Source organism: Castor canadensis, chromosome 9 (assembly GCF_047511655.1).
Source record: "Castor canadensis chromosome 9, mCasCan1.hap1v2, whole genome shotgun sequence".
In the NCBI taxonomy this organism is placed as follows: Eukaryota; Metazoa; Chordata; class Mammalia; order Rodentia; family Castoridae; genus Castor; species Castor canadensis.
In genome coordinates, this window is record NC_133394.1 from 48,060,700 (window position 1) to 48,132,788 (window position 72,089).

At 34.6% G+C, this 72,089-nt stretch overlaps 1 long non-coding RNA gene across 1 annotated transcript; it reads left to right on the forward strand.

Moving 5' to 3' along the window:
- The first annotated feature begins 15,372 nt into the window (after positions 1–15,372).
- Positions 15,373–34,198, forward strand: LOC141410868 (uncharacterized). Its single transcript, XR_012435656.1, has 3 exons — positions 15,373–16,142; positions 32,717–32,794; positions 33,900–34,198. It is a non-coding gene; the product is annotated as an uncharacterized lncRNA (long non-coding RNA).
- The last annotated feature ends 37,891 nt before the right edge of the window (positions 34,199–72,089 follow it).

A 72,089-nucleotide genomic window follows, 5' to 3' on the forward strand; every position in this document is an offset into this window, starting at 1 on the left:
GAATTCAGCAGCAAATCTGTCAGGTCCTGAATTTTTCTTTTTTGGGAGACTGTTTATTTCTGATTCAATTTCAATATATGTTATAGATATGTTTAGGTGATTAATATCTTCTTGGTTAAATTTTGGATGATCATATGTGTTAGGTCCCTGGCATTCTTGGGGTAGGCAGAAGGTCCCGAGGCTAGCACTAAAACCAGACCCCCTGATTTATGACTGCTTGTTTCTCCCTGCCTGATTGTTTCTTGGCTTGCAAAACAACTCAGGAACTTCCAGTTACTCAGCTAGCCAAGAATGTTGACTTGTTCCATCTGGTGGTCACAGATAATTGGAGACTAGACTCTCTCTCCCTCCCCCATGGCTTGGCCCCTCCTTTAAAGCCCATTACCCAATTCAGCTAAGCCACTTCACTCTAAATCCAAGAGTGACAGCCCTGTGGTCTGGATTCCTAATAAATATTTCCTTTCCACATGTGCTGTGGTCTTCATTTGGTAGTACCTTAAAATATGTATCTAGAAATTCATCCATTCTAGATTTTCCAATTTATTTGAATGTAAGTTCCCAAAATCATCCCTGATGTTTCCATTGATGTCCTTGGCATTTGTTGTTATCCCTAATTTTTCATTACTGATTTTGTTAAATTACATCTTTCCCTTCCTCATTTTAGTAAGATTTCCAGGAGTTTTTCAATCTTTTTTATTTCTTTAGAAACCAGCTTTTTGTTTTGTTGATTTTTGTGTGGTTTCTATTTCATTGAATTTGGCTGTTATTTTGTTATTTCTCTCCTTCTGCTTGTTTTGTGTTTAACTCTTTGGTGTTTTACTAGGATTTGAGATGAAGCATTAAGTTGATTATCTGAGATCTTTCTATTTTTAATACGTGCACTCGTGGCTATAAACTTTCCTCCTAACTCTGCTTTTGTTGTGTCTCATAAGTTCTGATAAGTGTTGTTTTTATTTTCATTAATTTCCAGGAACTTTTTCATTTCTTCCCTTATTTCTTCTATGACCCACTGATCATTGAGTAACAGTCAGCCTCCATTGTTTGTTTATTTTCTGCTGCTTCTTCTTTTTTGTTGATTTCTAGTTTTATTGTGTTGTGGTCAGACAAAATTCAGGGAGTTATTTCATTTTTCTTATATTTCTTGAGACTTGCTTTGTTTCTTAAGATATGGTCTATTTTGGAGAAAGCTCCATGAGCTGCTGAGAAGAATGTATACTGTGCTGTTGCAAAATGGAATACTCTTTAGACATCTATCAGTTCTGTTAGATCTATGGTGTTATTCAGTTCCAGAATTTCTTTGTTGATGTCTTTGTCTAGATTACCTACTGGTGATAGAGAAGTATTAAAGCCTTCCATTACCACTGTGTTGGAGTCTATGGGTAATTTTAAATCTTTTAGTGTATGTTTAATGTAGTTGAGTGCACCAACATTGAATATGCACAAGTTGACAATTGTTATTTCCTCTTCATGTATTGCTCCTTTAGTTAGTATGATATGACCTTCCTTGTCTCTTTTGATTAATTTAGGTTTGAAGGCCACTTTATCTGATGTAAATATTGCTATTCCTGCCTGTATTCAGGGTCCATTAGCTTGATATATCTTCTTCCAAACTTTTACCCTATGACAGTGTTTGTTTCTGTCAATAAAGTGGGTGTCTTGTAAACAACAGGTTGTTGGATCTTCCTTTTTAATCCAGTTTGCCAAATGCTGATGGGGAAGTTGAGCCCATTATCATTCAGGGTTAATATTGTGAGGTTTATGGTGATTCCTGCCATTTAGTTGTTTTTTGTTGTTTAAGGATTTGAGTGGGTGCAGACTATTCAATGCTACTGTCTGAGTACTTGTCTGGACTTCTCATGAGTTTTGATACTTCCTGTCACTTTGTGGTTATGTTTGTTTTCTTTTTCTCTGTGCAGGACTCCTATCAGAATCTTCTGCACTGGTGGCTTGGTGGTCATGTGTTGTTTTAGTTTCTGTTTACCATGGAAGACTTTTATTCCTCCATCAATTGTGAATGATAGTTTTGCTGGGTAGAGTATCCTAGGACTGAAATTTTTTCCTTTCATTGCTTGAAATACCTCTCCCAATACCCTTCTTGCTTTTAAGGTTTCTGCTGAGATTCTTCCTTTGGTCTCTCTGCTAATTGTTTTTTTTTTTGTTGTTGTGTTTTTTCTTTTTAATTTTTATTGTTTTATTATTCATATGTGCATACAATGCTTGGGTCATTTCTCCCCCCTGCCCCCACCCCCTCCCTTTCCACCCAATCCTCCCCCTCCCTCTCCCCTCCTCTTGATACCCGACAGAAACTATTTTGCCCTTATCTCTAATTTTGTTGAAGACAGAGTATAACCAATAATAGGAAGGAATAAGGGTATTTGCTAGTTGAGATAAGGATAGCTATACAGGGAGTTGACTCACATTAATTTCCTGTGCTTGTGTATTACCTTCTAGGTTAATTCTTTTTGATCTAACCTTTTCTCTAATTCCTGGTCCCTTTCTCTTATTGGCCTCAGTTGCTTTTAAGGTATCTTCTTTAGTTTCTCTGCATTGAGGGCAACAAATGCTAGTTAATTTTTTAGGTGTCTTACCTATCCTCACACCTCCCTTGTATGTTCACGTTTTTATCAGGTGCTCAAAGTCCAATCCCCTTGTTGTGTTTGCCCTTGATCTAATGTCCACATATGAGGGAGAACATACGATTTTTGGTCTCTTGGGCCAGGCTAACCTCACTCAGAATGATGATCTCCAATTCCATCCATTTACCAGTGAATGATAACATTTCAATCTTCTTCATGGCTACATAAAATTCCATTGTGTATAGATACCACATTTTCTTGATCCATTCATCAGTAGTGGGGCATCTTGGCTGTTTCCATAACTTGGCTATTGTGAACAGCACTGCAATAAACATGGGTGTGCAGGTGCCTCTGGAGTAACCTGTGTCACAGTCTTTTGGGTATATCCCTAAGAGTGGTATTGCTGGATCAAATGGTAGATCAATGTTTAGCTTTTTAGGTAGCCTCCAAATTTTTTTCCAGAGTGGTTGTAGTAGTTCACATTCCCACCAACAGTGTAACAGAGTTCCTTTTTCCCCACATCCTCACCAACACCTGTTGGTGGTGGTGTTGCTAATGATGGCTATTCTAACAGGGGTGAGGTGGAATCTTAGCGTGGTTTTAATTTGCATTTCCTTTATTGCTAGAGATGGTGAGCATTTTTTCCTGTTGTTTTTGGCCATTTGAATTTCTTCTTTTGAGAAAGTTCTGTTTAGTTCACTTTCCCATTTCCTTACTGGTTCATTAGTTTTAGGAGAATTTAGTTTTTGAGTTCCCTGTATATTCTGGTTATAAGGCCTTTGTCTGATGTGCAGTTGGCAAATATTTTTCCCACTCTGTGAGTGTTCTCTTCAGTTTAGAGACATTTCTTTTGATGAGCAGAAGCTATTTAGTTTTATGAAGTCCCATTTATCTATGCTATCTCTCAGTTGCTATGCTGTTGGGGTTCCATTGAGGAAGTTCTTACCTGTACCTACTAACTCCAGAGTATTTCCTACTCTTTCCTGTATCAACTTTAGAGTTTGTGGTCTGATATTAAGATCCTTGATCCATTTTGAGTTAATATTGGTATAGGGTGGTATACATGGATCTACTTTCAGTTTTTTGCAGACTTCTAACCAGTTTTCCCAGCAGTTTTTGTTGAAGAGGCTGCTATTTCTCCATTGTATATTTTTAGCTCCTTTGTCAAAGACAAGTTGGTTATAGTTGTTGGCTTCATATCTGGGTCCTCTATTCTGTTCCACTGGTCTTCATGTCTGTTTTTGTGCCAGTACCATGCTGTTTTTATTGTTATTGGTTTGTAATATAGTTTGAAGTCAGGTATTGTGATGCCTCCAGCACTGTTCTTTTCACTGAGCATTGTCTTGGCTATTTGTAGCCTCTTGTGTTTCCATATAAATTTCATGGTAGATTTTTTAATCTCTTTAATGAATGTCATTGGAATTTTGATGGGAATTGCATTAAACATGTAGATTACTTTAGGGATTATAGACATTTTTACTATGTTGATTTTACCAATCCATGAGCATGAGAGATCTCGCCACTTTCTATAGTCTTTCTCAATCTCTTTCTTCAGAAGTTTATAGTTTTTCTTGTAGAGGTCATTCACATCTTTTGTTAGGTTTACACCTAGGTATTTGATTTTTTTTGAGGCTATTATAAATGGAATTGTTTTCATATATTCTTTTTCAGTTTGCTCATTATTAGAGTATAGAAATGCTAATGATTTTTCTATGTTGATTTTATATCCTGCTACCTTGCTATAGCTATTGATGGTGTCTAGGAGCTGTTGACTAGAGTTTTTTGGATCTTTAAGGTATAGAATCAGGTTGTCTGCAAATAGGGATATTTTGACAGTTTCCTTACCTATTTGTATTCCTTTTATTCCTTCTTCTTGCCTAATTGCTCTGGCTAGGAATTCCAGTGCTATGTTGAATAGGAGTGGAGATAGTGGGCATCCTTGTCTGGTTCCTGATTTTAGAGGGAATGGTTTCAGTTTTTCTCCATTAAGTATAATGTTGGCTGTAGGTTTGTCATAGATAGCTTTTATAATGTTAAGGTATTTTCCTTCTATTCCTAGTTTTCTTAGAGCTTTTATCATGAAATGGTGTTGGATCTTGTCAAAGGCTTTTTCTGCATCTATTGAGATGATCAAGTGGTTTTTGTCTTTGCTTCTGTTAATGTGGTTTATTGCATTTATTGATTTTCGTATGTTGAACCACCCCTGCATTCCTGGGATGAAGCCTACTTGGTCTTGGTGAATAATCTTTTTGATGTGTTGTTAAATTTGGTTTGCCATTATTTTGTTGAGGATTTTTGCATCAATGTTCATTCAGGAGATTGGCCTATAGTTCTCCTTTTTGGAGGTGTCTTTGCCTGGTTTTGGGATAAGTGTAATACTGGCTTCATAAAATGTGTTAGGCAGTTTTCTTTCCCTTTCTATTTCATGGAACAGTTTAAGGAGGGTTGGTATCAGTTCTTTAAATTACTGATAGAAATCAGCAGAGAATCCATCAGGTCCTGGACTTTTTTGGGGGGGGCAGTCTCTTGATTGCTGCTTCAATTTCATTTTGTGTTATAGATCTATTCAAGGGATTAATTTCCTCTTGGTTTAATTTTGGATGATTATATGTGTCTAGAAATCTGTCCATTTCTTTAAGATTTTCGAATTTATTTGAATATAGATTCTGGAAGTAGTCTCTGATGATGTTCTGGACTTCCATGGTCTTTGTTGTTATCTCCCCTTTAGCATTTCTGATTCTATTAGTTTTGGTTTTTTTTCTCCTCTTTTTAGTCAGGTTTGCCAGAAGTCTGTTGATCTTGTTTATTTTTTCAAAGAACCAACTTTTTGTTTCATTAGTTCTTTGTATGGTTTTTTTGGTTTCTACTTTGTTGATTTCAGCTCTTATTTTTATTATTTCTCTCCTTCTATTTGTTTTGGGGTTTGCTTGTTCTTTTTTTTTCTAGGAGTTTGAGATGTACCATTAGGTCATTGATTTGGGATCTTTCAGTCTTTTTAATATATGCACTCATGGCTATAAACTTTCCTCTCAGAACTGCCTTTGCTGTGTCCCATAGGTTCCGGTAGGTTGTGTCTTCATTTTCATTGACTTCCGGGAACTTTTTAATTTCCTCTTTTATTTCATCAATGACCCATTGTTCATTAACTAATGAGTTATTTAGTTTCCAGCTGTTTGCAAGTTTTTTGTCTTTACTTTTGTTGTTGAGTTCTACTTTTATTGCATTATGATCAGATAGTATGCATGGTATAATTTCTATTTTCTTATATTTACTGAGGCTTGCTTTGTGCCCTAAGATATGATCTATTTTGGAGAAGGTTCCATTGGCTGCTGAGAAAAATGTATATTGTGTAGAAGTTGGATGAAATGTTCTGTAGACATCAAGCAGGCCCATTTGATCTATTGTATATTTTAGATCTTGGATTTCTTTATTGATTTTTTGATTGGATGACCTATCTATTGATGATAGTGGGGTGTTAAAGTCTCCCACAATCACTGTGTTGGAGTTAATTTATGCTTTTAGGTCTTTCAGGGTATGTTTGATGAAATTGGGTGCGTTGACATTGGGTGCATATAGGTTGATAATTATTATTTCCTTTTGGTCTATTTCCCCTTTTTTTAGTATGGAATGTCCTTCTTTATCTTGTTTGATCAATGTAGGTTTGAAGTCTACCTTGTCAGAGATAAGCATTGCTACTCCCTCCTGTTTTCGGGGGCCATTGGCTTGGTAAATCTTCTTCCAGCCTTTCATACTAAGCCTATGCTTATTTCTGTCAGTGAGATGGGTCTCCTGTCAGCAACAAATTGTTAGATCTTCCTTTTTAATCTATTTCATCAAATGGTGCTACTAACATTCAGTGTTAGTATTGATAGGTATGTGGTGATTCCTGTCATTTAGTTGTCTTAGCTGTTTGAAGGTTTGATTATGTGTACCTAAGTTGAGGTTACTCTCTACTTTCTTGCTTTTTCTTTTCCTGTAGTTTGGTGCTGCCTGTCCTTTCATGGTTATGTTGGGTTTCACTTTCTGTGTGCAGAATCCCTTGAAGAATCTTTTGTAGTGGTGGCTTTGTGGTCACATATTGTTTTAGTTTCTGCTTGTCATGGAAGACTTTTATTGCTCCATCTATTTTGAATGATAGTTTTTCTGGGTAGAGTATCCTGGAGTTGAAGTTATTTTCATTCAGTGCCCAGAAGATCTTAACCTATGCTCTTCTTGCTTTTAATGTTTCTGTCGAGAAGTCTGCTGTGATTTTGATGGTTTACCTTTGTATGTTACTAGTTTTTTCTCTCTTACAGCCTTCAATATTTTTTCCCTAGGTGGGAAGTGGGTCTTCCCCCCTCTCCTGTGGAGTTTTCCTCCCTCCACCACTCTCAGAAGCTTTCCCGTTCCTGGTTGCTGGCACGTCTCCCCGCTCCCACCAGAGCCTCTCCGGCCAGGCCTGGCTTGTTTATTTACAGTTCCAGGAAGGATTCCCCTCCCCCCATCTTTGGATCTCAGGGCCCCCCACCCTCTTTGCCACGTGTCTTTATTGTTCTTATTGCTTATTACTCAGTTTCTCTTTTTTCCCTGGGTGGGGGTCGTTCTGTCCAGGGAGCTATGCTGATCTGGTCCCTGTTGTCTGTGGAAGTACCATGTACCACTTAGCTCACCTTGTCCACGTCTTCCCAAGCCATCTGGGTGCAGGCGAATGGCTGCCCAGGGGCCCTCCTGGTTTCTCTGTTTAACATGAAGTGGAGATTCTCTGCACAGGCTGGAGGTGTAGAGGGGTCAAAGTTTTGCCTCTTCTTGGTAGCCTTGCCTGCAAGGTGTGTCTCCAGCATTTCTCCAAGATTTCACTGTAGGAGGCATGCTTTCTGCTTCCTCCTCTAGCTGCCATCTTGGAATTCTCTGTGCTAATTGTTTTAATGATAATATGCTGTGGAGAGTTTCTGTTTTAGTCATGTCTGTTTGGTGTTCTGGAGGCTTCCTGTACATTAATAGGTACATCTTTCTAAAGATTTGGGAAATTTTATGCTATTATTTTGTTGAATATATTATATATCCCTTTGACTTGGACTTCTTCTCCTTCTTCAATACCCCTTATTCACAGATTTGGTCTTTTGAGAGACTTTCTGAGTTCTTGCATATTCCTTTCTCAGCTCTTGAGTCTTTTGTCTAAAAATTCTTCTGGTTTTTTCTTTTATATTTATTTTGTCTTTGAATCCTTTGATTCTGTCTTTCACTTGCTCTAGTCTGCTAGAATGCCTTTCAACTCTATTTATATTTGACTTAAGGAATTTTTTTCCCCAGAATTTCTGTTTGATTCTTTTTTCTGAGGATTTCCATATCTTTGTTAAACTCCTCTTTCATATCTTCTCCTGTGTTCTTAAATACATATCTCTCTTTTTTACAGCCTCCTTTGTTTTATTTTGAAGTTTGTTAATGTCTTCTATGAGTTCACTTAATTGTTTCTGTACCTTCTACAGTTTTTTATTTGTGTTGTCTATATTTTTTGAGTTGGTTTTGTATTTCCTCTTTAAACTTCTCTATGAATGTCTCAATGAAGTCATTCTTGTGTTACTCTTTGAATAACTCTTTGCAGCATCAAAGAGCTCAATGGACATATTTATTATCACTGTTGGGGTCAGGAACTGGATAATAATTTTCTTTATTTCTCCCTAAATCCTCTATTGAATTGTTGGTCTTTTGAAGGCTGAAATTCCCACTGGTTCTTACACTCTCCATTCTTCTGACTTATGCTGTGCTCCTATTTTATTGATAAGCTAGTTGGGGGTTTTAAACACTTGTTATCTTTCTCTTGACTTAACTACTGTTTTGTAACTCATTTAGTGTTTGGCTAGGTTGATGTGCTATTTCTGTTCCTGACCTTCAAGTGTAAGTTAGCAACAACAAATTCAGAGATTCATTGCCAGACTGGTTGTTTTCATAATATACAGAGAACCCCTTGGTTATATTGTTTATAAGCAGTGGGAGTTGGGAGGCATAAGAGTTGTTTGGGTAGAGATACTTAGGTAACTAAAATGATGGCATTAGAGTGGGAACAGAAAATGCCGGGACTTCTCCAGCTGGAAGGTGCAATTAAAATCTGTTTTAAGGGTCAGCCCTTGAATTTTAGGTGTGCCCTATGTGTTGTCAGTAATTTCATTGGATAAAAAGAATCAAAGTAAGTCAAATGTAACTACTATGACTCTAAGTGATTTCTGAAATTGTGGATCTCAGGGATTCTGATTCCCTCTGCTATCCATCATCTTGGATCTCCCCCTACATTGTTTTATTTTTTAAATCAATAAACAATTTAGATACTTTATCTTCTGTAAAAATATTTATCAATGTAAGGGAAAATACTAAAAATATATATCTGAAATACAGTAAAATACTATATGAAACTGCAACTTAAAATAATATTCTTTTTTTGAAAAAATATAGTCTGAAAGTTAACAATATTGTCACAGTATATATTATATTTGAGTATTAGAAACAAATAGAACCTCATAGCTATGCAGATATAATAATGCAGGTACATTTACAAAAGTTCTTAAAATATATCACAGTTGAATTTATCCATTCCATCATTCTCCTTTATCTCCCCTCCTCCATTCCTGGAATAGGCTCAACAGATCTTATTTTTCCATTTTCATACATGAGTACATAATATTTCCACTATATTCACCATCCTGTACCCTTTCCTTAAATCCTTCTCTCCCTCCACTAGTACCAACCCCCAGACAGGACCTGTTTTACCTTCCTGGTTTCAGTTTTTGAAAAAAGGCATTCCTGTTTGTTTCATATAGCTCTTCACAGAGTTTTATTTCTCATTTCCATGTAAGATAGTCCACCATTATTATTCATGAACTATTTAGATTTTGTAGGGAATAAACAGATAAATTTATGGGTATATGATGAGACCAATGCTCTGTTTCTATGGGTCTTTAACAAAAGAATTATCTTTATTTTTTTACCCATTCCCAAACATGGTACTGTTTGTTTTTTGCCATCTTATCTGAAGGGTGGAAGGTAGTTCCAGAGACTAGTGTCAAGGTTTCTGCCAACTTCTAGGTAAGACCATTACAAGTACACATTTGTGGATTGGGGAAATGACCACTAAGGGTTCTTGATTCTATTGGACTCTGTGACTTAAGACAGAAATTGATTTACCCACTGGTCCATATAGACCCTGACCAGACTCTTAGTGTGGTTATGATGATGTGTCAAGTCTTTTGTATGTGTAGATTTACCAATACTATTGTGTGTCTATATATCTTGTCTCTAGGGGTACCATATTCTGCTTTAGCATTACTTTTCTGGGTTCAGTACTTGTGGACTCTGTTCTGACATTTCTGTTCATTATGGTAACTTCAGTTGACTTTTGATGGTTAGGATAAAATGTCTTTATTCAGCTATTTAAATCTTTAAATCTAGACTGTCCTCAGAGAAGCTAGTTCTATAATAGCATCTTCGTCTGCCATCTTTAGTATGCAGGATAGCCACCACCAGGTTATTCAAAGGGCACATTCCTTATTGCATTGTTGAATGCAGTAATTGCTGGCCTTTCCCCAGACACATGATCTTCTGGTGGGCCTTCTAACCATTGCTTATACATTATAGCATTCTCACTCTCTGGTCTGTTATTAACCCTCCTCCACAAGCAACTATAGTTATTCTGGTCATTTTATGTTATTTTCTATGAACTTTTGCTTTTTCAAAATTTCTAAGAGGAAGCCTAAAATTGTATTAGCAATAATTCCCAGTCATTGCCAAGGTATTAAATCCTTTGGGATAACAAGATCAATAAAGTCTCCTTTATCCTCTTGAGCTTACATCCCCAGAATCTTGTTTAATGCATGGTCTTACTACTGGTAGTTTCTACAGATCTTTGGTGGCATAAATTCCCTTTCTCTATGAGTAGTTCTTGATTAGCAGAGTGAAGATCTGTAACTTTGCCCTAATTATTGGTTTTTTAGCAGGAATCAAGGTAGATCCTGAGTAGAATATGTACTATCTTGCAAGCCAGATGTCTCTGTATCTATCATGATGACAGACATCATCAGGACTATCATCTTCATCTTTAACAATGTGAAATATGCTATTTCTGCACATCAAGACAACTCAGGAGAAACTGAGTTGCTAAGAAGCATATTTTGTCACAATACATATCATGGCTGAGCATTCCTCAAATGTTCTTTGAGGTTTTGCTATCTTTCTAATTATGTTCTGCCACAATCATTAGCCTTCTACCTTCAGGTTTTTTTATAGGACAGAGACTCTCTGATTTTCTCTCTTACCCTCCTAAGAACTTCTAGGCAGGTGCTCATATGATAATATGAGCAATATTCCAGCCATTTTTGCTTTAGTAATTTTTCAGAGAGGGTCTTGTACTTTCTGTCTGGGGACAAGCTGGGACCTCAGTCCTCCTGCCTAAGCCTCCCATGTAGCTAAGATTGCAAGCATGTGTCGTGGAAACCAGTTTCAGATGTTCTTTTTCTTCCTCCAATCACATCAACAGTCTCTCAACAGCAGCAGCAACAAGATACCATTGTCCTTATGCTTAATAGTTTGCCCATAATCTTCAAACTCCCCTTTATATTGCACTTACCACTACATTCCTTTTCAGGATTATCTCATTCTATACCACCCTTAATTAAAGGTTAGTGAGTATGCTATTACATGCCAGGAGCTTAGGAACTCCATCTACTCACAATGAAGGGAGTCATTTCTTAATAGTGCTACTCCCTGAAACTACTGGTCCCTGTTCACTTATGCTACAAAGAAAGATTATAGCTTCAATGGCCAACATATTGTAGTGTGTCCTCTCTTCCTACCAACCTACTAAAATTTATAATAATAAATTTCCAAAAGGTTTTTCAAATGTAAGTTTTTACAACCCAACATGTTCAAAACCTGAAAGGAGCACAGTGGTTTATTATTGCTCTACCATGTATTTTTAATTTTAATTATTTGATACTTTTATTATATATGCTTTAAATGTCATTTACTCTCACATATTTTTCATTATTTTTTTTATATACCTAAATCATACACACAAATGCATGCTAAATTTTCTTTTTTTAAATTTCTTTTATTCATATGTGATTAGAATATTTGGGTCATTTCCTCCCCCTCCCCACCACTCCCTCCCACTCCCCCTACCCCTTTCTTCTCTCCACTACCCCCTTGCTACCAGGCAGAAACTATTTTGCCCTTATCTCTAATTCTGTTGAAGAGAGAGTATAAGCAATAATAAGAAGGACCAAAGGTTTTTGCTAGTTGAGATAAGGATAGCTATACAGGGAGTTTACTGGTATTGCTTTCCTGTACATGTTTTACATTCTAAATTAATTGTTTTTGAACTAACCTTTTCTCTAGTTCCTGGTCCACTTCTCCTATTGGCCTCTTTCAATTTAAAGTTTCTGCATTAGTTCCTTTGCATTGAGGACATCAAATGCTATCTTGTTTTGGGGGGGGGTTCTTGCTTATACCCATACCTCCCTTGTGTGCTCTCACCTCATCATGTGATCAAAGTCTGATCTCCTTGTTGTGTTTGCCCTTGATCTAAAGTCAGCATATAAGGGAGAACATACGATTTTTGGTCTTCTGGGCCTGACTAACCTTGCTCAGGATGATATTCTCCAGTTCTATCCATTTACCTGCAAGTTATAAGATTTCATTCTTCTTCATGGCTGAGTAGTATTCCAATGTGTATAAATACCACATTTTCTTAATCCATTCAATAGTGGGGCATCTTGGCTGTTTCAATAACTTGGCTACTGTGAATAGTGCTGCAATAAACATGGGTGTGTAAGTGCCTCTGGAGTAACCTGTGTCACATTCATTTGGGTATATTACCAAGAGTGGTATTGGTGGGTCATATGGCAGATCTATGTTTAGATTTTTAGGAAGCCTCCAAATTTTTTTTCCAGAGTGGTTACACTAGTTTGCATTCACACTAGCAGTGCATAAATGTTCCTTTTTCCCCAGATCCTTGCCAACACCTGTTGTTAGTGATGTTGTTAATGATGGCTATTCTCACAGGAAAGAGGTGGAATCTTAGTGTGGTTTTAATTTGCATTTCCTTTATTGCTAGAGATAGTGAGCATTTTCTCATGTGTTTTTTGGCCATTTGAATTTCTTCTTTTGAGAAAGTTCTGTTTAGTTCACTTGCTCATTTCTTTATTGGTTCATTAATTTTGGGAGCATTTAGTTTTTTGAGTTCCCTATATATTCTCATTATCAATCCTTTGTCTGATGTGTAGCTGGCAATTGTTTTCACCCACTCTGTGGGTGATCTCTTCAGTTTAGAAACCATTCCTTTTGTTGTGCAGAAGATTTTCAGTTTTATGAAGTCCCATTTGTCTATGCTATCTCTTAGTTGCTGATCTGTTTGGGTTCCATTGAGAAAATCCTTGCCTATACCTATTAGAGCCAAAGTATTTCCTACTCTTTCCCAAACCAACTTTAGAGTTTGGGATCTGATATGAAGGTCCTTGATCCATTTTGAGGTAATATTGGTATGAGGTGATAAGCATGGATCTAGTTTCGGTTTTTTGCAGACTTCTGACCACTTTTCTCAATAACTTTTGTTGAACAAGCTGTCTTTTCTCCATTGTATATTTTTAGTGCCTTGTTCAAAGATAAGTTGGTTGTAGATGTGTGGCTTCATATCCGGTTCTTCTATTCTGTTCCACTGATTGTCATGTCTATTTTTGTGTCAGTACCATGCTGTTTTTATTGTTATTGCTTTGTAATATAGTTTGAAGTCAGGTATTGTGATCCTTCCAGCATTGTTCTTTTGACTGACTATTGCCTTGGCTATTCGTGGCCTCTTGTGTTTCCATATAAATTTAACAGTAGATTATTCAATCTCTTTAATGAATGTCATTAGAATTTTGATGGGAATTGCATTAAACATGTAGACTACTTTTGGGAGTGAAGACATTTTTACTATATTGATTCTACCAATCCATGAGCATGGGAGATCTCTCCACTTTCTATAGTCTTCCTCAATCTCTTTCTTCAGAAGTTTATAGTTTTCCTTGTAGAGGTCATTCACATCCTTTGATAAGTTTACTCCTAGGTATTTGATTTTTTTGAGGCTATTGTAAATGGAATTCTTTTCATATATTCTTTCTCAGTTTGTTCATTATTGGTATATAGAAATGCTAATGATTTTTCTATGTTGATTTTATATCTTGCTACCATGTCATAGCTGTCGATGGAGCTTTTGAGTAGAGTTTTTTGGGTCTTTAAAGTATAGAATCATATCATCTGCAAATAGGGATATTTTGACAGTTTCCTTACCTATTTGTATTCCTTTTATTCCTTCTTCTTGCCAATTGCTGTGGCTAGGAATTCCAGTACTATGTTGAAAAGGAGTGGAGAGAGTGGGCATCCTTGTCTAGTTCCTGATTTTAGATTTCAGTTTTTCACCATTAAGTATAATGCTGGCTGTAGGTTTGTTATATATAGCTTTTATAATGTTGAGGTACTTTCCTTCTATTCCTAGTTTTCTTAGAGATTTTATCATGAAATGGTGTTAGATCTTGTTGAAGGCTTTTTCTGCCTCTATTGAGATGATCAAGTGGTTTTTGTCTTTGCTTCTGCTAATCTGGTTTATCACATTTATTGACTTTCATTTGTTGAACCACCCCTGCATTCCTGCGATGAAGCTTACTGGGTCATGGTGAATAATCTTTTTGATGTGTTGTTGAATTTGGTTTGCCATTATTGAGGATTTTTGCATCAATGTTCATAAAGGAGATTGGCCTATAGCTCTTTTTTTTTGAAGGTGTCTTTGCCTGGTTTTGGGATAAGTGTCATACTGGCTTCATAAAATGTGTTAGGCTGTTTTCCTTCCTTTCCTATTTGTGGAACAGTTTAAGAAGGGTTGGTATTAGTTCTTCTTTAAAGGTCTGTTAGAATTTAGCTGAGAATCCTTCAGACCCTGGACTTTTCTTTTTTGGGAGACTCTTGATTGCTTCTTCAATTTCATTTTGTGTTATAGATCTATTCAGGTTATTAATGTCCGCTTGGTTCAGTTTTGGATGATCATAAGTATCTAGAGATTGGTCCATTTTTTCAAGATTTTCAAATTTACTTGAATATAGGTTCACAAAGTACTCTGTCATGATTTCCTGGACTTCCATGGTGCTTGTTGTTATCTCCCCTTTTGCATTGCTGATTTTACTGATTTGGGTTTTTTCTCTCATTTTAGTCAGGTTTGCCAGGGGTCTATAGATATTCTTTATTTTTTCAAAGAACCAGCTTTTTGTTTCATTAATTCCTTGTGGGTTTTTTTTTGTTTCTATTCATTGATTTCAGCTTTTATTTTTATTATTTCTCTCCTTCTATTTGTTTTGGGATTTGCTTGCTCTTGTTTTTCTAGGATTTTGAGATGTATCATTAGGTTATTGATTTGAGATCTTTCAGTCTTTTTAATATATGCACTCATGGCTATAAACTTTCCTCTCAGGACTGCCTTTGCTATGTCCCATAGGTTCCGGTAGTTTTTGTTTATATTTTCATTGACTTCCAGGAACCTTTTAATTTCTTCTTTTATTTCATCAATGACCCATTGTTCATTAAGCAATGAGTTGTTCAGTTTGCATGTTTTTTGTCTTTATTTCTGTTGTTGAGTTCTAATTTTAAAGGATTGTGATCAGATAGAATGCATGGTATAATTTCTATTTTCTTATATTTGCTAAGGCTTGCTTTGTGCACTAGGATATGAGCTATTTTGGATAAAGTTCCATAGGCTGCTGAGAAAAATGTATATTTTGTAGAAGTTGAATGAAATGTTCTGCAGACATCAATGAGGTCCATTTGATCTATGGCATGTTTTAGATCTAAGATTTCTTTATTGATTTTATTGTTTGGATGAGCTATCTATCGATGATAGTGGGGTGTTAAAGTCTCCCACTACCACTGTGTTGGAGTTAATATATGCTTTTAGGTCCTTCAGAGTATGTTTGATGAAATGTTCATTTACATTGGGTGCATGTTGGTTGATAATTGTTATTTCCTTTTGGTCTATTTCCCCTTTTATTATTATGGAATGTCCTTCTTTATTTCATTTGATCAATGTAGGTTTAATGTCTACTCTGTCCAAGATAAGTATTGCTACCCCTGCCTGCTTTCGGGGACCATTGGCTTGGTAAAACTTCTTCCAGAATTTCATCCTAAGCCTAAGCTCATTTCTATTGATGAGATGGGTCTTATGTAAGCAACCAATTATTGGATCTTCCTTTTTAATCCAGTTTGTCAAAGGGTGCCTTTTGATGGGGGAGTTAAGTCCATTAACATTAACTACTGAGAGAGGTGGTGCCACACCTGCCTTCTCTGGCCAGCTTGTTTATTTACAGTTTTCACGAGGGAGCCCCACTCTCCAGAGTTCAGGTTGCCCTGTCCTCTTTGCTACATGTCTCTTTTTTTTTTTTCAGCTGCTTGTTTATTATTCAGTTTTTTTTTTCTTTTGTTCCTGGGTGGGGGTCAATCTGTCCAGAAGACCTTGATGATTTGTCCCAGGGAGTACCACATGCTGCTTATTTGCTCACCTGGTGGTCTCCTAAGCAGGTAAGGAGTTGGTGTCTGGCAGCGCTGGAGCCCTCCTGGTTTCTCCATTTAACATAGTGTGGGGAAGTTATGTGAGGGCTAGGGGTGTGGAGGTGTCAGAGTTTTGCCTCTTCTTTGTGGTTGTTCCTCTCAGGTGTATCTCCAGCATCTCTCCAAGAGTTTGATTTAGGAAGCACACTTTCTGCTTCCTCACTCTAGTCGCCATTTTGGAATCTCCTAAATTTTCTATACTTTTATTTCAATGTATTGCAAATTTTTGTTCATTTTTTTAAAGCCTGAAATGTGTGGGATTAAATACACAGGCAGATAAGAGTTACTCATTAAGCCATTGTTATCTATTTACTTACCAGAGTCCTGTTCTGATGAAATGTTTTTGAGAAAGTTATTTGTAAGAGTTTTGTGTTTTTTTTTTTTTTAAATCTCTTCTTTTTGTCACCTATTATTTAAGAGCAATATATGACACAGTCAAAATTGACCATTTGGTATCCTATTTCTATTTTAAACTTACAACTCTCCCTATCAACTCAATCTCTTGATCATGAATAAAGTCATATAATTATGATTTATAAATCCCTAACAAAATTAAAAAAAAAAAAGCACACAAAGAAGTGAGTTATTTCTTAACAGTGCTACTCCCTGAAGCTACTGGTCCCAGCTCACTTATGCTACAAAGAATAATTATAGCTGCAATGACCAACATATTGTAGTGTGTCCTCTCCTCCCACCAACTTACTAAAATTGTAGTATAAATTCCCTTTATTAGTTAGGGTTCTACAGAAACAGAACCCATAGAAAAATAAAATCTTATGTAGGTATACACACATCCTATTTTATATATAGGTATATAATGTATATGAATATGTACATATACTTTTCATATATATTTCTCTTGCATATATATGTATGATGATATATGTTATAAAATATTGGTTCATGAAATTATAGAGTCTGAGAAGTATCATTATCTCCCATCTGCAAGTCAGGGACCCAGGAAAGCAAGTAGTACAGTTTAAAGGCCTGCCAACTATCAACACCAAAGGCAGGAGATGATGGATAAATCAGTTCACATAGTCAGGCAGAATTAATTCAGCCTTACTGAACCATTTTATTCTTTTCAAGCCCTTAATGGGTTGGATGGTGTCTACCCACATTGGAAAAGGGTATAGAAGGGTATCTGCTTTACTCAGTCCACCATTTCAAAGACAAGGCCAATCTCTCCTTGAAATACTTTCACAGAAAACCCAGAAAAAATTCATAACACCCTATCTGGGCTTCTGGTGGTCATGTCAAGTTGACATAAAATGAACTATCACATTCACTGATTTACAAACATTGCCAAATATATTATTTCAGTCCCTACTTTACAAAGTTTCTCATAAGCAATCAAATTTTTTGAGAAATACTTTTTGTATAAATATTCTCTCACATCCTATGACAAAACATTTCTTTTTCTACTACCTCCCTAGTGATTATTCTTCAGATTTTTTAGGTTTGATCTTTTAAAAAATACTTTACATTTTTAAAAACCCATTATAACTTAAGGTGTAATATAGCTAAATACAATTAATTTAATTCAAATATATATTTAAATTACTCACATACGTCCTTTATTTAGACTCAGGGACTCTACACATAGTCTTCCATCTACCCATGATTTCTTATCTGTAATGTACATGACTATTCCTAGTAACGCTCTGATTTCAGCTTAATTCTGAGTTCTCCAGAATCTGTCTTTTCAAATTCACATTCCTTAATGTAAATTAGAACCCTCCTCTCATATCATTTTGTCACATTAAATTTATACTTAATCATAGTGTTTAGTTATGTTGTAGGTGACTCTATGCCATCTTTATACTGGATTCGGCTTCATGATGACAAAACTTTGCAGGATTTCTCTATTATTTTAGATTTTAGTTTCAATTCTATGCAGGCTTTTTCTCGTTTCTGTTCTTAAAAACTCAACATAAAATCAACTACAAAGATAATAAATTCTCTCCATCATTATCTTTCTTAGTAATCCCTCAAAGTGATTCTGTTATTGTCATAGATAGGAAAAGATCTTTAATCATTTTTAAAGCAGTTGTAATACAAGGACAGAAGTCATTTGTACCACCACCATTTTGTCATAAAGCACTCAAGCATGATTTCTTACACACTTTAATTCTTAAATTATGCATTTTAAACATTTTAGTATGCTTCAAGTTGGTATTATTCACATATAATTTCTAGCCAAAGTAAGTATTACAATAATATATCCTTTACAGATACATTTACTAACATTTCTCAAAAATAATCATGCTGTGGTTACCAGGGGAAAAAAAGTAGATTATTTTTAAAAACTCTCTATAAATTTGAACTTTACCAGAAACTGTACATAAGTTTTGAGACACAGTTTATATTTTATGGAATTACTCTTGGCTAAATCTTTGTTGTGGCCTTGGAAATCTCCAATTGCAAGTGTTTTTGGAAAAAAAAATCAATGACTCATTTTTGGTGTTAGCATAAACACATGCTGACCTTGTCAAGACAAGGTTCATGCTTTGCTGAAAATGAAGAAACTCAAAATATCAAAAAGAAAGATTATATCTTTCTGTTTATATAATCAAATGAATGAGCTACTCTTATTTCATAAAAAATCACCTTGCTTTTACTATTTCTGTTATGGGGAGGAAAAGCTGCCAAAAACAAATCAATGCTGTAAGACATACTACCCTAATCTGGTATTTAAATTCTTTCGAATGCACAGCAAATATTCATAGTATCAGTTTAGCCAAAAAAATACCTCAAGTGTAGAGAGAAGTTTATAGATGTTCACTGGGCTTAATGGTATCTATTCAAACATCTGTTTGGCTTTGTGATTTTTGTTTCTAAAGCACAACAGAGATTTATTTCATTTTTTTTCTTTGGACAAAAAGTTTGATATAAATAAAATCCCTGTGTGCTAGTAAAACCACATAGTTATAGCCTTGGGGCACAATGAAATATTTAAACTTTGCTGAGCATTTTCTAGAATATAAAAGGCAATACCATTTAATAATATCTTATTGGGTTAACTTGGGAAAACAACAGCAGCAAAAAAAAAATTAGACATGATAAAAGATTAGTTTACTTTTTCATGAAAGCTATTTGTATCTAAAATACAAAGATAAACTGCCATAGGTGAAATCACAGAAGAAAAATGAAAAAGTAGAGAAATGGACAGCTCCCTCTTGTCCTCTTCTAAAGGTTATTTTCATTTTGATATAATATGTTCTTTGATATAACACTGATTCAATTGACTTTATGCAATCTCCCTTTTCAAAAATATTTGAAGAAAATTCTTTTAAGAATAAGAAATCATTTGTCTGACAGTCATGTCTAAGCATACTTTTAAATTAAAACTCATTCTCTTTTAGCAATTTTTAAATTTCTTGACTGATAATTGTAAAACAGTTATTTTTAAAAGGTTATTATCTATCTTAATTGAATATTGCTTATAATTCCTGCCTAAAGGAAAGCTTTATCACAAAAAAGTGCTATAAGCAAAATGCCATAGGGTCCCAGTAAAGATGTTTTTTTTTTTCATTTTTCTTTTATTATTCATATGTGTATACAAGGCTTGGTTCATTTCTCCCCCCTGCCCCCACCCCCTCCCTTACCACCCACTCTGCCCCCTCCTTCTACCCTCCCTCAATACCCAGCAGAAACTATTTTGCCCTTATTTCTAATTTTGTAAAGATGTACTTTTGAAAACTTTTTCAAAAGTGAAATTTTATGGTTACTGAAGAAATGTGCCATAATAAATACTAACCACGTTTTCATATAATATTTTTATTCTTTGTAATTATAATAACTCAAAATAAGAGTAATGTCCTCTCATGTAAATTTTATAAAGTTATGTATGCATATGAAGATTGTTTTTGAATGAACAAGCAAAACTTGTGTTGGGTAGAAGTCTTGCTTTCTACATTCAGTTCCAACGAAGCCCTAACTAACCCCTGCTGTGCCACATTAAACAGATCTAGGCTGATTAATAATTTTAGCCATGTTTTAGTCAACTTCTAAGAAGACTGTGTGTGTGCATATGTGTTTGTGTATATGTGCATGTGTTTAACTTTTTAAGGATCTCCAGGCTCTTATTTTATACATCTAGAAGGACACTGATATATAACACACTAATAAAAGACAAAACTAAACCAACACACATTACAGAAATATTATCATTTGTATTAAAAGTTTACCAAGATGAAATTTGTTTAAGCTAATTAAAATGCAACTAAACTTCTACTGGGAAAACATTGCCTAGCTTTAACCCTAAATTATCAACATTAATGCATGCTATCATGAAATCCCCACAACTTTCAGCATGGCTTACTGAGTAGAGTTTTAAATGATAATAGTATATTTTACTTCTAAAAACTATATCAGTTATTTATTTAAATTTTTCATCTTTATTTAGTATTCTCTATCTTATACTACTTATATCACGGATTTATTTGTTTTGGATTTCATTTACTGAAAAGCTTTGATATAGGCTATGTATTGATTATGATTCTCTGGAGGTGCAGGTTATATATAGACATATAGATACTGATATAGATATAGATCACATGGATGGAGATATAATTATAAAAGGAGATTGATTAGTTTGGAGGCTGCAGAATCCCAAGGTTGCTCTCTGTGTTCTGGATGGTCAGTGAACCCAGTAGCTGCTCAACACAAGAAGCTGAATGGTTCAGAACAAGAAGGGTCAATGACTCAGTCACAGTCTAAGGTTAAAAGCTTGAAAGCTCCCTGGAGAGCTGCTGGTATGAGTTCAATTTGAAAGACTGAAGAAGCTGGGGTCTGATGGGTGATGGCAGCCACAATATTTGTTTGCAAAACTTGCTTGCAAAGAATGGAGCTTGTGTACTGGCAGACTTCCTTCTTTTTCCACTTTTATTCAATGTGGGTCCCAGGCAGTAGATGGTGTCACCCACACTCAGGGATGTTTTTTGCCCCTCATTGGCAGTCCCACATATCAATTGTCTCAAGAAATGCCCTCACAGACATTAATAAAGCACCCGGAAGTGTGCATTGCTGATGTCTTCAGCATCTCTTAATCCAACCATGTTAAAAATCAACATTGACCATCACATTATATTTTCATGTGATTAAGCTGTAAATGTTTCTTGACTCCTTTTGAGCTTCAGAAGATGGGGTCTGTTTCTTGCCTTAACTTTATATTTCCAAAATGTACCCTTTTAAAAGTAAAACATCAGTTTGTAGCTTGTGACTTTGCTATTTATTTCATGATTTCTTTTTTGGTTGTCTCTTTTTGAAATCCGTTATTTGGCTGAACTATGAAAATTATGAGAGCCCCCATTGACTTTAAAATGATATTAGATCCATAACTTTATTTAAATTTATCTATAATTTACCTTAGCAATTCTATCTACATACTTATGAGACATTCTTAAAAACATGTAAAACCAAGGATTGAAATCTCCACCATACACATTAATTTTTTTGTGTTCTGCTTTTGAAGCATGAATAATATTTTCAATTCACTGATTTTGCAAATGTATACATTAAAAAATACTGGTGTTTCTTTCTGCTCCTCCTCCTCCTCCTCCCACTCCACCAACCCAGCAAAGGTTCTTTCAGTATATACCAGCCTGAACTTCAACTTGTGATTCTTCTTCCTTGGCCTTCTAAATTTTGGGATTACAGATGTGTGCTCTTCTCTGATCTTTGTTATAAATAAACAATATGCCAACAAAAAATGTCCTAAGAGGTGATGCTTGCTTGTACTCTATCAGAGAGTGACACCCAAACCTTAGCCACAGACAGATTGTGATTATTTTGGTGATTAATTAGCCAGTACATTTCCTCAAAGAATATAATTTAGCTTTAGCATGTTACTAGACATTATAACTGTACAAATAGAATGAATAAGCTATATGAATTCTGTTAATATTCACTTGTCTGGAATCACTTTCATTGTTTCTACTGAGTTGGTTTACATAGCCACAGTCAAAATGTATATGCCTTTTCTCCACAAAAATGTCCACTGAAGTTTGTCTGGACATCTTTAAATTAGACATAAAAATAAATTATACAAGTTTTACTTTCCTTGTAAAGGAAATTAGCTAATATTCTTAAAACATATAAGAAACAGGTCTGGATAAAAATTGAAATTACTGTACAATAATGCTACCTATTCATAAATGTTTATCTATTTTCAAAGTTCTATATAATTTGAAGTTACAGATGATAAGCTAATCTTACAACATCAAATGTTAAAATTAGCTCTACTGCAGATGATAAGTATTCTGCTGGATCCACAATTAATTTACTGCTTAGGTTTAATGTGTCCCAAATTAATTTATTTCTTTCTCAAATTAAGCAACCAAGCAGCAATGCTTTTGTCATCTCTATAGTATATCAAAAATATGGTCCTAAATCTGGAAAAGGAAAATACAGTGGAGCTTTGAGTTCCAATTAAGTAATTTAATTTTAATGATCTACCACTACAAGCAGCTGAATGAGTAAAATTGTAAAATAGCTTAAGGAATAGAGTTAAGATGCCAGTAGGGCAAATATAGGACACTATTTCAGAGCATGTAATATATGCCTTGAATATGATTATCATTGTGCAAACCAGACACTTTTCAAAGAAAAGGGAAACTATTCAATATGACAAAACAAAAACTGTGAACGGGTACTGTCTGGGGCAGACTGGGAAGTATGATCAGTTACACCTTAAATATATCACCATTGAATGTAATCCTCACAGAAGGAAAGCAAAGTCCTAGAATGTTATGAATGATCCTTTTTACTATGCCATCCTTTTAGCTGATTTATAAAATTTTTGTTTTCCATTTCTATGATCTTGATGGCCTTGTACCCAAAAAGAAATACTTTTAGAAGGGAGCTCAGCCAATTTCCATTAAACTCAATGCCAATAAGTTTTTATTTGAGACTTCTGTGATGTTTAAGCAACAGGTAGAGAGGTGTTAACGAACTGACCTAGGCAATGAATCCTGATTACTAAGGGACAGCAGAGTTTCTGCTTGATAATAGAGAGAAAAATAGCTACCATTATATCACACAATAAGAAGATGCTATGAAGTGTCTCGATCATGTTTCCACTTACTTTATCCCACTATAATCATTGAATAGCTGACTTTTAAAGGGTAACAGACACCACCTTGTAAGAGGACATCTCTAATGCCTTTTCTCCACTGGGAAGGATTTAAAGACAGATAGAGATGTGGGGTGTATATTATCCTGTCTCACTTCCATCACAGTTAGGCTGTACTCTGGCAGTGGTTACTCAGCACACAGTGCTGCTGAAAGCTATATCAATCAGATTTGATGATTACTAAGTACCCCATTCTCTACCAGCCTAAGGATGGTAACAACTGATCAGTGTTACAAGCCTTATTAATTTTCCTTAATTTTGTCTTCACCTTTGTAGATAACGTTTCATGAAACTAAATTCAATTATGCATTTTAAAATCACCATTTGTTTCATCTGAAATTCTTTTTTTTTTTTGTCATTTCTTTTTTGGAGCTGGGATTGAACCCAGGGCCTTGTGCATGCTAGGTAAGCACTGTACCACTGAGCTACATCCCAGCCATCATGTTATACTCTAATCAATGCTATAATGAACATTTTACACTAAGATTACTAAAGACTTTTAAAAAATTCATCTTAATTCTAGATATTTAGCTGTAATTTCTGCTGCCTATATAGAAATGTATTGCTGGTAAATGGAAAATAAAGCGAGGTTTCAATTTTTAAAAGGACAGAAAAATCAATATAAAATAAATGGAAAATTATGTCCCACTTTATACTTGTATCTTAATTAAAATTGCATGCATACCTGCATATATACATATATACACATATATGTATATACTTAGAAATATTTTGGTTCTTGGAAATGAATATAAACTGCTTGAGACGAAAGACTAAAATTATACCAGGAAGCAAGAGGGGAAAGAACTTAGGTAAATTGCCCTGCCATGATATAGTGTTATTGAAATAGGAATAAAGATGAGATCAAAAGGGGGACTTCAAATCAAAAGGAAAAAAGACAGATTAGGCAGCAATGACATAGAAAGCTAGAAATTATAAAATTTCTTTGGAAGAGTTTGTCAACCAACTTTTCATTAAGATTTGAGTTCTGTCATATTCACTTCCAGCCATTTGTGAATATGACTGCATGATGAAACTGTTTTATCTCCTCAAAGATTCAGGAAAAATTTGATACACAAAGAAAAATCTTAAATAATGGTACAAACCAGCAACATCAGTTATGTCCTACCCAATATTAAACCCTCTGCTTAAGTTACAATGTCAAGGATGGCTCTGGGAAAGATGATATACTTCTTCAGATATTTCCAGCCATGAGAAGTAGCAGAGTGCATGCATGGGAGACAATAATGGCATAGTAAAACAGATGCATCACAAAACTGCCCTAAGAAAAGCTTTGGACAAATTATTTTCTCCCTAAATACATTAGGGATAAGAGAGAGATTGATAGGTAATTTTTAAAAGTAGTTCATTGAAATTTAATATGTTTTTTTAAATCCGAAATGTACATGTTCATCATTAAAGGAAAATAAGCTTTACACATTTATAAGAGATATGTTCAAAATGTTTTGAACAAATAGATTCCATGAAATAATATAAATCTCATACAAATGTGATTCTTCTCTTACTTCCTTACTTCACAATTTATCTTCTTTTCTATTTTAGTTCCTTTGTTATGACAGGAGCAGTGCAGGAGGGCAATAAAGACATGGGGAAAGTTTTCAAATGATTGCTTTGATGTAATTGGGTGATGAATCAATGTATATATTGGAGACTCAAAATTTCTTATTTTCTTAGATGGTACTTAATGTGGGTTTCCAGATGGTTGGGCATTTCTTATTGGCAGTTCAGCCTGTCAGATAAGAAACGTTTCCTCTGTTTGGTAATTTTTCCTATAGCCCACGGGTGGCACCACTCTTTGTAGGTGCTAGCCTGAACAGGCATCTCCATTAGAAAGATGGCTCATTTTGACGCCCTTGTTCAAGGTTCACAGAATTGCAGGCATCCTAGATCATCACTTTCTGGAAATGTCATGCATCCATGTCTGCTGCCCAGCAGAAGCTGTCCCCTGAATTCCACTGATCTCATGAATGATGATCTTGAAGCTCCTTAATTGGCTCAATGTGTCTCAAATGATTGGAGAAAATGCTAAGCAAACTGTCAGCCACCACTATGATTAAAATTTTCTTCAGCTCACAAATCATTCACTTATGTTTATATGACTATGTATGTGTAAATATGTGTATATACTGTTACACAAATCTACATTCAACATTTAATCTTGTACTAATTTCTTCAGTTTTTTCCTATAAATCATGGGTGTAATGAAGTGCTGTTTTTGAGAGCACCCTTCTATATCAGCATAACTTATCTGGCAAGGATGACCCCTTCCTTGGTTTCAGGTGTAGGGCTACTTGAAATTAATTGTCTATCATTTATTTTCAGTTTAAAAGTCACAGACAAAATATTAAAACTATAAAACTGTTTATTTTGCATTACAAATTTATATTCTGCTTTTCACATATATTAGCTGACCTTTATTTTGTTTTTTCCATTTTACTTCTAACACTTTCCTCCCAAGTCTCTTATGACTCAAGCATTTAGGATTTTCAGTGCTTTTTCTATCAGGAGAAAGATGTAACCAAAAACAATTTAAAATTTAAAAAAATTTTTAAATTCTTTGATTTCTCAGAACCTATATTTTGATGGAGTCTGGTCAGAGTTAAAATAGTTGAAGGATGTTTAAGGAATATGAAAAATGATCTGTGAAGTATGAAGTCTTCCTATGAGGCTAGAAAGCATTCTCCCTAGATAAAAAAGGACAAAAACAATAGAACAACTTTTTCCAGACAAAGGCCTGTATTCTGCCCACATCCTGTGATTTAACTAAGTCCAGCACCTTCCTTTCTGTATACATTCAGCAAGAACTTATTAAACTTTCATTCATGAGCCCAGTCACTTTGGGATATAGTCAACTTCTCAGGCATCTTTTTTAACTCCCAGTACAATTGAGAATATGAAGAAATTTTCAGCTATGGCATGACAACACTGCGGAGAGCAGTTGTACTTGTCTTTAGAGACAGTCATAAGGAATCCACTGGAGACAAGTAAGCAGAATAAATGATGTCTCTCAAAGGGTGGTTGACGTGCATATAGACAAATCACAGGATTAGATATGCCGCCTTCTTCCTCTCTAATGTCTTCCTAGAACTTCCAGTCAACTTTGGAAAATAGAGATAAGTGAGAAATGAACTTAGGGGAACTTTCTCTTACATTAATGGTAACTACTTTGATTCAAAATAATTTTTAAAAACCCTGTATCACAAGGAAAAATGAAGATAACTAATAATGCATATCAGAGTTAAGACTGAAAATTGGAGTATTTTGTATGTGTATGTAAGAGAACATACATTACAGAAATACAGCTATTCAGAAAAAACTATGTGTAGATCACAAATGTTATTTGGTTGTACGATCAGGATTAGTGCTGAACAAATTGAACATTTATATGGACTAATGAGACAGTGAAGTTAACATTTCATAAGTATTTTAAATCTAATTTATAACGTATGAATGATACATCTGTTCCCTCATAGGAAAAGAACAATTTCTAAGACCTGCAGAAGGTAGGGCAATGTTTTCCATTATCATTTTCAGTTAAAGTTCACCACATGCAATGCCTTAGATGTTATAAATTACTCAGTTCTACAAACATTATTCATGTTACCAGCTGTATTATTTTCATAAAAATCAATTTTCCATAATTTCTGGAATGAGTAAATTGCAAGTACAATTTTTGTGAAAAACATATGAAAAGTTGCTAAGTTCAGAAATATTTAAGTGTATAATCTAACTCTAACAGGAAAAAACCATGAATGATAGGTAAATGATGGAATATTAAAGAATTCCTTTTAAAACACTGTAGTTAATTTGCCTTTGCATGTATTTTGGGTACTCTGAATATCGACTCCTAAGAAAAATGAATCATGCCCTATCCTCTCTAATTGCAAAACTGTCAGGCTCCTTACCTTGGAAAGCAGTGCCCTGTTACAATGGCTATACAAAAAATCATTGCTGATGAGAAGACTTGTGTCAGAAACTGTAAGCAATTAATTTCTACACTGATCTCTGGCATTCATCCAAACTTTTTAAAACTGAAAAAAGTCTTGCCATAATGTCATTCCATGAATATATTTCCAATGAGGCTGTCTAATAACTTAACTGTGAAGGGATGAGATTAAATCTAATATTAAGATAATTGGTTCCTATTTAAATAAATAATGTATAATGCTTATTTCCAGAAGTAAAAGACGTTAGTTAACAATAAATAAATAGATAAGGCTACGGCCTGTTATGCTATATTTTGGACCAGAAAAATAATCTTAATTTTAACATGGACTCAAAGTGAAACCTGAATATGGGCCAAAAAAAGAAAATGTTGGTATTATCCTTGCTTAAAGCCTTAGTTTATTTCTTAGCACACATCCACTTTGCCAATAAATTATTTATGGCTCTAATTACCTAACAGTTCTCACCATTTACCACTAGCCCATGTCATCTATACCTCACCCCTATACAACCTCTAAGTTTATCTGTTTAGTATCTGTTTTCCACATCTTCACCAGAGTTCATTAGTTTACTAAGACTTTCATGACAAAATACTGGGTTGAGTAGCTTAACCAGAAGAAACTTATTATCTAGAGAGGTCTAAGATTGAAGTATAAGCAGGTCTTTTTTGTCCTGAGGACTCTCTCCTTGACTAGCTAATGGCTGTCTTCACATTGTCCTCTCTTCACAATGTCCCTACTATTTGTGTCTTCAAATTTCTTTTTTATTAGAATATAACTCAGATTAGATCATTGCCAACCTATACAAACCCATTTGATCTTCATTACCTCTTTAAAAATTTTTTCAAATAGCACCAAATTCTGAGTTACTGCAGTTTAGGACTTCAACATATGAATTTTATGGGAACACAATTAAGCTCATAACACTCATTTTTTTTTCAAGAGAAACTAATATCCTAGCACAGTTTTACTTAGAACCATACTGTAAGTATAATGGCTTTCTAAGTCATCTAAAATGAATATGCTTCCTGTTTCTGTCTCTAATATCTTTCAGACTACATTGCTTCTCTGTCCAAACCAAGCTGACTTCTTTCTTTCTACAATATATAAGTCAGCTCTTACATCAGAATAATCACACTGATAGTCCTTTAATCTGAAAAAATGTTCTCTGAGATATCTCTGAGATATCACTCTGTATTGAATTCTTTGCCTTATGTATTCTTTGATGCCAATAGAGATCTTCCCGATCATTTGCCTAAAGTTGTACTGCCCCACTTCTATTTCCTTTTACCTGCTTTTCTTTTTCATTTCTATTACTGCCTAATAAATATTTATTAATTATTTGTGAATCTATTTAGTATATAAAGTTAAAAACCTTATAAGGTCAATTTTGCTCATATGATGTACCCAGTTACTAGATTAAGGATAGTGTAAGGATATTTGTGGAAGTAAATAGATGAATTGACTGATAATAAAATGTTGTTGACACCTTTGAAATTGAACAAGGTCTCTGTTTAGCAATACCATTTATCTAAGGAAGTTTAACTTCATTGCCTTTAAAATAACCAAATCAGTCTGCATCTTGCTTTAAATGCTTCCAGACAGAACACAGTAACTTCTTATAGATTCTGCCAAAGTTTACAATGTCTTCACTAATGAATGTTTTTCCTTTAGATATGTTTTTACATAATATTTAGATTTGTCTTTACATAAGTTTAGCTTTTGTAGTTTATATGCTAAACTTCTCTAACTTGGTAGCATATTAAATAGACTATTACATACCTAAGATAAATTTCAAAAAGAATAAGATTATTTCCACTTAATGTAGACTAGCCTTTTTTAGCTTAATGACATAAAATGATGACAGATAAATTTCACACATTAGAGATAAGGTGGCTTCTCATATGCAAATTTTGTGCCTCCAAGACCAATTGAAAAGATCCTAAGCATCTCCAACAGAAGCCCATTCAACCAATCCACTGAATGTAAGACTAATGACTTGAGCTGTAATTCCTATTGATTCCTATCTGTAAATTTTTCCTACTGGAACATTGTTTACTTCATAGTTAGGTTACATAATAATTTTCATCTAACTAAAATTTTCATCTACCCACTAAATATTATGTTCTATAAGTGTTTTCCTCACATTTTACCTTAACTTTCCTCCGTATTAACTCTGCTTCTCAACACTGAAAGTTGTCATTCTTATGTGGGTTAGACTATTGAAAAGGATTGAAAGCATCCAACTCCTTTATTCATGCTGTTTGTACTTACTATTCTCCATAGATAACATATTGAATCAACATGATGTACTTCTGCCTCATGTTCTTATACACAGTATGATTATAAATAGTAGAACTCATTAACTCTCAAAAAAATTCTGGGTTGGATGATAAAGTGCATTGCCACCATCTGGGAGGAAAGGGTTAACAAATGAGATCTAGTTGCTCAAGATTTGCAAATATCCAGAGGATTCTGAAAGCATAATTGACCCTTGGCCAATCTTAGAGAATGTGGTTCTTGATGTTCTTGTGTTACTGACCTCTGTACTGATTTGTACACTGTTGAATTGAACACAGTGTACCAGCATGTTGGTATTGTTCCGCAGGATACAATACAGATCTGAGCCTTGTACTAGGTTCTGAGTTTTAGTTATCATGGCTTTTAAGAGTAAGGTGCTTACTTTGTTAAGTCTCAGGCCTGGAAACCTGAACATGATTCCCAAGAAAGACGTGACATTTGTGGGTTCCCGTGCTTTGCCACTAGAGAGAAAATGCCTGTTATGACACCCATGGGTGAAGGACTTTCAAATCTGAGTCAGCTAACACTAGATTTTCCTTAATTTATACATGTTTTTATTTTTACTCTTTCCTTTTTGCCTTCAATTCTTTCCTGTAATAAGCTATCATGATGTATCTAACTTGCTGTCATGCCCTATGAATCATTCTGAAATAAACACCTTTGAGGGTAGTTGAAGAACCCTTGAAATAGCCCAGTGTGACCCTTGTTCAATTTCCATAGGTAATTAAAGTACCATATACAATATCTGGAATAATTTGAAAAATTGCCTAAAAGTCACTTGATGTGTTGCAATTATTCAAATATTTAACAGAATTTTAAAAATTGAGCTTGTCTTGCTAGCTACAAATAAATTTTTATTTAATGTCACTTTCATAGTTGCACCTGATGTAATCTGTTCCAACTTTTGAATAAATGCCCATGTGCACCCTGTGAATTATTGAGTTCCACATACTAGGATGCTCTTAGACCTTATATCTGAATACCTACTCCATGCCCCCAAGGAGGATGCAGCAAATCAAAAACTAATATCAAATGTATATGCTAACATAGCCTTTATCTTATCTTTTGATACTGTATCATGTAGCAGAATGGGGTTTGTTTTAATAATAAATTCACTATAATTAAGATAATTGCACAGGACTAGCAATAATGAAGCAATTTAAAGTCTTTTGGAAGACATTAATGGAAACAGTAAACTGAAAACACAGAAGGTAGAATATGAATGAGTAGAGAGAAATCCACCTGAGACAAGTTTGATCTCTGCAGAATTTCAGTAAAGTACCAGACAAAGAGAAGGATAGAAGTGGGGCATAGCAGGTGAAACAGAAAGCACAAGAATCTGTGAGAGTCTGTGTAGTGCTTTGGTCATTGTTAGCCCTTTCTCATTTGAAGTGCGGTACCCAATGACCTAGTATCAAGCAAAAGCAAGCATGAAAAGCACTTTGGTAAGTCTACCAAATTCCTTCTTTGTTTGAAGTATTTCGTTGGTAGTTAATTGAATGCTTTTGGCACCTTCTCACAGATAGGAAAATAAAATATTTTCCTACTAACTTATCAAAACTTAAAATTAAATGTGCATGTATACATATGTACATACTATATGCATAATATCAGGTGAACATTTTTGAAACTTCTTTTTGGTGAAGTTAGGGTTTGAACTCAGGACTTTTGTTTTGCAAAGCAGGGGTTCTACAACTTAAGCCACATGTCCAGTCCATTTTGCTCTGGTTACTTAGGAGATGGGGTCTCACAAACTACTTGTTGAAGATGGCCTCAAACCATGATTCTACTGGTCTCAGATTTCCAAGTAGATAAGATTACAAGGAGTGGGCCCCTGGGGCTCAGCTTAATTCTCAGCTCTGAACTGAAACTCAGTGACCCCTAGACATTTTCAGAAGGTCTGTGCTAATGGAAAAAGAATGGCAAACAAACTCATTTCAATCCAATTCTGTATTCATTTTATCTTTACTTATGAACAAACAATAAAAATATAGCACGCACATCTTTGCAGCAACAGGAGGAGCAGCTGTCCACATGCATAACATCTTTACTCTCCCTCTTATTCTCTTGCACTGTTTGTGTAAGCCTGCTGTAGACAAAAGCCAAGGTACATACATCCATGCACAGCACATAGGCCCAAAGTCTTCTTGATGGCTCAAAACACCAGGCCCACATTTCAGTTGTTTGTAAAAAACATAAGATGGAAATATCATTTCATAATTACTTACAAAATGACATGGGAGGGAAGCAGGTGGAGTCAAGGGTCATTTCCTCTTACTGGACTAGGTTAGTTAATGCACATTTTAAATTCTTATTCAAAGCTCATGTCATGAATATGTCATACATATTCTCTAGACAAATTCACACACAGACTGCAGCTCTCTCATACTCTGGTTTACATTGCTCCAATGACTAGTGATTGTTAAACATTTTTAAATTCATCTATTAGACACTTGTATGTTTCTCTTTTGAGGAATGTTTAGGCTTTTTGTCTTTTTAAAAAATCAGATTATTAATTATTATTATTATTATTGTTACTGGGTTAAGTTCCTTATATACTCTGGAATATTAACCTTCTCTCAGATGCATAATTTATAAGTATTTTTACCCATTCTCTAGGTTATCTTTTCATGCTTTTTTTTCCTTTGACACACAGAGGCTTTAGTTTGATATTATCGCATTTGTCTGATTTTGGTTTTGTTGCTGTAGTATTTGAGTTGAGGTCATATTTTAAAAAACATGTTTTCCCAGACCAATGTCATGAAATATTTTCTTACTTCTGTACTTTTATAGACCCAAGTCTCAAATACTTAAGTCTTTGATACATCTTGAATTAATTTTTGTATATAGTGAAAGAGAGGGGTCTAGTTTAATTCTTCTAAATGGATTGGAATGTTGACTACCAAAAAGACAAAAACATTACGTGCTGAAAAAGATGTGAAAAAGACCCAGACTTTTACACTGTTGGTGGAAATGTCATTTATGATAGTCATTGTACAAAACAATGTGGAGGTTGCTCAAACAGTGAAAGTAGAAGCATTATATGATTCAGCAATCTCTCTACTGGGTATACACATACAAAAATAAAACCAATGTGTAAGAAGTGTTGCATTCCAATGTTTATTATAGATTTTCCTTTACAGGATGTACCCCAGGCTGTTTATTTCCTTTGTAACTGCTAAGAAAATTTACCACAAATTTGCAAATAAACTTTCTGCCAGGTATTGAGGGGGAGGGAGGAAGAGGGAGGGGGCGGAGTGGGTGGTAAGGGAGGGGGTGGGGGCAGGGGGGAGAAATGACCCAAGCCTTGTATGCACATATGAATAATAAAACAATAAAAAAAAAAAGGAAATTTACCACAAATTTGCAAATAAAGTTGGGGATGTCAATCTCAGACCTGTTTAACAGCCCTCTTTACCAACTATTTGATTATTTATTAGATAGACTGTACCTAGATATAACTTTGCTGTGTATTCTTGCATTAGATTACAGACATGAAAAGTTTCCAGTTATGTTAAACTGTAGGTTTTAAAGAAAACAAAACCAACAAACAAACACATGAATAATTATTCTTTCTGCTATAATACAATTAGTTTGCATACAGCTTTGTCTTTTGTTGACCATGATTTTGACCTTTGAATCAACTTCACATTTTATTAGTTCATGTTAATGACTTTAATAAGGGTTTGTTTGCTGATTAGATGGTTGGTTTTTGGTCCTATGTTCATTCATTCAATACTCATACAACCAATGTGTCTTAACTCTTTATGAATTACACTTGGGTATAGTTACTCAAATTATTGTAATCTAAGACTTATTTTACATTTTGGCTCTGAAGAATCTACACCATTACTTTCACTTATTTTTATCTTTGTTATTATTTTGTTTGAATGTTGCTTTTTATTTTAATTGCATAATTTAATAACCTTTATTTATCATAACAAATGTAAAGGGAATTGAACTCACATTTTATGTTTTTTTTTAACCTTTGTTTTTTCCTTGCTATTTTTTCCCTTATTTGTTTTCAAATTTTCCTCTCTTTTAAATAATATCTTTTCCGATTCTATGGAGATGGTGTTCCTAAAATGATTACTTTTAATACATTTAAAAGTATTAGTTTTAATATTTTTATTGAGAAATCATAATTTTTTTATATTTATAGTATAAAATATGTTTTAATCTATGTATATAACAGAGAATGATAAAATTCAGCTAATTAGCATATCCATTACCTCAGTTATTTGTCATTTGTGGTGATATATTTGAAACTTGCTCTATTAGTTATTTTAAAATATGAAATATATTTTTCTTTTTTCTTTTTGACAGCACTGGGGTTTGAACTCAGGACCACAAATTTAATAGAAAGCTTCTCTTACTACTTGAACTACTCTACCAGCCCATGAAATATAAAATGTATTTGACTAAAGTCATCCTGTTGTGCAGTAGGTCTCAAAGCTTACTCCCTTTGTGTAGCTGAAATGTTGAACCTATGACCAATACTCCCCATTCTCTTGCTCCCCATCTTTCCCGCCCACAACTGTTATTATACTCTCTGCTAGTATGAATTAGTATGAACTCATCTTTGTTAGAGGATTAGTCTATATATATAAGTCGTGTAAGTGAGGTCATGCTTTTTTTTTATTTGTCCCTGGCATGACCTCACTTATATGACTTAAATGTGAAATAATAATATAATCTCTTTATTTGATATGATAGGGAGGAATCCTGGCCTGATGCTCACATAAATATCTTAATCTGTTCCCTAATTTTGAATAGGAATAGAGCATGTGAAAGACTATTTCAAAATTTTGCATTTTACTCTCTCATTAGTTATGTTCTTGGTTTTGTTCCCCACATTTGCAATATCATATCCCTGCCTACTGCCCTCTTTTGACAACATTAATTTATTGTTAGCATGAAAATTCAAACTGTTGGTTGCTATTAGCTTCACATTCCTGTGTATATATTCACAGTTGATAAATATTATGTTAAAAAACTTAAGTAAGATGATATGAAATGCCATTCATTTAAATAACAATGACAACTAAAAATTAAGTCAAATGATAGATGCCAGAAAGTTAGAGAATAGAGTACCAGGGGATGAATTATTGTATATACATTGAAATTTACCAGATATAACTTTATTGTGACCAGGAGAACTGACATATTTCTCTTTCTATATAGTTACTACTGTGTGCATTAGTTGGAGTCAGGAGGACAATGTCTACCAAAAACTATGCGTTCTTCCCTGTCCATGTAGTTTAATTATTTTACACATTGTATTTCAGATGACTGCAGATCAGTTGCTAGCAAGAACCACCAGCTAGTGTCTTCAAGTATAGTGCTCTCCCTCTTCAGGGATCTCAAATCTGACTCTGGCAGCTAAGCTTGCTCTAGTGATTTTTAGTAGTCAGTTTCTTCAGAGTCACCATGAGTCCACAGGAGTAGATCAATCAGATAGGGTGTAAAGGGTCTGAAACTCAAAGGTGACAGAAACCTCCAAAGGAATTTCTTCAAGATCTAACATTTTTCCATTATAGGTAACCAGAACAATTGGGATACATACTCATCCCATGTCATTTCCAGAATTATCAATTACATATCTTTCAATAGAGCCCAAGACATACTCTAAACATTATAGAGTAAATTGACATTCCTCACATTCATCATAATATACTGCCTCACTGTTTTAAAATCAATTACTACTAATATGACAGTGTGTTTTATAGAAAGTTTCCTGGTTCTAAAGATAGGCACAAGTTTGTGTCCTGAATGGATTTTTTAGCTGCATAAAAGTAGACATATGGCTTAATGTTCTTGAGTATCACTTTTTTTCCTAGTTCATAAAGTGAGAACCAAAAACATATCCCTCATACTAAAATTTTAAATATTATAAGGTCAAAAACCATAATGAAGTTTTTACTCCTCCATTTATATGTGCAACTTGGTATACAAAAGTAGTAACAATCATTCAGCTAAGACCTATTTGCTTGTAACGGTATCAAATAGTTACATAGATTTTTTTGTACACATTTGAAAGTGAATATACAGTAACAGAATTTATGTCAAATACTCTTAAAAATTGTTTTAGCATGAAAGTTAAATGACTGATCTATGTCATAATGATTATGTGGTAGAACTGAAAAGTTCATGCAGGCATTTCCTATTCCAAGTTCAGTGAGTAAAAGTTATCTCATTCTGTTTATCGCTTGGTAATTGATACAAGTGAATTTTAGAGTTTTATTGAGAAATGGGCATATAAAATTACATAATAGCAATAAAACACATTAGAGCTTATTATCATCATGGGAAGATTACTAGGCAAAGTGCTTTACACGTATCATCTTACATATTTTTGCAACATCTGTGATTTTTATACTGAAAATGTTAATCATTTAAATACATTCAAATGAGTTTGTTAAACTGACAATGTTATTCATTTAAATATATTAAAATGAGTAGTGACATTATTAAACAACTGTTTTCTGTTTCTGTTCCAAAAATTAAATTATATCTGGAGGACACATTTTGTTCTTTCTCAGCTTTCCCCTTAATATCTCAAACTCTTCAAATCCAAATTGAAGTACCAGAAGAAAATGCATATTTTTAGTTTTATAAAATTGGTGTGTCAATTATTATAGTCATTTTCTATGGAACTATCTGGCATTTTTTTCATTCAATGTATTTCAGGAGGGTGATATAATTAATTGATTGGCTCTAAACTTATAGTAGATATTGTTATTGAATAAAAACAGAATCTTATTTTTCTTCCCAACATGGATCATCATTGTGATTGACATTGTCATTTTAGATGGAAAAACATTTCTTTAACTAATTGCAAATTCTCTTCTTATAAAACATATTTAATATGTAATAAAGTTATTCGTAAGTGCTTTATTCTGTTTTTAAATAATAAGTTGTTTGTTCCATGTTGGTTGTTTAATTCTATTTTAAAGTCCCAACAGTCACTGTATTATAATTTTATTTCCCATGCTTCACTACAGGAATTTTCCACATGAAATATTGAACAGTTTGAAAATGAATTCATTTTTATTTTGCAACAGAGAGGAGAATTTAAGAGCAACTTGTGAATATCAGCATAATTCATTAGCTATGCCTCATAGGTAGTACCTGAACAAAAATACACATTGTTTCCTACATTTTGCTTCTATAGTATGCTATACTGAAAAGAGGGTGAATACTTACCAGAGTTTAGCTTGAGACAAACACAGTTGAGGCAGATGCTGGCCAAGAGTTCTTCAAAAGGCTCTTACAGCAATATCGAATCTTACCATCATCTCAATATTCCCAGACACTTTAAGATTAAAGTCTGATTAAACTTGAAACTTGAGGAGATTCTTGGGTGCTAGATTGTTGTGACTGTCAACAAGCTTTCTTTGTTTAGACTCAAATTTTATATCACCTAAGCAACCAGTTTTGATAGTTTCATTATAGAAGTTGGGTTTTATTTCAATTAAATCACCTACAAAGTGCTAACTAAGTACACAATTATAATCAATGCAAATGAAGCATAGGAAATTAAATATCAGCCAAGCAGGAAAACAGATGGAAAAGGATGGAATTATCAAATTTTTCTGTTAAAAATTTCATTCTGGAATTTCAGAATACTTACGCAACTAGCACCATGGTGTTGCAGCATGTAACTTCCATTTCTGGTTGGTGATTCATTAACACTAAATATATTTTTGCTTTTACTTTAACATGTGTAAATGGTGTATTATATCCTAACCTAGGCTAGAAGTCATATTTTTGCATGTTTTTCAAACCACAAAGAAAAAAAATTTCATGATAAAAACATACCCTATAATGTTTAAATATTGGGTCATTTTGTATACTTTATTCATTTTAAATTGGTCTGGTCTCAGTGTGTTAAAATTATTTATCAGTTTTTTTTTTTTTTACTTTTAACATTCAATATTGTGTTAACGATAGCCAGATAGGAGTACATTCATCACCCAGAATCCAAGAAGCAACTTTAAAGTGCTATGCAATAGATAATCCTGTTTCCATAATTCTGCCCAAATGTCAAGTCCATTTTCAGCTTGTCTTCTAATCAGGAAGATATACATGGAAAACAGAATAAAGCATTTTTCAGTGCCTCAGCATGCTCAAAAAAAAAGATAATAATCAGCAAAGAATATAGGTCATGAAAGCACAGAGTTTAGGTCAAAAAAGCAGAGCTGCAGAACAATCCATAGAGAAAGCTGTTCCAGGTTATAATGTATTGGGTTGCAGGGCTTTTGCAGAATGCAGAAGAGGGAGCAAAATGTTTCAGGAAGGCAAATGGGAAAGGCTCTGTTCAAAGTGAACTTTGTTCTGCCTCACAAACAGATACTGTGATTCTTTTGCAAATAGAAATAAGGATTCTAATTTAAAATATCATGTTCATGCACTGGGGTTAAAGTAGAATAGTAACACTCTGGTGAGAATCTACAAAAAAATGCAAATTCACAAAACAGATTTGGTTTTTAGATCTATAAGATCTAAATTGTTTATATGGGACATATGTAACTGCAGTCTGATGTTATATAATTATATTTAAGCTAACTCTTAAGTACTATTCGTCTAGTGTTGTGTAGAAGTAAGGACTGAGATATTCTAAAGCAATCATTTCTGTGACTCTCACAGACTTTTTATTGTTTGTTATATCCCATTTCTTAATGTTACACAATATTTCTATCCATTAGTCTTTGGTGTTAATTTCTCATTTAACCCTGTTGAGCAAAGGTCTATTAATATAGTAATCCTGAAACACAGAAATGAAATAAACAATTGTGTTTTTATCTCATTGGAGAGTCATTCCAAAGACATGAGAAGACAGATGCTGACTTATATGGAAAAATGCAGAGATCACCCTCCCTGTAGAGAAAGAGAGAGAAAATAGTCTGTCAGAATTTAACCACAGAAATAAGACTATCTGGCAGTTAAGTGCTAGTAGCTTGGGGAAAAAAAATCCAGATGGTAAAGAAAGAGCGAGATTAATGAAGAAAAGAGGGAACTCAGGGAGGAGGGAACTTTCATTTTCTAGTCTACAGATAAATCCCACATGCTGAAAATGGTCAAAATTGACTATCAGAAGGCTTACGTTCTTTGTGGTAATGAGTTATTTACCCTCGTGTTAAGTAAGGCTCTATCTAACAACATTTGGCAGTAGATATTTTAAAAGATGCATGGTATGAGCTAGTGCTTCTTATTTTCCTTTTTCTTCTCAGAATATTAAGTCAGGTAATCAGAATCCATGAAAGAATAAATTGGTATTCAGATGTAATTTTCACGGAATGTATATAAGCAAGAAGGATCTAAACTGTAGCTGCCGCTTATTCAGCATCTGTTAAGTTTCCAACACTCTTCCAAGTGCTTTATATTTATTTAATCAAAGGCTAAAACTTCTCCAGGAACATACAATATTTTACTAATTCCAATAAATAGGAAAACTCAGAGTCATCCAAGTTTACACAGCTGACAATCAGGAGAGATTGAAACTGTAATGAGGTTCTATATAACTCCTTAGCCTTCTCTGTTACCCCTCCTCTCCACACACACAGATTTGAACACTATCTCTGGCTTACCTCAACTTACAGTATTGCTGTTGTGATTGTTATTATATTTGGATTTTGAAGCAGCATCCTACATCCTACTCTATTGGCCTAAAACTCACTAAATGGGACAGACTGGGCTTGAATTCATGATCTTCTTGCCTCAGCCTCTTCAGTGCCAGGATAACAGGTATACATGACCATGCCAGGCTCCTTTTTAAAAAAAAAAAAAACTATTTTTATCTGTCAAACTGAGGAATCATCATTATTATAATTATTTAGTGAGTTTTTTTGTTTTGTTTTCTTGTGAAACAGGGTCTCACTATGGGGCCTTGAGTGGCCTGAAACTTGTTAGGTAGCAGAGCCTGGCCTAGAACTCATGGTTCTCAGACTTCTGCTTCAAGAGTGCTAAGATTATAGGCTAGAGTCAACACATCCAGCTTTAGAGCATTATTTAAGACCAATTGTATATTTCTTGGGAATTTAGAATCATGGAAAATTAGGTTAGATCTATTCTGACTGAATTCCTGAGTTTCTTCCCTATTAGCCATCAAGAAAGGCAGTTTGTCATTTTTTAAATCATGATAATTAAGTAACTGTCTTGACATTTTTGTGACTTCTGTGATCTTCTTTCCTGAATTTCTGTTTCCTCCGTTCCTGGGACAGCACAGCCTCCTAGATTTTCTCCTACTTCATGGGAACTTTTTTTTTTTTAGTTTTTTGCTGCTTAATCTTATATTGTTATTGTTACATTTCTGCCTATGTTCTGATACATCTATAACCAGGTAACTGATTTCTGGTCAATCACATCTAATTTCTGCACTCATCCAATGAACCAAATATCGTTAGTAAGCTGTGACACAACTCTGTATTTATTCAAAATTGTTTTATTCAATATTTACTCATTCACTACATTTTTATCCAGATACTATCATGTGGTACACAGAGTTGGCTCTGAAAGCACAGCAGTCAACAAAGAGATCAAGTACTTGATCATAAGCAGTTTGGATTCGCATCAATATCTCAAACACATTATGTTCAGATCAGACTCTGCCACTTTTTCTGAAAATATTTTTTCTCTATCTTAGTAATTAAATCACCATTCATATGCATTAGTTATTACAATCTTGGAATCTGTGTATCTCTTAATCGCATATCAAAAAATACTTCAGGTTTCATCACTTGCCATCCACAAATTCTATATTCTCCTATCCACCTTCACAGCCTTAGTTTAGATTCTCTTCTTATGTGAATTCCTTACCAAAGATTCATAACTATTTTTTCTATCCACAGCAGCTTCCTTTGTAAGCTGTTCTCCATACTAATTCTAGAATGACCTTTCTAAACAGCACATTTGATCAAGATACTCCTTTACTCAAAAGCCCTGAGAGCCTTCCCAAAGTTCTCAGTTTAAAGTTCAAATACCTTAGTGTACAAATCTTTATTTCATTTTTCTCTCTTTAATTTTCTACTTACATCCAATCATACATGTGATGCTTATATACATCTACACACTGAATAATGCAGTTTCTTACTTCTCCATATTTATTCAATCTTTCTCAGTTCAAACACTGCTTAGAGGGAATTTTCTGAACTCATCTTGATGAATATTAAAAATTCCTTATGCATCCTTTGCATTCAGTGCATCTCTAAATCATTTTTGCACTGCAGTCTAATCTATTTCCATAATTATTTTACAGTACGAATTGTATGTAAGCACCTATCTATGACTTACTTACATTTGAAATCCTTCCACACTACCTGTACCATGAAAAGTACCTATTACATGTGTAATAGGGTATAACCATGTACATAATCAGTGTGTTCTAGAGATAGCCAAAGGTTTTATGTAGGAATAGAATCAAAGTGCATGGTAGTGCATGTACCGTATCAGCTGGCATTGAAGAGACAAATGTTGGTTAAAGGAACACCATAAAACAAAATGTAAAAGTAATGAGAGTAATCTGTTTGACAGATGGGATCAGAAGCTAGATGGCTTAAAAAGTCCACTGAGAATGATAAGTGGGAGCTAATATAATGAAAATCTGTGGACCTTCCTCCCTCGGTCCTTCTTTTGTTCTCACACATTACTTTTTATTGTTTTCAGATACTACATTAAAGAAAACCTTTGAAAGCAAAATGATTTTCCATTCATAATATTAAAGATTTTCAACACATATGGAGCATTTTTCCCCTATGGCTATCCTTCCTTTTCACTTTTCGATGTTTAAACATTTATTTACTTTCTCAGATAGATGTAAATCTTTACAAAGAAATCTTTACATCCTCCCTGGTTTTGCTCTACTGCTAGACTAGTGAATAAAATCTTGAACACAGGCTACATACACCCCTATTTTAATTTCTTTGCTAATGTCTAATATGTGAATTTGAACTCTAACTTGCTTATCAGGGGTTCTTCTTTTATATTTCCAATATTAGTATATTGACTCGATTTGCCAAAGTGCATGTGTTTTCTATCCCTCCACAGAATTGTTTTCTATCCCTCCATTCCTGCACAGCACACATTATGCAGCATGTAGAAAGACAATGTGGCATCATGGCTAAGACACAGCCTATGGAGCTAGACTGTCTGGGTTGGAATAATGGTTCTGCTCCTTACGTGCTATGTGAGACTGGGTAAATTACTTCATATTTCTGTGTATCAGCAATAAAATAGAAATAATGTAATCTTCACAGGTAGCCATGAGATTTAAAATAGTTAATTCATTTAGACAATTAGAATAACCTCAGGATAATAGTGACAATAAATATTTTATATTATTCTCCAAGAAAAAGTATCTTTATTTTACATGTAATTTTTTTAAATACTTGGAATTTTGTGTACGTGCTTTGGTGGTTGTCCTTATATTTGTCTTCTGTTTAGATAAACCATAAGTGTTTAGTTTTTTGTTTTCTTAGCTATCTTTTACAATTTCTTGCAAAGAAATTAATTGATTGATGATGTAATTACATTCTCTGTTCATCATCATGAGTGACAGGATGTCAAGTGGAGGTACTTTAATGCCAATGAAAAGGGTAAATTATGTATCTTGGTAGTTAATGAAGCCCTAATCAACAGCACTAAAAGGCTTATGTGCACTCTATTGACAGAGCTTGGCATTCTCTGACATCTATATATTATCAAGCATGTGTATGTACAAATGCAAATATATATTTATGATTTTAAAACTTGATTTGAACAATGAATTATCATCACATTTTGTATATATTATATATTAACTAGAAAGTGTAAAAGTTCCATCTTATTCCTGTTTGAGTACCTAATTTTAAATATTACATATCACTTATTAATATTTTGTTGTCTACTATATAAATGAACATATCTGTCAAGCAAGAGGAGCCATAGATAATAGCTATAAACTTAACCATGTCACTAATCATAACAAAAGTAAAATGTTTACATTCCAACTTATTTATATAAATTATTTTAATATGTGAAGAATATTTTCACCTGAGAAATATGCACTTTGACTCAGTCTTTGCAAGGTTAGGCAGAAGTTCAATGATTTGTTAATTTGAATGACACTCCTAAAAATCAAGACTATTGATTATTATTGACTATTATCATTTTTGCTTAGTTATTTGATTTTTGTTACATTTATATTTTGGGCCTAACTCTATACTTCCCAGGTAGTCATGCATTATATCAAAAATATTCATTTTGTTTGCTTTTGGTAAAGCTTTAGACTTCCTGTTAGAAGTTATGTAAAGATTTACCTTTTTAGATTTAGTGCTTCTATAGCATGGAAGACTAGAAAAGAATCAGATAGGCTGTTTTCTGATAATGAGGCAGGGTGAAGGGAAGACATAGCAGAGAGATAAAACTTAAAAAATTGAAACACAAAGAAGGTCACATAGAACTAGGAAAATGGAATAGCCAATGAAGTCACATACAATCATATGTGGGTTGAGCTTTGCTTTTTTGCTTCTGTAACCTGCTTGCAAGGGTATATAAGGGGAGACCTTTTTGTTCTCAGGGCTCAGCCTTTGGACACGAGTCCGCTGAGTCTGTGTCGGCACAATGTTTCTTCCTGCTAAACTGCCTCAGTGTCTTGTATCTATCTCATCTTCAGATTCCCACAACATTTCTTGAGGGTTTGTCTGGGATTTCAGAGACAGTGATTTGTCACCTCCTTTGTTGCCAAGGGTTTGTCCTGTGGACTATCAGGAGAAGATCCCACCAGGAGCCAATGGACAGTTTGATCCAGAGGAGGGATTCATCCTCCCAGCGATTTGGGGTAATGGCCTCCCATGCACAATGGAATCTGGTGAGGTGCAGGAAACAGTGAGGGGAGGGGAGCACTGCTTGTCAGACTGGTAAGATCCCAGGTTCAAATTCAGGCCTGGCTCAAGAGGCAGGAGGGGAAATTGATCACTTCCCAGAGGCCACTAGTAATTGCCTTTTGGGGTGAAACTATGTCTCTCAGGTTCAGGGAGTTGGGCAGAAGTACTGTGGTATATGACAGTGCATGAGACACCTCCAAGAGTTGGGGTGTTGAGCTTTTCCTGGGAAATAGCCACAACCAAGGTTAAGGGATAAATAACAAAAATTCAGTTTCAAAGAGGGAGACTCACAAGAAAACAGATATATCATTCACCATTCCACTGGATAGCCCTCTGGCTATAATTCATTTATTTTTTTCCTTTGTTGAGAGTACTCTAATTTTGTGTGTGTGTATGTGTGTATATGTCAATTTGTTTAAAGCACTGGACAAAAGTTACTGGAATTCCAGCTCATCTTATGTCCACTTACATTGATACTTTTTTCTGGCATACTTAAGCTATAAAACTTTTATGTGTGTATGCATATGTATGTATGTGTAAGCATGGTTCTTAAACTGCTGTTATAAGGTTAACATGATATTCAAGATAACCAAAAAAACAGGATTTTTATTTTAAAGATCTCTGTTATAAACTGCTTAAGCTTTTCACATTTGAATATGTAAACATCTTGAGGATGGTTATTATAGAGTCAATGTAAAAAATATTACTCTGTTCTTTTGCTACTTTTAAGAAAACAGGTTTTCAAACTTATTTCAATCAGGTCTCACTTGGATGCAGACATTCAGGGGTTAACACTCTGGCTTAGACCAGAGGAAGAAAGAAAGAAAAGGGGGGCCACAGCTCATAGCAGGAAACTTAAAATTTGGGTAGTTAAAAATTTGAGGGAATTCTGTCAAAATAAAATCTGGGAGTTAATTCTCTCATAGTACATGGGTCTATTAACAAGTGGGCTTTCTATAAATTGTTTTTATACAAATCATTTTGTTTTCTTTCTATTTTTATTATACAAATATAAGACTCTAAGTTGAAAAGTTTTATGATTTATATTAAGGATATGGTATTTAAAAATAAAAGGTCAAAAAATACTTCTAATTAAAAAAAAGGATAAAGATAATCTTTCCCAAGAGATACAAAATAAGTTGTCATAAAGGTACAGAATAAGTTGTCATAAAAAGATGGAGCTCACAAATGCTTTTGTAAGTGATTAAGTTGAATAAAATCCAGTTACATGAAAGATTTTGTAGGGTCAAAATTAAATGTACTAATATCAAACTAAAACTTAATTTTCTAAGCCCATAACAACAAGACTGTCTTAAAAATATATTGTTCTTAATCACATTTCCAAAAGCTGTCTTAAAAGTCGTTTTTGTTTTGTCAAGATAACTGTCAAAAATTTTTGATGCTATAGGTTAATCCACAAAATTGTCAAGACTACAAGAGTTTATTAAAACACAAAGAGACAGATTCCAAGATGGCGGTTAGAGGGAGGAAGCAGAAAGTGAGCCTCCTGTAGTGAAATCTTGGAGAGACACTGGAGACACACTTTGCAGGCATAATCACTGAGAAGAGGCATAACTTTGACCCCTCCACACCTCAAGCTGGCACAGAGAATCTCCACGTCACGTTAAATGAAGAAACCAGAAGGGCCCCTGGGCCGCCAGTCGCCGGCACCCAGACGGCTTGGGTAGACGCAGACCAGGTGAGCTTCGTGGTACTGTGATACTCCCACAGATAAGCCTGGGCCAGAGCAGCATAGTCCCCTGGACAGACCAACCTCCACCTGGGGAAAAAAAGAGAAATTGAGTAATAAGCAATAAGAGCAATAAAGACACAAGGGAAAAGTGTGGGGCGCACTGAGTGCAGAAGATTGAGGGAAGGGAATCCCTCCCGGGACTGTAAATAAACAAGCCAGCCTGGCTGGAGAGCCTCTGGCGGGAGTGGGGGCACACGCCCAGCAACCAGGAGTGGGAAAGCTTGTGAGAGTGGCGGAGGGAGGAAAACTCCACAGGAGAAGAGGGAAGACCCACTTCCCACGTAAACTGTAAACAAACAACATGTAAGTCCAGGAAATCATCAGAGACTACTTTGAGAACCTATATTCAAATAAATTTGAAAATCATAAAGAAATGGACAGATTTCTAGATACATATGACCATCCAAACTGAACCAAGAGGAAATTAATCACCTAAATAGATCTATAACACAAAATGAAATTGAAGCAGCAATCAAGAGTCTCCCCAAAAAGAAAAGTCCAGGACCTGATGGATTCTCTGCTGAATTCTATCAGAACTTTAAAGAACTAATACCAACCCTCCTTAAACTGTTCCATGAAATAGAAAGGGAAGGAAAACTGCCAAACACATTTTATGAAGCCAGTATTACACTTATCTGAAAACCAGGCAAAGACACCTCCAAAAAGGAGAACTATAGGCAAATCTCCTTAATGAACATGGACACAAAAATCCTCAACAAAATAATGGCAAACCGAATTCAACAACACATCAAAAAGATTATTCACCACGACCAAGTAGGCTTCATCCCAGGGATGCAGGGGTGGTTCAACAAATGAAAATCAATAAACCACATTAACAGAAGCAAAGACAAAAAAACACTTGATCATCTTAATAGCTGTAGAGAAAGCCTTTGATAAGATCCAACACCATTTCATGATAAAAGCTCTAAGAAAACTAGGAATAGCATTATACTTAATGGAGAAAAACTGAAACCATTCCCTCTAAAATCAGGAACCAGACAAGGATGCCCACTATCCCCTCTCCTATTCAACATAGTACTGGAATTCCTAGCCAGAGCAATTAGGCAAGAAGAAGGAATAAAAGGAATACAAATAGGTAAAGAAACTGTCAAAATATCCCTATTTGTAGATGACATGATCCTATGCCTTAAAGACCCAAAAAACTCTACTCAGAATCTTCTAGACATCATCAATAGCTATAGCAAGGTAGCAGGATATAAAATCAACATAGAAAAATCATTAGCCTTTCTATACACTAACAATGAGCAAACTGAAAAAGAATGTATGAAAACAATTCCATTTACAATAGCCTCAAAAAAAATCAAATACTTAGGTGTAAACCTAACAAAAGATGTGAAAGACCTCTATAAGGAAAACTATACACTTCTGAAGAAAGAGATTGAGGAAGACTATAGAAAGTGGAGAGATCTCCCATGCTCATGGATTGGTAGAATCAACATAGTAAAAATGTCGACACTCCCAAAAGTAGTCTACATGTTTAATGCAATTCCCATCAAAATTCCAATGACATTCATTAAAGAGATTGAAAAATCTACCGTGAAATTTATATGGAAACACAGGAAGCCACGAATAGCCAAGGCAATACTCAGTCAAAAGAACAATGCAGGAGGTATCACAATACCTGACTTCAAATTGTATTACAAAGCAATAACAATAAAAACAGCATGGTACTGGCACAAAAACAGACATGAAAACAGTGGAACAGAATAGAGGACCCAGATATGAAGCCAACAACTATAACCAACTTGTCTTTGACAAAGGAGCTAAAAATAAATGATGGAGAAATAGCAGCCTCTTCAACAAAAACTGCTGGGAAAACTGGTTAGCAGTATGCAAAAAACTGAAACTAGATCCATGTGTGTTACCCTATACCAATATTAACTCAAAATGGATCAAGGATCTTAATATCAGACCCCAAACTCTAAAATTGTTGCAGGAAAGAGTAGGAAACACTCTGGAATTAGTAGGTATAGGTAAGAACTTTCTCAATGGAACCGCAGCAGCTCAGCAAATAAGAGATAGCATAGATAAATGGGACTTCATAAAACTAAAAAGCTTCTGTTCATCAAAAGAAATGGTCTCTAAACTGAAGAGAACACCCACAGAGTGGGAGAAAATATTTGCCAGCTATACATCAGACAAAGGACTGATAACCAGAATATATAAGGAACTTAAAAAACAAAATTCTCCCAAAACTAATGAAACAATAAAGAAATGGGCAAGTGAACTAAACAGAACTTTCTCAAAAGAAGAAATTCAAATGGCCAAAAAAACACATGAATAAATGCTCACCATCTCTAGCAATAAAGGAAATGCAAATTAAAACCACACTAAGATTCCACCTCACCCCTGTTAGAATAGCCATCATTAGCAACACCACCACCAACAGGTGTTGGCAAGGATGTGGGGAAAAAGGAACCTTCTTACACTGTTGGTGGGAATGTAAAGTAGTATAACCACTCTGGAAAAAAATTTGGAGGCTACTTAAAAAGCTAGACATTGATCTACCATTTGATCCAGCAATACCACTCTTGGGGATATACCCAAAAGACTGTTACACAGGTTACTCCAGAGGCACCTGCACACCCATGTTTATTGCAGCACTATTCACAATAGCCAAGTTATGGAAACAGCCAAGATGCCCCACTACTGACAAATGGATTAAGATAATGTGGTATCTATACACAAAGGAATTTTATGCAGCCATGAAGAAGAAAGAAATGTTATCATTTGCTGGTAAATGGATGGAATTGGAGAACATCATTCTGAGTGAGGTTAGCCTGGCCCAAAAGACCAAAAATCGTATGTTCTCCCTCATATGTGGACATTAGATCAAGGACAAACACAACAAGGGGATTGGACTTTGAGCACATGATAAAAGCTTTAGCACACAAGGGAGGGGTGAGGATAGGTAAGACACCTAAAAAATTAGTTAGCATTTGTTGCCCTTAATGTAGAGAAACTAAAGCAGATACCTTAAAAGCAACTGTGGCCAATAGGAAAAGGGGACCAGGAACTAGAGAAAAGGTGAGATCAAAAAAAATTAACCTAGAAGGTAGCACACATGCACAGGAAATTAATGTGAGTCAACTCCCTGTATAGCTATCCTTATCTCAACCAGCAAAAACCCTTGTTCCTTCCTATTATGGCTTATACTCTCTCTACAACAAAGTTAGAAATAAGGGCAAAATAGTTTCTGCTGGGTATTGAGGGGGTAGGGGGAAGAGGGAGGGGGCGGAGTGAGTGGTAAGGGAGGGGGTGGGGGCATGGGAGAGAAATGACCCAAGCTTTGTATGCACCTATGAATAATAATAATAAAAAAAAAAACACAAAGAGGCAAGAGACAGCTGAGCACAGGGAATACTGATGCACTAATATAGGGTTAAGACAAATTTACCTATGTAAAGCAAAGTCTAAAAAAAAATAAAAACTCAAAAAAGAACACTATACTAGAGGTCAAGACAACCAGTTTTTATTGGAGTCAACAGACTAATACTGTTAGTCCTACTCTTTTCACAGGACAAGAGGAGTGAATTTTTGGCCTGAGATGGCCAGATTGGGTCTGTTATTTTAGTGATCTCCTTGACTACAGGTTGATGGGATCCTGCTGTTTGTCATGAGCCACCTGTTAATGTCAACAATCTGAGATATGATCCTTTATCAACATCTGATTCTTGGCCATTAGGTTTCCTAACTCCATACTTATTGTCCATAAATGTTTACCTGTGTTCTCTGGTGACCTTGGTTGGGGTTTTAACTACTAAGGTAGCTGAGTGATGTTCATTTATGTTGGGGTTAACAATAAGGACAGCCATGTTAGAACCAGACCCGCTCCCACCTTGCAGAAGGCTTATTAGAAACTCCCCATTCAACCTAAAAACTGACAAAGGGACAATTGTTAACCTTTATCTCCCCAGATGGATGCCAAGGACAGTTGAACAGATAATGACCAAACTGCAACTTATCTTTCTTGGTTACCCAGCAACAATATCCCTAGTGAACTTCCTGGGTACTTTTCCACTAGCCCCCCTATATCTAGCCAAAGCCTGAATGTAGCAATGAGCTCTAGCTCTCTTGCTGAGGTCCCCCTCCACAGGACTCCTGCCTGAACAATAAACACCGTGCTGGTGTTTATTATAGATGACCTCATAGTTAAACAAGTGTTCTCTTGGGTGATTCTAATACAGTGGGTACCCTATATGTGTCTGTGACTGGGCTATTGGGGTTTACTAAAACTGTTCTTCTCTCACCAATTGATGAAAAAAATCTAAGAATTTACTTCTAAAACAACAATTAAACTGTAGCACTATGATGCTATTACTGGTTCTTTATACGAAATATATTTATGTTTTTCAAGTATATCAAGTCTTCTAAAATATAAAATTTAGATAAACACAGTAACAAAAAGTTAGTGGTACTGATATAGTGTTCTGTTAATTGTTAAATTATCCATCAAAATTTTAACTGTGGCTCTTTTAAGTTTTTGTCATTACAGTTCTGATCCTTCTGGGACATTTACAATCAAGTTCATAAAAAATTAATAAGTGCTTATGTGTCAACCAGGTTAGCTTTCCTCTCCCCCAATGTGGGACCAAAACCAAATGAACAAACAGAATCCAGGAAAGAGCAAATCCTCACAATAAGGAAAAAAAAATGACCAATCAGGGAAGACCTTCAGTCTATGGCCATATCACCCTGAATGTGCCCAATCTTGTGTGGTCTCAGAAGCTAAGCAGAGTCAGGTCTGGATAGTACTTGGATGGGAGACAAATCTTCAAAAGAGACTATTCAGAGGTAAACAGTTTAGAAACAAGGGGGGAATGCCGTCAAAGTTTAAATGGAGTCACTCATGCCAGAGCTCTCAAAAATAACCAAGGTCAAGAGGATTGATGAAGTGGTTCTTATACACGGGTGGCCATATGGCATTAAAGCCCTTCCAGACAAAAACTCATATTTTTAGACAGGGTCTTCTACTTAGAGACAAAATGACTATTTTTACAAGCTCTAAACATGTCCTTTGATATTTAAAGATGGTAGTTTTAACCTTTTTTAAACAACAAGTTTTCTTGTTGTCTTTTTAGACAACAAATTTTGTTGCCATGGTAATTCTACTCAGTTAAAAAAAAAAAAAAGATCCTGTCCAGGTAAAAAAAGTAAAATGTCCAACCATTAAAACTCAAGAGGGACCCTTTTATTGTTGTCTTGTCTATCTCCACTACAGTTAAAGTAACAAAAATTGCTCCCTGGATCCACAACAGCCAAGTAAAGCCAGCTTCTCCTGAGTGGGAGTGCATCCCTGACCCAGCCTCACCATCCAGGATCACCCTCCAGAGCACCTGCGCCCCTCCTCAGCAGGATCCTGCTTCCCAGGAGACAACAGGAGATCATAAACAATGGGCAACAGCACCACTCTAGTCATTCCAGAAGCCGACTAGTCTACACACAGAGGAAGGTCAAACATGGGACGCATCTCAGATGTCCTTTACGCATTTGGACTCTTACCTTTTAGGTTGACACTTACAAGGTTTTTCCCATGTACTAAATGTTATAAGGGAGCCATTGTTGGGATCTCTGCATAGCCATACCTTGTATCATGCACCCAGGGACAGGTCAGACATTAAATAGTCTCATATACTCCCAGGTTAACAAGGTTGCTGGTAAGTGATACTAAAAATCCCAGAACAAAGAAAACAATACTGACTACATTTGTCATAAAAGCAGGGCAATGGGTCTTATCCTAGGAGCATGCTTAATATTATCCTGCCAGGTCCCCCTGGTATTGTGGTGTATAAGAACCATTATGGAGGCCATTATAAAAAGGAAATTGGCCATGCATGTAATGATGTTATGGAAATACAAATCCCTAGATCAAGATGATGCTCTTTGACACTAGGTGGGTCCAATAAGCAAAGGGGGGAATGATGTAGCAGAGAGAAGGACTAGAAGAGAAACAGGCTGTGTTCTGATTATGAGGCAGGGGGAAGGGAAAACATAGCAGAAAGATAAAACTTAAAAAGTTGAAACATAAAGAACATGAGTCATAACACATGTACACGAAAGCAATGGTAGGAATATTTCTGTATAGCTATCCTTAACTCAACTAGCAAAAACACTTTTTCTTATTATGCTTGTCTTTTTTCTTCAACAAAATTAGTGATAAAGGCAGAACAGGACCTGCCTGGAACTGAGGGGGAAAGAAGGGGAGAGAGGGTGGGGGAGGGGACAGGGGGAGAAATGACCCAAGAAATGTATGCACATGTGAATAAATGAATATAAATAAATAAATAAATATAAATAAATATAAACATAGGAAGACAAAAAAAAAAAAAAGAGAGACCATAAAGAAGGAGGGATGGGTGGGAGAGGGAAGGGGTGGGAGCCAGGGGGGAGAAATGGCCCAAAAAATGTATGCACATATGAATAAATGAATTAAAAAAAAGAAGGTCACATAGCACTGGAGAAATGAAATGTCCAATGAAATCACATATAACCAATATGTAACCAGCTTGCAAGGATATATAGGGTGAGACCCCTTTTTTCTTGGGGCTCAACCTTTGGACACGAGTCTGCTGAGTTGTGCTGGCACAATAAAATATTGCTTCCTGCTAAATTGCTTCAGTGTCCCATGTTTCAGCTTGAGATTCCTGCAACACTTCCATGCTACATGTTCTATATTTAATGCTTAAAATGCATTGATATATTTCTGTCTATGATACAAGTACATGGTCAGGTTTAATTTTATTATTTTCTTCATGTTGTAAGAGAGTTGTACCAAGAACATATCCTGAAAATCAGACTCACATATGTACACAAGCATGAGTTGTATAATATATAAAATTGTATTCATTATTAAATACTAAATTTATACCAATATTTACTGACACTAAATACTATTGTTATTCACATTTTTATTATCTATTTCTATAATCTTTCCATTTAAATACTAATATCACATTTTTATGATTTTTAGTGTCTATAAATAGAACATTATATATAAAATAAATTTTTGTGTCACATTCACTCTTTGTTTTCCACCAAATTACATTATGATATTACAGTTAACAACATTTCTTCCTATCTTTTTTATTTCTCTTTACTTTTGCTTGGTAGAGTGCTGAACATACATTATTAATTTTCACTGAAATAATTCAATATTGAAAATTCCCGTCTACTACAAAATCATCTCCCGTTCAACATGTATTTCTAGAATCTTGCCACTGTCTACTATGAAATATACAAATCTCTTCTTCTTGACTTTTAGTGTTTTAAAAAATAATCTTCATGTTGTGCTCTACAACTTTCAAGGCTAGGTCATGAAGGATGATGTATCTTCTGACTTTTTAGCTGGAATGCTGGGATATTTATAGTTTGAAGTGGTTATACCTAACATAAATATTTCAATGGGCACAATGTCACTATGTGAGAAAGATCATCATAGCCTTCCATGGAAAAATAAAGAGACTGACTGACCCCTTCTCACCAACACACAGATCCCATCAGCACTCCAGCCTACCCATTCCTTTCATCTTCAAAACACACCCAGACAAAACCACCCAGGTGAACACTTTTTAAATTATTGATCAAAAAGTGGTAAATACAGTAAAACAATGGCTTTGCTTTAAGCCTAGGAGAACAAAGTATGAAACCTACAAGCAGAGATGTGATGTAATTTGTAGCTAAAGCACGTGAGTTTGTATTAAATGCAAATCCGATCAGTTGAGTTTGTATAAAATGCCCTCAGCTGTAAAAATTATGTGGAAATGACATATGTGGCTTTTCTGCCAATTGTAAAATATAGTCCTGTTGTGGTGTGATGTATATGAAGCCATGGAGAAATAAATACAATTTAATTCATTTTAATTTAATATAATTATTATTAATTTGAAAATAAAACTAAGTAGAAATCCCTGCCATGTGAAAACACTGGTACTAGTTCATGGGACCACCACCATGTCTGCAGACCCCAATACAAGCTTGAGGTCTTGGAATCTTCGGTGCAGCATTCCAACTTGAGTCTGTTCACACTCCCTTTTGTAAAGAGGAGTTTTTGCTTTGCTTTGGATTTGTAAAGAAGCTTCAGCTTAAGTCCCCTCTGTGTGCATCCTTAAATTCTGTTTTCTGATGGGACCCAAATCCAATGACATATTTTGGCATGCCAAGCTGGTAGACTCAAGGACATCCCTCCACACAAGCAGGTGATTTAAATTTCTCCATTCTGGTAAGCCTCCCTGATTCTTTATCAATATGGGGGAGCACTTTTTCACTTTACCATCTCCTTCTGGATCATTATTTTGCATAACTTGCACAACAGTGGAGAATTAGTCTTCCTCTCCTTGATTTAGAAGACCAAGTAATTGCCATCTAATTGCCTTTTGTATCTTCAACGGCAGCCACAGGGTTAACAAGTAAAACTTGCGGTTCTTTGTGAATTTCCGCTCCTTTCTGCCTTCTTCTTGCTTTTACTAAGATAGTTTTGGTGTTTAAGGTTGTTTGATAGTTTTGTTATCTTAGCCAGTCCTAGATGGAATGTGACATTCTGTAACACTTAGACTTACATAAGACAAACAAGTAAAATATGTAAAAGAACCTTTTAAAAAAATCCAACAGCAGCCTATCTACATAAGACCTGCTGCTATGTGTGGACAGGTGATATTTGTTTCCTGCTGTCATAACTACAATTTTGGTAAAAAAAACAAAAAAAACAAGCAAGAGATTTTGAATAGTTAAAAAAAATTATAGAAAAGAAAATAAAGAATTTTTTTTGCTTGTAAACAAAGACTTGCTCCAGGCAGATAAGGACAAACCCAGCAAGGATTGTGATAGGAAATACAATTAGATATAATTGATAAAAATGCTATCTTGATAAATTTATAAAAAGATTGTCTAAAAACTTCTCCTAAAACTCAAAGACAGCTAGGACCCAAAAAAATGTGTCATTGATCTGTTCTCTGAGATGACCACCCTCTTGTTTTAGTGTGTCCTATGTCCCTTAATGAATCTTGCTGTTATTTTTTTATATGTTTTGCATATTATTTGAAGTCTCTGATTGTCATCTTATCTGACAGGTAACACTTTTTAAGGTAAGAAGAATCGTCTTCACTGACTGCTTTGTCTTCACTCCTTCATGCTGTAGGGATTAAGTAGGGAGGTAAGTATTACTGAAAATTTTTGTTGCATTCCTCCATTCTTGCATTCCTTGGAAAGGATTTTAAACAAGACATGAAATGTAGTGAAAGTAAGAACAAATTTGATTAAGAATAGTAACATTTATTAAGATAAGGAAGAATACATATCCATAGAGGATGCCAGGCCTTCTCAGGAGACTGATGACACACTTTTTTTTATGTCCCAGCTTTAATTGGAGATTAAGGAGAAGTTTTTGTGAATCTTTTATTAATTTATTAAAACAGCACTGGCCTTTTTTTTTTTTTATCAATTATATCTCATTATAAGCCCTGCCCCAAACCTTTTGCCTCGTGCTTCTGTCCTCCTGGTTTTGTCCTCCTCTATTTATTTCTGTTTTGGAACAATTCTTTACTTTAAGACCAAGCTGTGTTTTACCATGCAAAATATTTTTATCCAGAGAATCTCCTCTTACCTCTAAGTTTTCATGTCTCCTCCTTCCATCAATTGTATCTCAACATAATTTCTACTATAATCATTCTCTGACATGCCATTAGTGTTCCATTTGCACTTACCTGTCTGTTTCAGCTTTAGAATAATAATGTTGTGCTTTCAGGACAAAATCTTTTTACGTACAAAATTCTTTTTTTATCCAAAAATGTTTTCCTTTTGTATAACCTTCTTTGTTTTCTCCTTATTTATTTACTATTTTTTAACCTTGCTTTTTGAAACTCCAAACTGTATTTATGACAGAATGAAACCTTTAAAACTCACCTGTCTACAGATGGCTGCTGACATTATGTAAACTTTGCTGATGCTTGGATTTTTTAAAAGGTTTGTTAAAAAAAAATTGGTAGTCATGGGTTTAGAACTTGCTAAGCAGGTGCTTTACCACTTGAACCGTGCACCTAGCCCTTTTTTGATTTAGATATTTTTTAGATAGGGTTTTATGTTTTTGCCCAAAGCTGGTCTCAGACTGTGATTCTTTTACTTATGCTGGGACCATAGGCACCACATCCAGCTTATTGATTGGGATAGAATATCATTAATTTTTTGCCTTGACTGGGCTCAAATCTTAATCCTCTGAGTCTCTACCTCTGGGGTCATAGGGGTGAGCAATGCCCAGTCTAAAAGAGTCTTTATACTTTATTTTCTTTTGTTGTTAACACAAGTCTAAGAGATACAGATGTTACATTCCAGCTATGCCCAGCTAAGATAACAAAACTTCCAAATGACTTTGAATTGCAAAATTATTTTAATAAAAGCAGGAAGGCAAGAAAGAAAATACACAAAAGGACCAAAGTCTTTAGTATCATTATAGTTCAGTATACAAAAGGCAAATTAATGAGTAGTTATTTGGTCTTTCTAGACACAAGGATAGGATGATTAAGGCTCTGTTGTGCAAAATTTGCAAGATAATAGTTAAAAATGAAAGAGTAAAAGTGAAAATGTATCCCTTTATGTTGATAAAGAATCAATTAGGCTTACCAGAATTGGAGGAAAATTAAGTCTCTTGCTCATGACTAGTGGTCTCCTTGAGTCTTTTGATTTGGCACACCAAAATATGTCACTGAATTTAAATACTATGTCTAGAGGATAGAAAGTTCTGGGTTTCCCCAGAGAAAGAAACAATGGACACAGAGGATACTTAAAGTAGGAGCAAGTTTTTTAATGCAAAATATAGTGAAAGCAAAGAAAGCTAATGTGAGCCCTCCAGACAGCAGAGTAGGAAGGCTCAAGATTTTATTGGAGTCTTCAGACATGGAGGTGGTCACTCCTGGAAAATTAGGTTATGTATCAATTCCTCCCACATGTAATAAGAGCTCTTATTTTCCATGGAGCTCTTATTTTCCATGGGCTCCGCAAGACTGTGGGGTCCACAAGATCCAGCTGTATGTCACAAGTCATTCTGTTAATGTCAGCAGTTCAGGATGTGAAACTTACCAACATCCAGGCCATTGTTCTCAGCCATTAAGTTGTCTACCCTCTGACTAACTCATTTTTCATAATTAGATCAATTTGTCTACAAAATTACATCTGCTCTAAATAATATGTAGAAATGAAATAATATTTCTTCACCAATCTTAAAATCTAGTTTTCTTATGGTATATTATATATAAAAAACCATGGAGGAAAAAAGCAATCTAATTTAATATAACTTCCTTATAATGAATATAAACTGAAAATACATATATTCTTTTTTTTATAATCTCTTTAGTTTCATTTTGGAGTTTGTTGAAATCCTCTCTAAATTCATTTAGTTGGTCTGTGTCTTCTCGAGGTTACCATGTCCTCTTGATATTCATTGAGTTGTTTTGGCACATTCTCTTTTAGCTCCTCTTTATGCTCATTGAACATTCTTATCATCATTCTTCTGAGCTTAGCAACTGGGGAGTCATCCCCTTGACTTTCCACCAAATCCTCTATTATGCCGTTAGTTTTTTGAGGAGTATTCCCCTGTCTTTGTTTGATCCTCATGTTTCTATTTTATGCTTTACTTCTATTTTGTTGAGAAGTTAGTTGGGAGCTTTAATCACCTGTTATCTTTCTCTTTACTTAATTTCTATCCTCTGACTAGCTTAATTGTTAGCTAGATTGTTTTAATATTTCTATTTCCTGACCTGGAGATATGACTTAGCAATAACAAATTCACAAATTCAATGCCAAACCAGTTATTTAGATAAAATATAAGGAACCCCTCAGCAACATTATCTATCAACAGCAGGTGTTGGGGAGATAACAGTTGTCTTTCAAAGGAAGAAGCCCACATGGCTAAAAAACACATGAAGAAATGCTCAACATCCCTGTCCATAAATAAAATTCAAATCAAAACTATGTTAAAATTTCACCACACTCTTATTAGAATGGCTATCAAGAACACTACCACCAACAAATGTTGGTGAAGATATAGGGGAAAAAAGGAACCCTCAGACACTGTTGGTAAAATGCAAATTAGTACAACCACTATGGAAAACAGTATGGAGGCTCCTCATAAAACTAAAACTAGAACTGCCATATAATCCAGAAATTCCACCCCTACAGATATAGCTGAAGGAATGTAAGTCAGGTTACAATAAAAAGACCTTCACACTGATGTTTATTGCAGCATTATTCACAATAGCTAAGCTATGGAAACAGCCAATATGCCCCACTACTGATTAAGAAAATGTGATATTTATATACAATGAATATAGAAAATGAACATAGAATTTTTAAACTGGTTGAAATCATCACAATAAAGGGACTAAGGTAGAAAAGAGAAAAATAGGGGAGGAGGTTGGGAAATGATAAAGTAGTGTGAATACAGTGCAAATACTGTATGTACATGAATGTAAATGGAAAAATGATATCTGTTGAAACTATTCCAGGAAGGAAGGGAAGGGGGATTAAGGAGAATAGTGAATGGAGTGAATTCAAGTATGATATACTTGATATATTGTAAGAACTTTTGTAAATGCCACAATGTATCCCACTCAGTACAAAAAATTAAAAAATAAACTACAACCAAATAGAAATAACTGCACAGCAAATTCACTGATACTCATTTATGGGAAAAGTTTAACTCAGTAAATTCAAGAACTTGCCTTTCCATAATTCATTATGCACATTTTTCTGCTGAGTTTTTAGAGTTTCTATTATAGTCGGATATGAACCCCGTGATAGATGCATAATTTCCAAATGTTTTTTTTTCCCATTCTTTTCACTAGAGTGATTGCTGTGCAGAATCTTTTTAGTTCATAGAATCCCGTTAGTCTATTTATGCTTTTGTTTCCTGTGCTTTTGTGGTCTTGTCCAAAAGTCCTTGCCATTTCAATATCTTGAAGAATTTTAACTATATTTTCTTCTAGTAATTCAATAGTTTCAGGTCCTACATTTTACAACTTTGATCCATTTGGGTTAATTTTTGCAATTGCTGTGAGATAATTCTTATGCATGTGGATGGATACCCATTTTTCCATTTGAAGACTGCCTTTTCTCCAATGCAAGTTCTTAACTTCTGTGCTGACGATCAGTTGGCTGACTTGATTTGTAGATTTTATTCTAGATTCCCTATTTTGTTTCATTGGTTGGTGTCTGTTTGTATGCTAATGTGGCTGTGGTTTGGCATCTATGGATTTTTCATATATTTCATGATGAGGTAGTAGTTTTATGCCTCCTGCTTTATTCTTGTTCAAAATTTCTTTGGCATTTAAAGTCTTTTTCTAATTTTACAGAGATTTCAGGATTTTTTTTCTAGTTATTGGAAGAATGTCATAGGTGGTTTAATAGGGATTTCACTGAATCTTTAGATCTCATTAGCTATTAGGAACATTTTATCAATATTTATTCTCCCACATCATGAACATGGAGGCTTTTCTATTTTGTGTGTCTTTTATCATCATTGCTTAATAATTTTTAATATGAAGGTATCTCATCTCTTGGGATACATTTGTTCCTAAATGTTTTTTTTTTTTTTAGTTAATGTAAATGGGATTGCTTTTGTGATTTATATTTCAGCCCTATTAAGGTACAGAAACACTACTTATTTTGCATATTGATTTTGTATCTGGCCACTTTGTTGAATTTCTGTTGTCTTCGTGCTAATATTGTTTTTTTTTGGTAGAGTCTTTGGAATTTTCTATGCATAGTATTATACTATCAATTCTTCTGTAAACAATTACTTTTTCCTTTTTTATTTGAACACCCTTATTTATCTCTTTTGCCTGGTTGCCCTGGCTAGTAATGAATTTGAGAATGCAAAGAGGTAAAAAGCTTATTTATTTACTATAGTACTTTTAAACCTGATGAAATCACAAGAAGAAGGGGACTAAGGTAGAAAGGAGAAAAATAGAGGGGATAAATCAATTTGGGTTATAATACATATATATATGTGGAAATATCACAAGGAAACTCATGGTGTAGCTACTTAAACAAGCAAAAAGTCATATTCCCCAGTAAATGGAGTATTGCTCTGCTCTGTTCTGCACAAAGTTGAGAGACAATAGTTGAGGCAGTTCCCTGCCTGTTAGACTAATGCAAGTCTAGAGATTTGATCTGTGGGTAAGTCTCTGGGGTCAGGATCTTTACCTGAGTTTCAGTACCACAGGAGGCCTATAATAGGATTTCAAATCTAAGGCTTCGACTAATTACCTCTTTTTTCTCCCAAGTAAAGAGGAGCCTATTTCCAGAATGCTTTCTTTAGAGCTAAGGAAGGAATGGCAAAGGTAACTCTTTCTGTTTTCTTCAGTGCATCTTTTCTGGTACTATGAACTTTACCTGGGTCCCTTAGCTCTTGTAAAGGTAGTTTTATGCATGATTAGCTATTAAAATTGAGATTTTCTGTGGAGAGAAGATTACCAGAAGGTCTTACTCAGTTGATCTCTTATTCTTCCTGCTCCCTCAACTTTATTTTTTTTAACACAAATTGTATCCATTTGCCAACTATCACTTTTACTCATATATTGCTTAGTCTTCTCTTGGTATAGAGGAAAAAAATATTAATTTGTATTTTTAAATTATTATTTACCATGGAAGTATGGCACTGAAGTAGCTAGTCTGTTGTCCATTCTGTTTACTGGCCTCACTCTTCACACAGAGAAAATAATCTCCTTTCAACCAAACATCCAGGTAAAGGGACAAATGATATATTCTATGGAGAAGATATTTATATGTTAAATGCCCTTTGTAGGATGCCCCTGAATAAAGGATTCTTTATACACAATAAATACAAAAATTATGAGGTAAACTCCCTGCAGAATGTCATGAAAACTTAAGACTTTGGGATATAAAATTAACATTTCTCATAATGAAAATTCTCTGCTGCTTGTAGAATCCCATGAACTTCATATAAAATCCTGATGTATTGCTCTGGGCCAGATGTGCATGCTGTGGGTGAAAGCATTTGGAGACCCACCCTGGATATCTCAGACTTCTCTCTGCTTCATCTGAGGTTTATTAAGTGACTGTATCCTTGAAATTATTAGCAAAGCTTGAGTTAGGCTAAGATCTCTAACTAATGTGCATATAATTCAGTAATTCCATGTTTGGTGTTATGTCATCTTAATATAAAGTGACAAATGTACATTATAATACCTAAAATATTGTACAAATTAGGCATATGGAAAAAAATTAAAGGATTAATGAATTTTTTCCTAATCTTATGAGGGTATTCACAGCTATATTTTATTATTATTAATTAGGTAACTAGCTTTGTTCATTGAAAATGAGGAATATTGAAGATACAGAACAAATTTTTAAGAAAATAAATATAGATCTTTTCATTTTTATGCAGATTGACCCTACTATAGCTAGATTTGTGATATTTTATATTAATATTCACTAAAGTATTCAAATAAATTAATACTTTGTAATCAACAAAAATTATAATTTTAAATCAATAAGCACACATGCCTTCAAAATGCTCTGTGCTGTCAGTATGTTTTTGGTTAAACGCCATGTCAGGTACACAGCTCAAAACCTTTGGAAACTATGAATTCAATTCCTCACTGTTTTGCAAATATGTTTTGCCCTTCTCAGCCTATAGACTTAAATGAAAATTGGATTTTATGATGAATTAGTAAGGGAAAAAAATGCATATTTATCATAAATATTATAGTATTAGTTATGTATAAATTTCATTATTTTATTCTCTAACACAACAGATTAGTTAGCTGCATTATTCTTTCAAGGTACCTGTACAAAATATTTCTATCCTTTTTTAAATTCTTCATTATTTGGTAATTCAGTTTGGTGGTATTCTTTTTTAGCCAAAGTTTAAAGGAAGAACACAGGAAATATATCATTCTTTTTCTACAGTTTACCATTCTGTGCCTTTTTGTGCACTATTCCACACTTGAATTTGAACCTATGTAGGATTCATGATTTCTTTGAAATTTTTCTAATTCTTTTCAACTTCATATTGTGTCTCTGTGGTCTAACACATTACTAAATACTCTTGTTTATTTCTAATAGTACAGTAGAAGAACCATTTTGTCAGCATCGAGGTTACAAATAGTGTAATAGGTAATTAAACTGCAAAACAGACCCCTTACTTGTCCTTATGAATTAACTGAAAGCAGAAAAAACCTTGGCATGCCAGTTTCCATTTTGTATATCTCCTTCACTTTGAGTCTCTCTCTCTCTCCCTATAAGCACCTTGGGGGCCCAGGTACAACTTGATTGACTCAGTAACATGTTTACAATGAAAATTACACCCAAGGGAAAAAACACCACAACCTCTATAAGATAGACCACTTGCCAAGCATCAATGACTCATTGTAATTTGGCCCTGCCTGACAGTCCTGAGGCAATGAGCACCAGGACATATGTGGCTGCCACTTACAACCATCGAACAGGTCTATGACTGGCAGTGTTTAATAATTATGCATACCTTTCTCTCCCTGCTGTAAATTATTGCTTCATTTAAATCTAATGCAAATGTCTGCATATGGAAGATGGAATAAAACGCACATCATTACTTGACTATTTGGCATATTGGGGAAAATATTAGGACTTGATATATGAAACCCAGGAGTTTGTTCCAGGGATCTAAAACTCCTATAGCAATAACATGTTAAAAATAGTTTATTAACTTTAAGTCTGAAAATAAAAATTAAAAAAACAGGAAATGGGCTAGAAAAAAATCAATATATTTGTGAAATTCGATTATTCAGCTTCTTTTTACCTTTGTTAAACTCTTAGTTCTCAGGAAAGTTGCATAACTTGCAATTTTTAGTTGTATCAAGCAACATATGTCTTGATGTAGTAGGTCTTTTGTAAAATTAAGAGTGTGTTGTAGGAAGACATACTCAAAAATTTTTTGGACTTTATGCTTAAAAATGCTTTACAAGGTTTTAAAGCAGAGTCAAGTAACACTTCCTGGTATGTAGCGTGAGGCGGAATAGATACATGAGGCAACAAGGAAATTAAAATCAATAAATATTAAAAGGACCAGATTCAGCAGATTTAAAAATTAAAAACAGGAAATAAAGTGAAAAAAAAATAGAGCATCAAGCTCTCCTCCTATCACTTTCTCCTTTTAGACGTTGTTATAACAATAGGGACTGTATGCATCTGTCTTCTCCTTTGAGATGTTAAGAAGCCGCAAAGATCCTGGAATGGGTAGAAAGAAGAAAATTATAGGACATGCCTGGGAAATGGCAGCCCTGGAACTCTCCTATTGCCCCTGTGTCTTGGATAGGCCTACACAAAGCTCCAGGTTTTAGAATAATAAACAGCATCCACCTTCGACTTGTTTTGGATAACAGTCTCACCCAGAACCATTGTCTCTATCCATAAGGAGCTGCTAGACTGTGATGTGTGTTCCCCTAACTCAGAAAGTATAACCTCACATGAGGACTGACAGTTTGAGTCTTCACTTCAATTTCCTGTGTGGGAAGCAGGGAATGTTTCTCTCTTCCTTTTTCTATTTGTCCTTGCTTTATCCTGTTATACTAAAATAAATCCTTGCTCAAACTTTCACCTTTGAGACTTCCCTTCTTGTAAGACTTTTTGAAATGCTTCCTGTGATTTTGTGTAGAAACTGGGAAGCTGAGTGACACCCCCAGACTCTTCTCATCTCTAATAACACAGCACACTTAGCTCATCTCAAAGGGCTCATTTGACACTGAAAGTTCAGTAGAAGGGTTAGAAGTGTAGCTCAGTGGCAGAGTACTTTCTAGCCTGTGCAACACCCTGGGTTGGATCCCAAACACCACAAAAATGTCATGTGCAAAAGTTTCACATGACATTTTACTATAGAATTTGGCCCAGAAACCTTGCTCTAGTTCTCAAAATTAAGTTAAAGGGATTTTCCCCTCTTTAGCCCTGAAAGGAGCACTTCTTGGTTTCTTAAATAGCTGTTCCATAAAGCCTGTTGTATGTCTTAATAGGGTTTTTATCACAACACATTAATGATTTATAACATTTTGGTATCTTTATAAGTTATTATGAAAAATATCAGTGTGTTTATATTTGACTTGAGCAAAGGACAAGACATTATAAGTCTGAAAAAATTTGGGTTTCTTGCTTGTAGCAAATATTCAAGACTTATGAAAATCTTTTGTATTTACCCATTTAAACATATAAAATTCAGCCCTGAAACTTTTTTCTGTAATGAAAATAGTACTATGCAAATGAGACTAGACATGAATTAATTTTTGCTTTAATTTTATTATGGGGTTAGTTTATATTTCATAAGAAAATTAATTAGTTATTCTTTGTTATGAGTAAACTCTCATCATTTGGCCAATAGGAGACTCTTTTAGTTGCTGCTGGTTTTCTACATAAACTCTATAAAAGTTGGAAAACCTTATCTTTTACTGTAAAAAAGGTGTCACATGACCACTTTATACCTATCCTCAGCCAGATGTGGAATCAGACATCTGTGTAATGCATTCTTTTTTAGCAGAAAATGGTATCAATGGTGACTATTTATTTATTTATTATTGTTGTGCTGGGTGGGGGTATTGGAGTATATGCAAAAGTTCTAACAATGTATTAAATATATCATATTTAAATTCACCCCCTCTGGTGCTGTCTTTCATCCCCCTTCACCCCAATTCCTGGAACAGTTTCAACCAGTTATCTTGGCCATTATAGCTCACATCAGATTCAGGAAATGTAATGAATTTGTGGGAAAAAAAAGGACCTTAATATCAGAACAGAAACTCTAAAGTTAGTATAGAAAAGAGCAGGGAATACTCTGGAAGTAATGGGTAATAAGTATAGGCAAGGACTTCCCCAATAGAACCCCAGTAGCAGCAACTTAAACAAAGGATGGACAAATGGGACTTCATAAAAGTAAAAAGCTTCCTCACAACAAAAGAAATGGTCTCTAAAATGAAGAGATCACCCACAGAGTAGGAGAAAATATTTGCCAGCTATACATCAGACAAAGGACTGATAACCAGAATATACAAGGAATTTAAAAAACTAAACTCTTTCAAAATCAATGAACCAATAAAGAAATGGGCAGCTGAACTAAACAGAACTTTCTCAAAAGAGGTAATTCAAATGTCCCAAAAACACATGAACTATTGCTCACCATCTCTGGCCATTAAGGAAATGCAAATCAAAACCACACTAAGATTTCACCTCACCCCTATTAGAATAGCCATCATCAAAACTATACCAACAACAGGTGTTGGCAACGATGTGGGGAAAAAGGAACACTTATATACTGCTGGTGGGAATGCAAGCTAGTACAACCACTATAGAAAACAATATGGAGGCTTCTTAAAAATCTGAACATAGATCTGCCATATGATCCAGCAATCCTACTCCTGGGGATATACCCAAAGGAATGTGACACAGGTTACTCCAGAGGCACCTGTACACCCATGTTTATTGCAGCACTATTCACAATAGCCAAGTTATGGAAACAGCCAAGATGCCCCACTACAGAAGAATGGATTAAGACAATGTGGTACTTATACACAATGGAGTTTTAGTTAGCCATGAAGGAGAATGAAATCTTATTATTCTCAAGTAAGTGGATCGAACTGGAGAACTTCATTTTAAGAGAGGTTAACCAGGCTCAGAAGACCAAGAATTGTATGTTCTCTCTCATTTGTGGACTTTACATATTAGGCAAATACAGCACTGTTGTTGAACTTGGGTCACATGCTAAGGGGAGACCACATATGGGAGGAATGGGGATAGGTAGGAAACCCAAACCATGAAAATGTCGGATGTCCCCAGTGCAGAGGAGCTAATACACAAACTTTAAAGCAACAGAGGTCAATATGGGAAGGGTATCAGGAACTAGTGAAAAGGTCAGATAAAGATTTCTCAACTTGGGTTGTATTGCCATTTATCAGCTGGACCTGGGTGACTGGAGCCAGAAAAGATGGTGGGAACTATCGAGTTGTGCTCAATAGCCACTTTAATGAAGATCATTTTTGCCTTTTATAAACTCCTTTTTTACAGAGATCATTTGGTTAGAAAAAGTATGTCAAGTATTATGTGTCAAAGTTACATTAGTACAGTGAAGCACAGTTAAAATTAACTCTTTGTTATGTCTCTTTTAAAACAGGAACAGAGAAGCAGAAGAAGCACATGGTCAGCATAACCTTCTTATTTACATCTGAAGGACATGAAACCATCTGGGGAACCTTGAGCACTGTTGTTTTTCTGGATGTCTGGTTCTGAGACTTTTGCCTCAGTTTCTTGGAGTTTTTTCACAAGGCCAGATACCAAATCACACAAACACAGTCCCACTGCTGGCTCCAACAGGGTTGTAACACACTTGTACATGGAAGCAATGCTAGGAATCTCTCTGTATAATCCTTACTCAACTAGCAAAAACGCTTTGTCTCTCTTCTTATTGCTTATGTATTCTCTTCAACAAAATTGGAGAAAAGGGCAGAACTGTTTCTGACTGGAAATGCAGGGGGGTGGGAAGGAGAGGGAGGGTGGGGGTTGTGGGGAGAAACAGCCCAAACAATGCATGCACATTTGAATAAATGAATAAAACATTTTTAAAAAGAAAACTGTATTTATTAATTTTAAAACAGATTTATTGAGATATAATTCACAGGCATCATGAGAATCACATATTTAAAGTGTTCATTTCAATAATTGTTAGTATAACCACCAAAATGTGCAATCATCTTTGCAATTTTAGAACATTATGATCACATAAAAAGAAACTCCACCATCTATAGTAGTTCTTTCACTTTTCTTGACCTCTTATACCTTATCTCAATCCCTCTCATACCTAGCATTGAGCAATCACTTGTCTGTATGTCTATATTTATCTGTTCTGGACACATTTTTAAATTATTCCTTTTATTCAACTGTAATTATTTATCCTTTGGTCAACCTTACCCTATATTCCTCTTCTCCCTTAAACCCAAGTCACTGGTAACCAATACTCTACTTCCTACATGGACTTGGAAAAAATATGTAAAGTAAAATAAGCCAGGCACAGAAATATAAATACTGTATGATCTCATTAATATGTGGAATTTAAAAAAATTAACCTCTTAGAAAAAGAGATAAAAGAATATTTTAAAATCAGGAGCTCACAAGCAACCCAGCAACTAAGAGAAAAGATTGACAAATAGGACTACATAAAATCAAAAAGCTTTTGCACAACAAAAGAAGTGGTCTCTAAATTGAAGAGACCATCAACAGAATGTGAAAAAATCTTTGCTAGCTATACATCAGACAGAGACTGATAAAAAGAATACACAGGGAGCTTAAGAAATTAAACTCCCCCAAAACCAATGAACCAATAAAGAAGTAGGCAACTGAACTAAAAGATCTGCTTCAAAGGCTGATGTCCAAATGAAAAAATGGTCACTATCCCTGGCCATAAAAGAAATGCAAATCAAAACCATACTAGTATTCCACCTCACTCCTATTAGAATTGCTACCATCAAGAACACCACCAACAGCAAATATTGGCAAGGATGAGAGAAAAAGTAACCCCCATATACTGCTGGTGGGAATGGAAGCTAGTACAACCACTATGGAAAACAATATGGAGGCTTCTTAAAAAAACTAAACATGGATCTGCCATATGATCCACCAATACCACTCCTTGGGATACACCCAAAGGAATGTGACTGAGGTTATTACAAAGGCACCTGCACACCCATGTTTATTGCAGCACTATTCACAATAGCCAAGCTATAGGAACAGCCAAGATGACCAGTACCAACAAATGGATTAAGAAAATGTGGTATTTATACACAATGGGATTTCATTCAACCACAAAGAAGAATGAAATTTGCAAGTAAATGGATGCAACTGGAGAACATCATCTTAAGCAAAGTTAGTCAGGCTCAGGAGGCCAAAAATCACATGTTCTCCCTCATATGTGGATTATAGACCTAAAGCAAATGCAGTAATCTTACTGGACATGGGTCACACTAAAAGCAGACTTCATGGAGGGGTTGAGAAAGAAAAGAAAACTAAAGATGTGAATGGTTGATATGTTCACTGTATAGAAGCAAATATAGTAATCTTAAACTGGTAGAGGCCACTATGGAAAGGGACTAGGAAGTAGTGAAGAGGTCTGATAGAGATGAATCAAAATGGGCTATAATATACATATGCATGGTAACAACTCTAAGAATCTCTCTGTATAGCTATCTCTATCTCAAACTAGCAAAAATGCTACGTTTTTGTTAGTATCTCTTATGTTTTTTCTTCCACAAAGTTGGAGAATAAGAGGATGGAACAGGTTCTACAGGGGTCAGGGAAGATGGCCCAAATACAGTATACAGATGTAAGTAAATGTAAAAGTGATAAAATAAAATTTAAAAAATTAATAAATGACCAATGACAAAAAAAATAAAAGCAGGAGTTCACCTTGATATTTTTCAGATAATCTCTAGCGCTGTTTCATGGTGTCCTTAGACATACAGACATAATTAAATGCAACTGTATTCCTGGGTATTTGCTCATCCTTTGTGCTTACTGGTTGAAAATTCATGTAATTCTTCTTATAACTAAAATCAAATTGAAATTTACATGTGGAGTTTTAAAAGTGACAAAACATGTGTTTAAAATTTGAAAGCAATTATGTCAAATTCAAAAGTTACAAAACATATAAGACACATGGGTTCCCTTATGTACACTGTTTTGATATTTTTTATTTGCCTCATTGTAATAAGAAGGATTTTCAGTTGAATTATTCATCTTTAAGAACCATCAGAATTTTAAAATAAGAGTGTATGTATCTATATCTATAATCATACCAAATAACATATGTATTTGCTAACTTTTTTATTAGAACATTACCTCTTAGAAATAGCTAAACTGTTTTAAGCATTTTATAATAGTTATAAAAAGCAAAATCTTGTAATTTTAGTTTTTATTTTTGTAGAAATTAAAATAAGTCTGTAATTAGATAATAATACCTAAGTTTAGGGCACATGGTAATGTTCTGAGAGTCATGTTTATTCTCTGTATCTTCTTATCTGTGTACCTGGAATTAAGATCAATCATCTTCAATACAGTGTGTATGCCTGAGAAGCATGGTTTTAGTTTACCTTTGGGAGTAGTAGGAAAAGCAACTAGTGTTTTAAAACATTTTCTAAAATGAATGACAAAATTATATAGAGAAACATACCTTCTGAGATCATTATCTCACCCATTTTTGTCTTTTTTTTCATTTTTGAGACAGTCTTACTATGTGTTCTAGATGACTTCAAATTCATGATGCCCCTGCCTCAGCCTCCCAAGTGCTACCACGCCAAGACCTTATTCCATTATCCATTTATTCTTTCATTTTCCAGGACCACATTAAAAGTTAAGTTTGTTTTATGAATACTTGCAAAAAGACACACATATACACTTATTGATATTATTTTATGATCACTTTTAGATAACTGCTAACTTTACATAATCAGTTTTCTCAAAAATGATTTCTAGGTAACTGTAGGTTGTTAATTTCCTAAATTCTAATATTCTGAAGACTAGGAGATCAAGTAGCAATTTCAGAAAATATGTTTAACTTAGCAACAAAGTAGTTGTTGCTTAAATTGATAGTTTAGCAGAAAATCTTAAGCATCAAAAACTAAATAAAATGTCTAAAAGTTATTTTGAAAAAAAAGTTGGTCCTCATGCCTTTAAGCATCTGAATTTTACAATAAACAATTTATGGAAGATAGCATTTTCAGAATGTACTTTATATATGCATAGCCTCAATTTTCCACTTAAGTAATACAAATTATATGGTTCATAAAAAGGTTAGAAAATTAAGAAAAAAAGTTATTCTATCAGTTCAGCTTTTAAGTGAAATTTAACAGTTGCTTAAAGGGATATATTAGCCTTTTAACTGATTTACACTCTATGAATGTATAATCAAAACAGAAATGAAGCTACATTAAATAATCTTTAAACTAATAGGGTAAAATAACCTTACACTAAGTATTGGAAAATAATTTATCAAATGACTTATTTATCAAATTAATTTTGTTTAAAGTTTGACTTTTTAAAATTTATTATACATCAAAGTTAATATGCTTAATATTTTTAGAAATAAATTTAAAAATTTCTGATTCCCATCTAATTTTAAAATATATCTTTTTTCACTGGTAGAGTGGCTCAAGTTGTAGAACACCTGCCTAGCAAGTGTGAGGTCCTGGGTTCAAAGTTCACAGTACATCCAAAAAAACCTCCCAAACCTAAAACAAACAAAAAATACATCTCTTCCGAAGAAATAATTATTAGCATCCTGGCTATTCTTTTCTCTTTTTCTTTTTTGGGAGTGTTGTGTGTGTCTGTGTGTGTGTGTTTTGGCATTGTGTATTTATTGGTTTAGCCTAGTGTTGACTACTAAGTACTGATTTATTTTAATTTAGAATATATTGATCACTTAATTCTGGGTAAATTTTGTTTTACCTTGTGGATTCTGACTCTGCTTAAGTAAAAATATATCTGCTTTCTTCCTTTAAGAAAATACATGGAAAAGATTTTAATTTTGATTATGTTTTGAATCAACACTAAGGTTTAAGTCATTATTACACAATGACATTTACATGAATTCATTTGGAAGATGTATTAGTACTATTTTGTATATCTCAGCAATTTAATTAGCTTCAAATAGGTCTTGAAAAAGTACATGGTTCAAATATTAAGTACTATGCAATGAATTATCCCATTTGTCATATCTCAGATGTATGTAGATTTTTCAGATGAGTTAAAGAGTTGAAGACAGAGAAAGAGAGAGAGTGAGAGAGAGAGGAGTTGCAGCTTCCTTTTTTAAGGATGTATGCTGGGAGTACACTATTACACTAGATTGTCAATATTGTTCAGAGTTTTGCTACTGCTGTCAGGGAGGGTGGGAAATGCAGTCTCATTCAGGGATACCATTTTTAACACTTCAGCTAACAACAGAGATCAGTATCTGAAGTACAAGAATCTATTCATACTCTTCCTTAATAGTCTCTGCCTCTCTCCATGTATTGCTGCTCCTAGGAGTTATGCAATGAAATCTGAATGTTCTTCGTTCAGATTCTTTTCAAGAAAAGTTGTCACAATGTAATATATTTAGGTGAGTTTGGAGGAATCTAAGTTCTAAGCTAGTTTTCACTTTTTTCCTGCTTTTACTTTCTTTCCTGAATGTTCCCTTAATATCAGTTCAAAACTTATTTTCTGGCTATTTGGGAATATATAAGACTTGGCATAATGTTTTTTAAATAAAATAATTAGTTTGAATAATTTCTATAAAATATTAGCAGTTGAACTTTAACTGTCTGTTTAATTTGATTTTATAACTGGAATAGATGTGATTTTTTACTTACAAATATATAAAGTAAAGAAGATATAATTATTTCATGACTACATTACAAACACAATGCTATAATGAATAGTCATTGGAAAATGGATGACGTGGTTTTGCTCTGTTTTAGGGAGGAAGACATGAAGATGACAAATATATTTTTGGTGATGCTGAGTTTGAGGGGTTGTTAATACATCTACTTGAAAATGTCATAAAATAGAACAAATATTTGAAATAGAAAATTGAGGCTCAAAGTAAATGAGATTTTTGAAAAGAAGATAGCTGTTCTAAATTACATTAATTCCCTTGATCTCTGAATTATACCTTAGGATACTAAATGCACTTGCAGTTGAGTCTAAAAATCTTTTGAGAGATAAGCAAGAAGTTATTAAAGTACCAAAGTTTACATGGCGTAAATGAAGTTTGGAGTCTACAAAGGTGAAAAAACATAGTTTACAACTTATTCCAGGTAAGACTATGAGACATTCCGTTAAAAAGATGGATCTTAAACCTTTAAAAAATATGATTAGGATCTTGAACTTTCAAAAATAATAAGTGATGATAATCACTATTGATAAATAGGAACAATAATGAGAAACAGCCATAAGAATAAATGCTTATTTTTTAGTTTAATTACAAAAGATGTGAAATATTAGCCAGGTGGAAATTTGAGAAAGTATATTAAGAGTGAAACAACTTACTGTGAGACGCAACTACAAGGTGTAACAGCAGCTTGGTGACTCACCTTGGAAAATGTGTTTTTTGTAAGTCACTAGACCTGTTTGGGCTGAATGGAAACAGTGCTACTCTGTTGCTGCCTGTGCTGTTTTTTGGATAATGATCTCCCACTAGCTCCCACGCACAATTTTTGCACAGCAATTTCCTGCTCAACTTTTGCCAGTATTCATGCAAATTTGTAAGCGATTACCTAGCACCCTTAGGGGAACACCATTACCATCCTTCAAACACTTCTTAAATGACTTTTTGTGAAGTAGTTACTCCATTTGTGATGTTTACTGTGGTCACACCCATACTAGTAACCTCACACATGTAATAATCTAGAAGGCAAGGATATTGTCTTTTCTCTTTTGTTATTAACGTAGAAAACTACTTAGTTGCTATTCTGATGAAAAAATATGAAATAAATGCTAACATTGTAGAGAAAAATTTTAAAAAATTAAAAAGTATTGACTATATCAACAAAGAATGCAATCCTAATAATTTAATGCCATATACATTGGGTCACAAAATGTCTAAATCTCAAGACCTGAATAGAAAATATATTCATTAAAGCAGGAATCTATACCTGTAATCCTAGCTACTCGGGGAGCTGAGATAAGGAAGATAGTGAGTATTGAGGCCACGCCTGGGCAAAAAAAGAAGACCTTATATTTTGCTCCAGAGCAAGAAAGACTGGAGGCATGGTTCAAAGCAGTGGAACACCTGTCTAGTGAGCATGAAGCCCTGACTTCAAACTGCAGTATAGCCAAAAAGAAAATCTATTAATTAATATATGGATAGTACTTGTGTAAAAGTGTAGG